We start from the raw sequence: 58,108 nt of genomic DNA on the forward strand, positions 1-58,108 counted from the left end.
TTGAACAATATGTAAAATTTTTACATTCTTTAAATCTGAAGAGGACTATTTGAACCTCATAGGAAAACTGTGCGTGAAAAGGCAATGTTATGCTCCAAGCAATGTGAACTAAGAAAGAATATATAAATACAGCCAGAGACCAATAAAGCTGTAACTGCAAATCCACTGTGGCTGTAAGTGGTTTCCCTTTAATAATGAAATACCACACAGGCAAAAATGAATATATAACTCATGCTACCCCAACCCTTATTGGACTACAAAATAATGGTATTTTAAAACAGAGAGTCCTTTCATTCTCTAGAGTGCTCTTTGGTCATGTTTCAAGTCTTCTTCTGCAACTAGGAGGGCTAAAATCTTACTTGAAAAGATGTGAAAACTGAGTCACGCAGTCATTTGTTCTGGGGCTTGAAGTGAAACTCCAGATATCCCAACACTGGGAATAACACCACAGTTGGCAGGAGTACTGATGACCAAATTTCTCAGTAAAACAAAGCACACGTTGGCACTGAAGCTAAGTTTCTCAGTTTGAGGAAAGAAAGAAAAACATTTATTCAATAAAGCAAAACTTATTTGCTGGTAGGAAGGAAAAAACAAGAATTCTTTTCAGTGAACACATAGAAGAATAATCATTTGCTGCAAAGATCTCTAAAAGCTTTTGAAACCTTAAATTATTTCTTGTTAAAGAAAAAAAAACTGTTTCCATTGACAAGAGTTGTGAGAATCTCTTCTGCAGCTCAGATAATCCAAGCCAGAAGCTACAACTCAGCTTTAGCCAGAATTTTTCTTTCAGTGAGATATTTGAGCTGTCCCTCTTCTGTTCCTATTGTTTCTTACATACATGCTGCTGGTGCTGCCCAAGTTTGATCTAGAAGCAGTTAGCTGCTTTTAAAATTGACATGAGTATCTGAGAGGGACGTTGTTCTCTTGATGTTTCAGGGAGCAGAAAGTTGCATTAGGGCTCTGTGACATAGAACCTGAGTTGGATGACATAGCGTAAGGCAAAGACACTTGGTTCTTTCTCTTTATTTCCCTCCCAACCCCTTGTGAGAGGCTGGGGAGGCTTTTCCACACTTGTAGCTACAATATGGGTGACTATTGCAGGACTGCAACACTTTGTGCCCTTTCTGCCTTCAGTGAGTTGCGGGGAGCCACCACACTTATCATCTTCAGCTGCAGCAACTACTTGGAGTGCTGCTGTTCAGATGAGCAGCAAACCATTACTCATTTGGGCATTCAGATAGTTTCTCTGGGTCTCAAAACCCAAGGAAAGAATTCTTTCCTCATACCTTCATGCCTCTTAGGTCTTGAAGAGATTTCATTTCACTCAATAAAATAATATCCCTTTCCATATCTTTCTTCAGCATTAACATTTCAGGTGCTGGCAATAAAAGGTTAGAGTCCCTCTTATTGCATTAGGAACAGTACTGACCTGGGATGAACTCACTGTCACAATAAAGATTTGTCATCTTTATTGAAGACTTTCTGCTCCAGTAGTTATTGCTTTCCTAGCCCATTCTAACTTTAGGTCCTACGTCAGCAGAAAATGAGCATAAAAACAGAGCACTGGAGCAACTCCCTGCCATATGCTCCGATGAACTTGGCAAACGTGTCATTGTGTGGCTCACCTCTTGAGTCAGGTTTTTATTTCTGTGGGATCCTTTTCAATAATGCTGGAAACACAGTCCAGCTATGGAGGACTTACATGTTTGTGTATCTCATGGATGCAAATACCTACGTTTGTCCAAATGAAGTGCGAGAAATTCATTCTCTGCCATCAGATTTCTGTTGAGCTCCTGTCACCTGCAGAGGACCTGTCACAGTCTTAAGATATAGCAATGTAATTTCTTTAAACAAAAGTTGTGCCACTCTTCTTCCAATTAGCAAGCAGCAGGACAAGAGGAAATTGTCTCAAGTTGTATCAGGGGAGGTTCAGGCTGGATATAAGATTTCGTCTTTCTACAACCTCTTTCTACAGAGGGGCTTGTCAAGCATTGGAACAGGCTGCCCAGGGAAGCAGTTGATTCATCATCTCTGGAGATATTTAAAAGATATGTAGATGTGGCACTTGTAGACTTGGCAGTGTTGGGTTAGCATTTGGGTGCAATGATCTTAAAGGTCTTTTCCAACCTAAACAATTCTATGATTCCACACAATTCTGTGATTCCACACACAATGCCATGCTACCATTTTCCTCATCCCATGGATAAAACAGCACTGTGGCCGGAAGCACTGTGGGTTAGCTCTAAGGAGTTCCTGCATGTGAAGCCATTCCAAAATTTCCCCTTATAGCTAGAACCTGTCATGAAGAAAAAAAATGTTCATTACTGAAATAAGCAGAGCTGGCTATTTAATTAGTCAGGCTGTTTATGAGGTCAGTTTTTCCACAGTTTTTTCCTGAGAGCTGACAAAGAGGGAGAAGAGCAAACATACTGTGCTTCATTCTCATTATGATTGAAGGCTTGTGATTAATTGCCATCAGCTGCCTTGAATCATTAAGGTGCAGAGCACAGAACTATTACAAGATCATGTTTTGATAGCCTTTAACTCTAGAGCTCTGCTTAGGTTTCTTCCACAGAAGCTGGAAAAATTGTTGTGAGAAGGAGGGATACAAAATTTCACAGTGTGTCCTGAGGAGGAGAAGAGAGACAATCTCTGCTGGCTGGTTAGATAGCTCAGGTGAGAGGCTTGCTTTGGGGTCTGTACTCCCATTCCATGGCACAGCAAGTTCCTAAAAAGAAGAATAAAAAAAACCTTTCTATTACTAATGGAGCAGATACAATTAAGGCTACTTGCAACTTTTCAAACTAAGAAATTTAATAAAAAAAAAAAAGAGGACCCATTTTCATGTAAAGGAAAAACGCCCACCCCAGCTCTAACTTTGCACAGCCCAGAGCCTCTCACTGCTGGAGACTTGTTGAAGCCACTTCCTCTCCCTATTCTGGTGGCCCTTGCATCCTGTTGGTTGAGGGTGGCAGCTCTCTCAGGGAGACTCTCTACCTTTAACATGAAACAGCTGTGGTTTTCACCAAGACCACCTTACACAGCCCAGAAAAGAGCCAGACACGAGCTCTTGCTGCTTGTTTTGCTCCTCTGTTCCTGGGTGTGTTATCCCCAACTACTTGGGCTCACTCACTGCTGACAAACACGTGCTTTAAAAGTATCCCAAGCTCCAGTATGAAAGCTGGTGATGTATAGCATCTCCTAAGGAAAGATTTGCCTCTGTTCAAAAACCTTCCTGACCTCATGACTGAAGAAGAACAAAATAATGTGTTAACAAAAACATGGTTCACTGCCAAAGAAAAGGAGTTCCTGTAAGGACTGAAACAATAAATCTCCTCTGTACTGAACTCCCAGTGGGAGTATGTTGTGTTTCCTCCTGTTCTTTATCAAAGTCCCCAAAATAAGCAGGAATGGGCAGTGACCAAGCACAGTCACCACACACCTTTTTCCATGGAGTAATTAAGGCCTGCCTCAGAGTGAAAGAGCACTCCCTGCCCAGCTGCCTAAGGGAGAGCTGACAGAACTACCACCAAGCATGAGGCTCCTGGGGACTGCCTTCTTTTTCCTTGCTGTACTCTGTGTTTGCACTGTAGGAGGTAAGTTCTTTGGCTTTTTTGGATAGACTTGTCACATCTCTCTAGTGGTTTGTGAACAAAAGCTTAGCTGTCAGTCACTGGGTGCTTTTTTTTTTTCATTTCTACTACAGTGATTGAAAGACTGTGTGTTGGAGGAGAAGGTACTAACTGGCAGTTGAGTTATATATGTTCTGTGAAAAACTTTCCTGCCATTGTATTTTTGTGACAGCTTTCTTTCTAGGTGTCGTGAAGCTCCTAAATCTGAGAGGAGTCAAAAGCAGAGGTGTATTTACAAAAGTTATCAAATCTGTTTTTCTTCTACATGTTAAAGCATTTTTTGCAAAGATGGCTTTAAGGGGTGAGTTGAAATGTCTGAAAGATTTTGCAATTTTTTTCTCTTGCATATTAGATCCATCCTGACAGATTTCCCTGGCACTATGCCAGCAATAAGTTTGGCCAAGAATGTCTCTCAAAAATTATCTTAATTTTGGCCCCAAAGATATAGGGGCTTACAACATTTTTATCAAGTGTCAGTTAATGAGGGGTGCAAGCCTAGGGGTCATATTGGTTACTGGGTGCAATATCTTTTAGGAATGGTTTTTAAATGCACAGATTTAATACAACTTTTGGTGTTCAGGTGGTCACTGAACTGATGTTTTTGTTACTCTTCATCTTGAAGGATCATGCTTTTAAAAATGGAGTTAACTACTAAAATCTGAAAGGGTGAAAGGAACTGCAACAAGGGCCAGAGTCTATCATAACCTTTGTCAAAAGATACGTTTGCAGTAAAATCTGCCTTTTATCTGTACCTTCATTTCCTGTCTCTCTGGGATAAAACTTCCACAAATGCCTACAGATTGCCTGAAAAGGATCTATTAGCCAGAACTTAAAAACTTGATAATACTAGATTAACTGATCTAAATGAAGTTAATCAACTTTTTCTCAGGTTATGTGTTGAAATGTAGTCTTTCATGGTGTATCTTTTGCTATTGCTTGGGCTCATTGTTAGGAAAACAGATCAATAAAGGAGATTAAAAATAAGCCTGTGCCACAGAAAGAACTGCTTTTAAAATTATGTTAAGTAAGTACAATCCCCAAAAGTCTGTGTTGAAATACTATTTATTCTCTGTCTGCTACTCCTAGTAAAAATAGTCTTCCTGTCATTGTCAAAGCTTTAATTTCACAATTTCTAGAAAGCAAAGTGAAGTTGCATCAAAAAGAGCATATTTAACACCAACAGTCCATAAAGCTTACCAGAAAGCAACATGCAAAGGTGGGAGGAATCCTGCTAATTTTGTACAATCCTTTCTTTAAAAAGGTTTTTCCCTCCTCTGCATGATATGAACGTGGCAGAACTGATGGCAGTGAATAAGCAGATTTTATATATGGTACATTTGTTTTGAACAATTTTAGTTCTGTAAAAATAGAAAAAAAAAGTATTTTTTAACACCTAATTGCAAAGTAGATGTGGTAGTGAAATTCTGTAGGTAAATTCACATTAGAAAATCAAGAACATTTATGGGAAAATTTTGTGTATGTTTTTATCTAACTTGTGAAAGTAAAGTTACATGCTCTGGTCAAGCTTGCTTCAGGCAGCCCCATGCATCAACCTGTTAAGACAGAAGTAGTTTTATTGTCTGTTGTGCAAAGATGGACCAAAGTATTTGGATTTCCACTTTTTGTGATTTCTAGAGTGCTCTGGTCGTCTGGGCTGCAACAGCAGAACCTTGTAATTTGAAGCTGGGAAGTGATGGTGGGGAGACTCACACGAGTCTCTCTTGTACTCAGTCTCCCTTTTTTGAGCATTGGAGACAGCAACAAGACTTTTCTCCCCCTGTTTTTAGTACTTTAAAATTATGATCAGTAATTTTTAGAGAAGGTCAAATCACACCCTGGTGTTTTAATACTCCCCCAGGTTTTGGAGAAGTTTGCCTTCAAAGCTCACAAAGACAAATGTGTGGGCTTCCAGCTTTTTCATGTGCTATGCACCAAGTGCTTATCTGTGTATCTTTTGTATATCATACAGAAGTGGACTAGAACATTTCCACTGTGGTTAGTAAAGAACACACCTCATCTCCTGTGGGGCTTCCAAATTTCATGCTTTGTCTTCAGCTGTATGCTCATACTGCTTTTCTATGCAATTTTCTAACTTATCTTGGGATCTTTCATCCTCAAAAGCCCCTAATGTTTTGGTGGCGTCTTCCCTCTGTCAGCACATCACTAGAGGCTCACCTATGTACAGATGTGGAGCCTGATAGCCCCCTGATGACTTGTTCCTCCTGCCTATACTTTTCTCATCCCTCTGGGGATAATGAAATGACGTGCTTAGAACAGGAGTTCCTTCATGCTCATCTCAAGGTGTTCAGTTCTCCTGGCATATTGCCCTTTATTCTTACCTGTTCCAAAATGCAGCTCAAATAAAAATGCTTTCTAGGTTGGTTCATAGTGTTTTCAGCTTTAAACAGGCAGCACTGGAATGTGTCAAAAAATACAATGTCAAATTATAGTAATCAAATATGAATGCTCTTGAGTCTGCCTCAGGATGTAATTATTTTAAAAATGTGTAAAGGTGAACTTTTTTTCTCCTAAAAGATGAGACGAGAAGCCTTGGCATGTGCTTATAATGTTAAATGCTTAGATGTTGCATCTTCTCGTGCCTTGGTCTAGGAATACAGCGTGGCTGTGGCTGCACAGCAAACATCCTCCACAAAGTGCTGGTAGCACAGCACCACATCCTTCTCACACAGGCTCCAGGCTGGTTTCTTGCAGAAATGATGGCAGAGTACAGTGGGCTCTGCTCCTGAGCATCTGAGCTGGAATTAATCACTTTGCATTGGACACGTCCAGGCGTGGGATATTAACGCCCGATTGCTGACCCCTGTTGACAGCCAGAAGTAGCTTTATCCAAGTGCTCTGTCAAGGTTGATGGCACTCCAAAGAAACAAGGGTGTTTTTCTTTTTTGAAAGGTAGGAGCAAATCTTTGCATTGAGACTTTGGTCCTGATGCCCCTGAAGTAATTTGGAGTTCCATTTCACTGTGCATCGGCCCTAAAGTACGGCCCTAAAAATTCCCAGCCTCCTTCCTCATTAAGGGATGCTGTGTAGCTTCCCAAGCCTACAGCACAGCTGATTAATCCCAACTCCCAGGCTGATAGCTCAAGAAAAGTTCCACTAAGCCGGGGCTCCTGTAGTGATTGCACACATTTGCAGCTGTCTGAATGCTGCTCTTGTTGATGTAAATTAGAGGAGATGGATAGCCCTTTCGTTTTCCATCATCTGTGCTCTCTGCTCAAAGCCTTCAAGTACTTTAAAAATTAAGTTTTAAAATTAAATACTAACTAAACTGTTTTGAGCAGTGAAAGCTTTTGAGAATGGTCTCCCCTCACTCTGGGTTATTATTCAAGTTTATTCTCTGGACAACCAGCAAGGCACAGACTGTCAAAGTTGAATCATTGTCTCATTTCCAAAAATTTGAGAAATGTGAATAGGCTTTAGATATGACTTTCTTATACCTTTAACTTGCTTGAGCCAAAACTCTGCATGTCTTGAGAATTTGCCTGTTGTGGAAAAAAATAATTGTATTTGCCACTTTCACTGTTTCTAGCGGTTTGCCAAGACTAGCTTTGTCAAAAATCAAATTATTGTGCTGGAGCTTATGATAGCCTTTAATGGAATATTGAACTTTTATTCCTTTGTTGATTTTTTTTCCTTTTTTTTTTTTTTTTTTTTTCATTTTCCCTGCTACCACATTCCTTTCATTCATTAAATCCTTTGCATATTGGGGCAGTTTACAGCATTTGCTGAGGATAGAAGCAGATGGCTTGATACCTGCTTGGTTATGATTTACAGCCAAAATAAATGGAAAACTGAATATGAAGGGCAACTTGCCCACAGCATTCAGCTCCAAAACTGGGAATACATAATGCTGTGTAACATGCCCAAAAATTGGTTTTCTCTTCTGAGAATTTACAAGAATGTTTTCTCCTTTCTTTAGCTGACTCTTTGTATTCAATCCTAGAGTTCTTATTAATCTTTACTAGTGTATAAATTAGTAAAAAAGATCTGCTGAGGTTTCGTTTGGTTTTGTGGGGTTTTTTCCTAAATAGGAAAGTACCTCGAATTTGGACTCGGGTTGTTTATACATTGTTTATACTGAAAAAGTACAAATTAAAAATAATCTAAGAAACTCTTAACCTTGGGACAGGAGTACTTTTAACTGGTGCTATTTGATAGCCAGACTAAGTTCAACATGTAAAATCTTATGGAAAATTATCATTTTTATTTATGGCCCTTATGAAGGGGGAGAAAGGGTGGGGTTGTTTGTAATTTTTGCTGCAGTTGCTCAAGAATGTCTCCTTAATGGGATTATTTTGCAATTCTGTAAACAGAGAGACAAAGTTGGATTTGTGTGTAGCAAGTGTTATTTCCAAATACAAGTCAAGAATTAAAGACCTGGCTTCTTTAGAAGACAAACATCTACTTTTGGTTTCAACTTGCACTCTAAAAATGGGTTTCTCTATTAAAATAAGTTTCCCTTTAAAACAGAAGGGTCAAAACCCTGATTTGCACCATGTCCTGCCCTGCTAGTTGCTGTCATTGTTCCAGCTGTTGACATAATCAGGTAGCGATACCTTGGCATTCCTCTCGTGAAGATGGATCCCTGGATGCCCTAACAGTGGCATGTGGTATCAACCAGACCTACCTGTGCTAGGAGAAGGGGTTTGACACAATTGAATATGATGTTATCTCCACACTGTGCCTTCTGGCCCTACCTCCCCATGCATGAAGACTGAGCTGATGCTCACTTGCTGATATGATGGCTTGGAATAAAATTCAGCAAGTGTGATCTGCTGGGGTCTTGCACAAAGGTGTAGGAAGCCCTCTGCTGCCACCCACACATGTACTAGAGGCTGGTCTGGAAGGGTCCAAATTAATTTCAAAATACATTTTTATCAGCAGTCAGAGTAGCCAACAACACCTTTCAGGCCATACTAACTAGCTGATGCTCCAAAGGTGATGTTTCATACTAGGAACAGGGCAAGGATTTTCTGACTTTTATGTGGAAAGTGGAAGCTTGTCTTTGGTACAAGTGCAAATTCTATCCTCTTCATCAGTAGATCAGTAGAGTAGTTTAACAACAATTTTGAATCCCTGGGTTTTTTTCAGTGACAGGAACGTGCTTCTCAGTTTTAGCTGCATGTTGTAGATAGCAACAACACTGTGTTTTCTGAAACCACAGGGCAAGTGGCACTTAATTTTGCATCACATTTATCTGCTCTAACCATTCTGCCTTGTCCTATCACTGACAAAATTATGTGTTTTGCTGGCATGGGAGCACTATACCAGCCTTGCTGTCTGAAGATTTCTACAAGATAAGTAATCATTCTAAAATGCACAGTTTGTCTTAATGGTGTGATTTCTCAGTGTGGTACTTGGTTTGAGGAGTGTCAGTGTAACTTTAGGGTTAAATCAATTAACATGATATTATTGAGATGTTTATACTTCCTGCAGATTTCATCTTTCATAATCTTTAGCAGGAGATGAATGTTGGTTTTGGGCTTGAGAAATTCTGCTATTGAAGCAACAACTGATAAGAATGGGAAAAGCTTTGGATTTTAGTTGGTCTGAGAAAAACAGTGCCAGGAGATCTACTAACCTTCCTGGCCAATTTGCATTATTTTCCTCTGTAAAATACTAACTTGTTGAGATTGCATGTTAATTACTTTTAGTGATCAGAACCCCATATATTCCTTAAGTTTTTATTACTTTTCCTGCTTTTTCTCATGCTCAACATTGAGTCTAAGGTTTTATTTGAAATACAGTGTTGATAGCCTTCTAAACATCATTATAAGGGTGCTATCTATCCCACTGTGAGGCTAGCCAGAAATCATTTTTCCTAGACAGATGAATTACTCCATCTCAGCATGGGTTATAGATCACAACAATATAGATGATGTAAATATAGGTGTTTGCAAACTCATTCAAAGGTTATAGAAGTAAAAATATCACCAAATATTTCTAGACAAAATGGCAAAAACAAGTGATGATTACTCTGCAAAGAAATGTGAAATTTAAATCTTTTCCACCCAAATTCCTGGTATCATGTCCAGTAGAGAGGTGCAGCTTTTGACATGATACATGGCTAATACTTCCATGGCCATTCAAAGTCCACAAAAGCAAAAATTTGGGGGTTTTCTTTACCCAGGAATTCTAGACACACTGAAACTCCTGCCAAGTTGTCAAACCTCTTCTACCCCAAACTCCCACAGATGTTCATAAAGTCAGAAATCTGAAGTGTTTGGGACCAGTGTGCAATTCCATTGTTGTTACTCATTCTTGCATGGGACTTTTAAAATCTCTTTCTGAAAACTACTTAATTCTTTGAATTATGGAGCTTTCTGGACATCCTGCAGAGTCCAGATGGAGTTTGGACATCCTCTGTTTTGACTCAGATCACATAACCCTTGGAATTTGTAGCTACACCAAAGGCTGGCTGCCCAGAAAGGCTCTTCCAGCAAAGCAATTTTAGGTTCTCTTTAGGAAGGTTTTTTCTTATAAAAGTAGTTTATAAATATATTTTCTGTTATTCTGAAGACAGCAAATATATTTAAGAAACTGTTGGGCTTGCAACAACTCACTAGTTTCCAACATGCAACAACAAAAAAAAGAACTTACTCGAGATCTATGCCAAATAACCCAGTCCCTGAGATGTGCAAGGAAAGGATACAGCACACATACTTGAGGCAAAAAAAATCCTCCCAGTGCACAGCAGTTTTTGGTTCTGTGCACATTTTATCCTGTCTAGTTCAAGTGGCTCTAGAGGATTCTACTACTTCTGCAAGCCATTCCCTATGCTGATGGAGTCATGTGGCTGGCATGTCTTAATGCTCTTGAATTTAGGTGAACTAGTGAACAATTTATCTTACTGTCTTAGAGATGCTTTTTTGTAGTGCACTGTCTGCTTCTTCCCTAATTGTTTTCACCTTGTATTTCCAAGAGCTGGCAGAAACTGCTGTTTCCAGATGCAAAATGGGAAGTGGGGATTGATCATTCATGGGAGGAAAGGTTGAAGAAGAGGAGAGAGGTTTGTGTAGGAATGGAACAACTTATTCACAATTATAATTGTTATAGTTGTAATTGTCATGGGGAATACAATTGCTCTTATTGCCAATAAAAGTACAAGGGATGTCTATAGCTGTTCACCAGCATGATGGGATCAGCTCCCAGTTCACCATGGTTTCCCAGTGCACTGACTGGGAGCTGGGATTTTGACAAGCCTGAGCATCCTGAATGTGGGTCACTCTGTTCCACTAGGAAGCTGTTTTTCAGAGTGGGAGCCAGCATGGCTAATGCAGCAGTTCCCACTGCTCTTTGATAGGATAAGTCCTCACTGTTGACACTCTGTTTCAAATGCTCTTTGTAGTAACAACTTTGGTTTTTAAATAGGAGTGCTTTATTACATAAAGCTTGTGAGAAAAGACTTTCACTTTTGCATCAAATCCTAGCAGTTGTATCGGATTGGTAGGAATTCAGGATAACATGAGTATTCAATCAGTTTGGCGAGATAGAAACAACAAGGTCTTCATCAGCGTTATGTGCCAGTTGGAGAAATGAGGTATTTTCAAAGTCTACCCTTCATCATTGCATATAAAGTAATTCCAGTGAGACTGTAGTGCACTCAGGGCTTGCAAAGCCCATTTGGGCCCTTCCCTTTGGGATATTCTGTACCATTTAACCTTTGTTCTAGACAGTGTGGAAAAGATGAAGAGAGTCTCAATGGACCCTTGAGCATGGAATTACATTAATTATAGAAGCGATTTACAGTGTTTCCACAGCATTTTCTGACAGGAACTGCTTTTTGATGTTCCAGAGGCTTTCAGAGCTTTGTCAGGAACAGAGTGGCATGGGCGGGTGTGGCTAAAATGGGTGGCTAGGCTGATCCCGGATGTTCTAAAAATAAAAACATCATAGCAGACACTGCAGTGACCCTTTCCTGAATTATAAAATTAGTCATGCTGCTGGAGATGCATTTGGGTCACAAACATAGCACAGAGCTATATGACTTTCCTAACTTCTGCAGCACATTGAAAAGGAGAGCTACTGACTGACCCTGGCTCAGCTTCCGCTCTGGCTGTTTTGTATCTGCCCTACCCAAACGTGCTCTTTCATGGGAAACAAAAATAGGCCTGCAAGTAGCATGTTAAGGAAAAAGCATTGTAAGCATTACAGTTTTCTCTCTGCCTTCTGGGTGGGGGTGGCTTGCACCAACACTCTTACTCCTTCCTGTTGCAAGGAAACAGGCTCTCCTTTATTTCTTTTTCTTCTGCTGCTCAGCAATGCACAATATGTCTAAAGCTTTCTATATGAAATTGCACCCACTAAGGACATTTTTCAAATTTATTTAGCTTGACTAACACAAGGGTAAGGGGGGTGGCAGTTCATTTTCTGTACTATAATATAGTCCTCAGAAACTCCTACCTTTTATCTTACACATGGACAAACAAATATATCACCATCAAAGGGTGGCAATCTGGTGGTTTAAATAGCTTTAAAGGGTTTAATTAAAACCTATTAAATAGTTTTAACAGGTTTAAATGAAGAGGAGTGCGAAGCTTGGAGCCTTCATTCAAGGCAGGCTGGAGTGCCGATGAGCATGCTGAGCACATTTATTGTTCTGTGGAGTGCAAACAATGTACTCATCCCTCTGTAGTACAGAGTAATAGAGATATCCACCAAGCTTCACATGACCAGAAGGTGCACTGAGAAAGCTTGTGGTTAAAAGCCTTTGATAGGGAGTTTGCATTTCTTCTAAGGCAATAAAAAACCGCTTTAAACTGTCTATTTAAGTTCCCAGATTTCTACATCCACACATGCAGAGAGGCAAATCATGCTGCGCTTGGGTTGCTTCAAATGCTCAGTAACACGGGGCACTCATCCAACATTTCTTGTTAATGTTTTGAGGAGGGGAGCCCCTGACAACCTATAGCCATGTTGGCTGAGGCTGTTCCTTGGGAGCTGCCTTGTCAATATTTCTCTGTGCAGCATGTCCCTAAGCAGGAGCAGTTTGCTGGGTGCTGTGGGAAGGTTTTGTGGGAGCCTTTTGCCTGGGGACTGGTAATTCCCAGCAGCTCTCTGCTAGTGTTAAGTGTTATCCCATAGCGTTTAATGTTAGCCCCATGCCTGGGTGAGCAGGAGGAGCTCTGGGGCAGTGCTGGCACCAAAGCTGCATTTCCTGCTTTCTCTCTGTTCCCTGCTGGAAAAATTGTGGCAGCTACCTCCCTTTCCTTCCTCCCCTCAGCTCTTGCTGCTGGCTGCCTCCAGCCCACCCAGTTTATGTTTCCTCTGCAGAAACCAAATTCTACATTGCCCCAATTGCTGCTGCTCGTTCCCATGCCGTGCAGAAGGAGCCCTGTCTCCTTTTCCAGCTACAGGGCTTTACATTTATGCTCCCCCTTCCCTAATGTCCATCTCTTTCACATGTTTTCAGGTGCTTTTGCAGGGAGAGTGTTATGTGTCTCTGGCCCAGGAGCTTCTCCCTGCCTTTGTGTCTTCCCTTATTCTCATGCCTGTAAGTTTTCCCCACTCTTCTGCAGCAGGCTGGCTCTGTCGTGGGACACCAGCCTGCAAACCAGGACCAGCAGCTACAGAGAAGTAGAAAGTTGACCTGAAATGTAAGATCTGCACATGTAGGATTTGTATAGTATGTTCTTGGTTTGTTGCTGAAGAGAGACGTGACTGAAAGGAAGGTAACAGCTTGGCAAACCGGAGGTGGTTTCCCACCTCCCTAGGCAGCGGGAATCACAGGCTTCCAGGTGGTTGGCATCAGGCAGCAAAGGATGTGGCCTTTCTCCCTGCCTTATGGTTTTAATATTGCCTGTAGTATCTAAATACACCTCACAGGGGTTCACCTTAAGCATGGCTAGTGTAACTTTGTCCAGGGTCCACGTTGTCCTTCCACCTGCCAATGTAAGGAGAAAATCCTGAGGTGGAAAATGGCTTATGTTGCAGGAGGCTGCATTAAGAGCTTTTGCAGCAGTGCAAAACTATTGTGAGACCAGGCTGGAAAAACACTTTGCAATTCTGACTTCTGATGATAGTGAAGTGGCTGTGACCCAGCATGGGGCTGTTACCAGGGACACAGCTTTCCTTTCACCAGGGGCTGTGACAGCATGAGTGTTGCTTGCAGGTCCTGTTACAGGCACATCTGAATGCATGTGAAAGGCATATCACACTTTGAGTATTGCTTTGCATACTAAAGAAGTATGAAAACACAAAGGTTGTGGAGATTTTTTGAGTTTGTTTCAAATTCATGAAGTTTGCAAATGGCTTTGTTTAATTTAATATTGTTCACTAAATGCTTATCAGCTGTGTCAGTTGGTTACCAGCTTCGGCCGTTCACAGGATTACATCAGAACCTTGGTTCCCATTTAAAATCTAGTTTATGTGACTATAGAAAGAAAATCTTAAGTATGAGGCCTGAAGGATTAAATGCAAGAAACTATTAAGTACTAAAACCAGTATTACTTCTATAAGATTAATTCTTTCACAAAAAAAAATATCTGGGGAGGGTTTATTCATTTTTTTCTAAATATTTATTTCTGGAGTGTTTCATTAATAGATTTTTTTTATTTTTTGATCTTCAAATCGCAAGAAAGGATGATTTCAAACAACACTGTTAAAATTGCACTTAAACCTCTTCTAAAAGTACATCTGTATTTTTGTTTTTTGGATAATATATGAGCCTTTACACAAAATGCACTACAAAAGAAAAAATAAATTTATCTCAAGGTTTAAGGTAAATGGTCATGCACTGGAAAGAAAGACAAATGAGCAGTGAAAACAGAAATAGGAGAAGTGCAAGGACTGTATTGGGCCTGGGGAAAGATCATATAAGAGAATGTAGAGATGAAGCAGCATTAAATGAAAGAGAAAAATGTAACAGACAGCAGAGCTCCAGGTAAGAGTAAACAAGTTGTGTACATTGTCAGGCAGCAGCTATTTCTTGGGAACTCTGAGTTCCCAGATCAGTACCAGATTTGCTTACAAGGACAGCTATCAATTTCTCAAAAAAGGACAATTTTATTTTTTTTTTACAAACTATACAGTCTTTATATGGGTACTGCTGGAACAGTGGTTACAGGAGGCTCTTTCATGGTCATGAGGGTTGGCAGAATTATCATGGGCTAGAAAGAGATAACTATTTATTCCTGATGCTGTGGAGAAACGGAAATCAAAAAAACAACTTTGACTTGTCCATCACTTGTCTGTAGTCGCAAAGGTCTAGGGTCACACAAAAACCTATAATTTAACATCCTGAAAGAGAGTAGGTTTAGATTAGATATTAGGAAGAAACTTTTTACTAGAATTTGAATAGAATTAGTTAGGGTGGTGAGCTACTGGAACAGGTTGCCCAGGAAAGCTGTGGCTGCTTTTGCCCTGGAAGTGTTCAAGACCAGACTGGATGAGCTCTGAGCTCATCCACTGGTTTAGTGGAAGATGTCCCTGCCAACAGCAGGGAGGCTGGACCTAGATTATCTTTAGGATCCCTTTCAACCCAAAACATTCTGTGATTCAATGATAATATATAATAGACAAACATAAACACCTGTAGATTCTGCTTTATAACCTTGAAATAAGGAATTTTCATGTGCAGGTTGTCAGGACACCTCTTGGGTAATTGTTCCCAGGTACAGCCTATAGAGCAGGAGGTTCTGACCTGAACCTGTAATATATTCCATCCTCATCAGCAAAATGGTTAAAACACCAGCTTCTGGCTGTTATGCCAACAATTTGACACAGGCACTGAAATACCTGCAGAGTTTATAGTCCAAATTTCTCTTGTCCATTCCTCTCATTCAAACTTCAATGGACATAAGTTTATTCCTTGGTCCTGGCTGCAGCTCCTCACCTACTGACTGCTGCTGTTGTGCCTCCCATTAATCCTTCCCTCTCTAGGCTGAACAAATGCAATTTTTGCTGTCCTTCCTGAGAGGTCATTTTTCTCTAGACTCTTGATGATTTTTATTGTTCTCTGCTCCAGGAATCCACATCCTTCTTAGCATACTTCTGAAGCTGAACCAAGTATTTTATCTGAATTAAAGGATTTTAGCCATATGATTTTGTCTGTGTAGTGCAATGTCAAATGAAATGCCAAAGAGGCCATTCCACATGTTATCTGTAGCAATAGTGACTTTTCCATAAAAATAATTTCTTTTCAAAGTTAGATACTGATGCCGAACCAGACAGTGCTTAAATTCAGTAATTCATCTAATGAATATAATCAATATATACTTTGAACAATCTATTAATTTTTTTAAAATGTTTTGCTTCAGCATTCAGTTTTGTATTATCTGTTTCATGTGGTGTTTGAAACTTTGTGGTTTGTAACCTGTGGTATCCTGTAAGGTATAAACAGAAGTACTGCTATAATAACATGCAATTGTTCCTTTTTTTATTGCTGTCCTGATTATAGCAATAACAGGCACCTAATTAACATGAGGTTATAATCTGTTTATCTTTCCAGTGTAAAGGTAAAAATAGAGAGAGAGAGAGAAAAGGTTATGAGAACTCCAAGCTCAGATCTTAGAGACTGAAGCCTACATCAAAGCTGCAGTTTGAGGACAGCTGTGGCCATCGGTCAGTCCTGTCTAAATTCAAGGACTCCTTCTGAATCTAAAAGAAAGTTCAGTGTTTCAGTTCATCCATTTTGAAATCTGAAGACTAATGTGCTTTCATTTTAGAGCAAATATACCATTTAAATCCAACTTAGAAAAGACAATAAATGGAAATTCTGTGAACCTGAGGTAAAAAAAAGCCACAACAGCAACTCTCTTTTCAGTTTGGTCTTGTGGCTATGTGGCCATGTTCTTGGATCTCTTAGTTCCTTCATATTTTTCCCTGTGACCCTGCCTTACAGTCTCTAGATCTTTCTGCCCTTCTCTTCCCCCTCTCTTGTTACATTTCTCCCAGTCTGGATTTCCTCTTGCCTTACTATCTGCTTTAAAACATGTTTTGGTTTTTTGCTGGTGTTTTTCTGGGTTTTTTTTTTTGGATCTTACCACCACCAGCATTCCCCCTTTACTCAGTGCAGTGTTGTGTTGAGAGGCTTTTAGCTCCACATGTGTTCTCCAGACACAAGGGTGCTGCATCCTGGGTCTCTTATGCTCTTTTAGCTGGGTTTATTGCCAGCAAACACAGCAAATGGCAGTGGTTTCTGTGTGAGAACAATTGCTGAGTGGATTTTGGCTACTCCTACATCAGAGTTCATCCATGTGCTCTTATATCAAAGAGATCACTGCATTCAAATTTGCTAAAAAACAGGCGATTGTAACTCACTTGTCCGTCGTCTGGGGCTGCAGCCAACCTGACATGAGCAGATAAATAAAGGTTTCTGCCCCTCTCTTTGTCTATCAACAGTCTCTAATGGTGAAAATTATTTTTTTCTCTATCATTTTTTGATCTCTTGCTTTTATCTCCCATAGGATTCTCCTTAGTTACAATTTAACATTGCAAATAAGAGCATAATAAGCCACCACTATTATATCTTTTAATCAAACAGTTTTCCCCCCACAATGCTGTCAAGTTTTAAACATTTTTGCATTATATTTTCCACTTATTTTTAAAGTATACTTAATTATTCACCATTTTAAGAAAACAATTAATTCATAAAAGTCTACTGTACTCTGTTAATTGAATTTAGCTTAGTTTATCTCTAACCTGTGATAAAATCAACAAATAGTGAGTCATAAGAAAAATATTCACACTTTTGTTTTGAGGAAACCTTGGCCTATCAACATGGTTATTAAATGGAACACCTTTAAAGGATGAATAAGTATTGCAGTGAGTTTCCTACAAAGTCATGCTGAGTTAGAGGAAGAGTTTTGGGAGGAGTGAGTTTGGGAATGAGGTGATTGGCCAGCTAGTGCACTTAGCTGGCTTTACAGACACGGCAGCTACTGAGATATGTTAAAACAAAACCATATGAAATGTAGGCACTGTTGAAAAAACATTCTGTTCTAGTGCTGTGGCCTTGTGGTGTGGGGGATTACAGGAGCTTTGTCAGCAGCACATAATGAGAATGAAGAGATGGGAAAATGCTCACTGTTTAGGGAAACAAGATTGCCTTTAGATCTCTCTGGATAAAATTTGTTTTCCAAGTATTTCAAGAGTGGGCTATGAAGCATTACTCTGACTGTAATGGGTAACCAAATGGCAAGAAAATCTGTGTTTTAAATGCAGTGTACATGAGTCTGTGTGTGGTGTGACTGTGTCCATGTGTTCTGGGGAGTAGAGCTGGGGCACCAGCAGGCCCATGGGCAACTCATTTAATTTTATACAGGATATTCCCATGTCAAACTGGGCCAGCATGTGCTATGACAAAGCAAATTACAGAGGCAACAGCATACCTAGAAAAGATGCCCAACAAAGTGAGGCTCACTGGAGAGAGACTGAGACCCCTTAGAGACATTCAGGTGCCAAGAGGGCTGATAGACTGCTTGGAGGGGAGTAGTGAGGGCTCACCTGGCTAGACCTTAATACATTTCTGCAGAGCCCTTGCAATTGTATTATGTATTATTTTTTTTCCAGGTTAGATCTGTGGCTCTTGAAGGCTTCGGGTGATGCTCATGAAATGTTAATCGGAGCGCAGTACACTGAGCAAAGGGAACAAAACTGACTGTTCTTCCCTGTAGCCAAAAAAAGAGAGAATGCCAGCTGATATTACCATGAATGGAGTCACACAAGAATACTGACATGCTGTCCTGACTCAGTTTAGCATGTCTGTATTACAGCATGCTAATGCAGCCTGACAGGATGTCACGCTTCAAACCTGACAGCACATGGGGATTAGCCTGTGCCATTTTGCTCTCCCATTCAGTTACAGAGTTGATCTATTCCTCCACAAATGTACCCATATTTGTCTCACAGCAGCCTAAAATGCTTGAGAAATGCCTGTTTCTGACTCAGTGCAGCTTTTTCTCCCCCTTCAACACTCCCTAATTTCTTTTAGTAGAAAAATATGAACACCGCAGCAATCTTCTTTGAAGCCAAAACACTTCTTGAGTTATGATGTTATAACCTTGAAGAACAGTAAGAAGAGACAGAAATTATTTTTCTTTTTGTTTGTTGAAGTTTCCTTTTTGGATGATTTATTTGTTTTGTAATATTGAAGAGCCACCTTCTAATGACCTTTTAAGATTGGCATCATTTGCAGTAGTAAAACCCCAATAGCTGGAGCACTGCATTGAGGGGAGTGGGGAAAGTCAGTCTTTCAATGTGGTGCTTCTTGAGCCATGTTTCACTCTTCCTTTCACATTTAGGGATCAAGGTGATGCTGAAAAGCCCTCCTGAAGTGCTTGTACTAGCCAAGGAGCTAGTACAACTTTGTTACTTCAAGGCAGGAGAAGGGCTGCTTACTCCAGTGGCTGGTTACTTTAGTTAATCCTCCACCCTGGAGACTGAGTGCAGCTATGGTTATATTCAAGGGGAGGAAGAGCTAGCAGAAACCACTTTGTCTCCTTTTCCCCCTTCCCAACTAGTCTGGGAGACACCAGTGAGAAAAGACCATGCAGTCCAAGATGGGAGGCAGCAGCAGATGCTCCCCATTACAGCTGTCAGGGCAAAATGAAGATATTTAGGCTATAGCTTGAAAATGTTGGTAGCAGAGTTATATGATTTGGTTGTTTCTGCTAACAAGCTTCTGAACTTGATTTTCCAGGAGGGTCCATGCTGCTCTCTGCTATTATGACTATATAGTGCTAAATAGATCTGGATGGTGCAGAAGTGATGTGATTCTTTCTGTTTTCTTTCAGAAGATGGCATTGAAAACACTACTACCAAGCCAACCACTTCTACAGCAACATTAAAAGCTGGTAAGACTTCCAATTTGCTGTACCTGGTGTTCTGAAGATCCTGTTGTCTTTCTAGTTTTCAGCTTTTCCAACTTCTGGGAGAAATCAGGTGAATTATTTCATACAGGGTGATCACAGAGACATGTATTTACCGCAATCTTTTATGAAACTCTGTTGCAAAGAAAGGATTGAAGTATCTTAGTATGGAGACAGTTAATCTGAGCAGGCTACACATTTTTTTGGTGGGGGTGAAAAAGGTTCTCCAAGTTCCTATGCTCTCAAGGAGTAGTTCAAGTGAGATCAGAGATTAATAAATTACCAAAGACTCCCAGTTCAAGAGGATTTAGCAGAGAAAAGATGTTAAAAGTCAGCGATTCTGGTCTACATCTTTGGCTGTCACATTCAGTTCTCTTTATTGTGCAGCTTTGTTATGAAAATGTGTGAAAAATCAATATTGACCATATTTAAATCATGTGAACTACTTCAATAGTCTGAATATTGAAGACTGCTGCATATAATAAGTTATACATGTGAGAGAAGAAAACATGGACACAGTATTCTATTTTTTGATAACTGGGGATACTAATGAGTCTGCTGTGGAGCTGAAGGCGCTGACATGATGAAGTATACACTTGAAGTGCTAGTAATGGAGGTAGATGAGATGCAACCAGGTGAAATATGCATATATTATGTTTGTTACAGCAGAAGATTTTGACCTATTTAAATGGTGTTGCAGTTCTTCTGTGCAGTTCTCAAAAACCCTGATGTTTATGTCTGTTTAAAACACTTGATAAACACCCAATGCCTCACAGTGAATTCACTCTTTGAATGTTCCATTGAAATTTTTCTTGCAGCTTTTTGTCATGGAAGGGAAAGCAGTGTTGGTATTTATGCCACTGTGAGAAAAGCATTAGAAACCCAGTATGAGATTCAAGCAATTTGTGAGTGTAGAACAAGGAGGCCCATTCCTTGAGGCGTTGCTATTCTAGGTGAACAGCTAGAAAACTGAGAGCAGAGAAAGAAAGTATAAATTATATTTCAAAAGTTCCAGTGTGAATATTGTATTTAGAAGTACTTAAGTCATGTGAGAGAAAATTACATGGGGTATAATGATTTATTCCTATTCTTTCACATATGCCATCCATTAAAAACGCTAGAAGAGGTAGTATGTGGGTAGAGGTAGTAGTTGTCAGGTATTTAGTTGAGCCTCTGTAGCTGACAGTAGCACTTCTTGTTTGCATTAGATCATGGAATTGAAAGCTGGACTCTTAAATTGATTAGTTATGGGGGTTTTTAGTCCAGATTCCCTGGATGTACTTTGGTAAGTCCATTCCTTGAAGCAAGTGCCAGGGGTACATACAGCACACCATCTATGCACAGCAAGACAAGGTTATTTAAACCTTGCTATTGCCTTAGTGATGTTTGGACACCTCTGCTCCCATCTCTCCATACTGGCAATGACTGGGAAGGGATCCCTGCTGCCTGCAGGAGCCCTTTCCCCTCCCTCCCCTTAGCCTTCAAGTCTCACTCCTCTTGAGGACAGAACTAGGAGGCGCCTTTCAAAGAGTACTGAGTTCACCCCAAGGAATAGAATTTAGTAGAGAATACTATTCATATTGCCCACAATGTCCTAAGCTTTACTGTACTCCAAAGAGGAGGGCCTACTGGGTGCTCCTTTTTCTCCAGAAATCTGGGTGCAGAGAAAGAAGGTCCAGGAACATTAGTCAATGAAAGAGACTCAAATGTGTCTCAAGGTAGTCAAGCACAGGGAAAAATTGCCCAAAGACTAGTGGAGTCTGTTCCCCTTCAGCTCTTTGCCTGTGATCTATTAAGTTGTGTTCCTATGTATCACAATTCTTTATGGAGATTTTACATCTCTCCTCCTGCTAAACAGGTATGCAGCAAAGTGCTGCTCAGAGGGGTAATCCAGCAGCACAGTCAATCCATCCATCCACACCAGGCTCTGTTCCCTTCACTTATTCCCTTGGAAGTCAAACCAAGCACCTCTGTATAACCCCCAAAGATCATGTGCCTCTCCTTTAGGGGCTGGCTGGGAGGTACAATTGCTGACAATAGTACCTTTCAGTAGGAAATTGCAGATTGTTCACAGGCCAGACCTCCCCTCTGAAACCAACCATATGTACTTCAAATCCTCTTTCAAAATGTGTGAATAATAAGACTCTGTGAGGGCCAGCCTTTAAACAGAAATTCACTGCCTTGGAAAGAGAGCACAGCTAGAGGAACGTGGTGTTTATTTAGGCATGATAAAATAAATCCATAATTATGTGAATGCCTTTCTTGCAGCAGTGGAACCTGCGACTACAACAACTTCGCAAACAATAACACTGGCAACGCCCGTGCTGACAACTGCAGTCAAAACTGCAGATGAAAACATCACAAGCAGTAAGTGAAAATCACAGAGTCAATTGATGATGTTCTAGTGGTCATTGAGGAAATTAGGCACCAGTGCCTCTTGCTTTGGGAATTTGTTTTACAGAGAATGTATTTGGTGAAACCTTACAGGTGTGTGCAGGAGCTTCCTTCTGGTCAGGCTTAAAAGAAGCTCCAAGGTACACCTTCCAACTGCACTGTCATGGGCTTGTCTGCAGTGGGATAACCCACCTATGGGACAGGGAGTGGCTTTCCCTGCAGTCAATGGGGCCTTTGCCCCTGTTGATCTTGAATTTCAATTAAATATCCTCTTGGTAATTTAAAATTAGTCTGAAAGCGGGGCAGTAGGTGTATTTTATGTGTGTTTGCAAAATAGAGGAAATAAATGGAATGTCTTTCCTGTGTTAGGCCCTGTGTCTTCTTCACCTAATGCTACGTCACAAACAACACAAGGTACAACAAAACAACCTCCAGCAGTGACTTCAGTAGCAAGTACAAGTCTCAGCACAACAAACAGTAAGTGACGATTTCATTGAGCCATTTCTGAGTCATTTCTATGCTACATTTCTGTAAAACTCTGCAAAACAGTAAAAGGAGGTCAAAAAGGGTAGTTTGGGAAAGCACAGCTATTCATCCTACCATAATATATATCTTTATTGAAGCTTGCCCTGGGATTCTCCACAAAGAATATTATACCTTTAATTTATAGTGGAGGTGATCTGAAGCCATTACACAGGATGTTCATCTCCCTGTAACTGGGAAGGATGCATTTGGAAGGGTTTTAATTTCTTCCTTTCTTCTTTGTTGTTTTTTCTTTTTCAGTAAGTATGAAATAAAAAATATATTATTTTATGTGATCAGAATGGTGTCAGAACAACACCCCTTTGTTTCTTATTTTTATGTGCCTTACACTATTTGTATTATGTTTCATATTATTGCGAGTCATAGTACTGAAGGAGAGGTGGTACTAATTACTCTGCATCAGTCTAAGGAGATATTTTTATTTCCTATAAATCTTGAGAATAAAATGTGTGTTGGCCTGGAATATCAGATTGGATTTTAGAAAAAAAAATTTTAAAAAACCTCAAAAACAAACAAAAAACCCCAAACAAAGAAATAAAACCCACAAAATCCCCTAACAAAAACCCGACCAAACTAAAAATCAAACCCACATACCCAACAAGTAGTTAAGTTAATTTTAAAAAGTATAATAACATCCCAAAGGAAGTCAGTAAACTTAAGATGAAATTCAGTCTCCCTTGTCTATGATATGCACTGTAAATGTTTGCTTCAGTCTTCTGATGAACCAGAGCTTTGGAACACTCATTTGTTTTATTTTTAATTGACTAAAAAATTAAAATAAATACTCCAGATATTTAGCTCAGCAGTCAGTGGTACACCAATGCAATCAGAATTGAAATTTACAGCATAATGAACTGTTACAAATTATTAGAATGTGATTTCTCTTCCCTTGTCTTATTTCTCTGAAAAGGTATGCTTGTGAAGTAGTCTGCATGCTTTTTTTGTGCAAATTTTCCTTTAAAGCCACTCCTTGTGGACCCAAGCCTGTGAAGCTTCCTGGAGAACTATTCCCCTTTCACTTCGTGGTTTCATTTTCCACTGATGCAGCTTTACCGCTGTGTGTTGTGTAAGGAGTGGCCTGATTGTCAGCCCAAAATCTCTCGGGTTTTGGCTTGGCTTTTAAATGCCACTGTCAATGAGTCACAGAACACACACAGCCTGGTCAATGCATGAGCTCCTCAAAGTGATACCAAAGGCCCAAAAAAATCCCTTTAAACTTGTAATTGTGGCACTGCAGGCCTGTCAGAAGCCCGCAGCATGGCACATTGAATTACGGATGTAATTCCTGCTGCTTTCATTTTGGCAGAAGTTCCTGGCTTGTGGCTACTGGAGCAGCACAGCCACCTGGAACTAAACCTTGGTGACAGGTAGAGCTCCCGGCAGGGGAAGGAAAGCTAATGAGGAAAGGCGTGCCTGCCAGTGCAACTTAGCTCCAGCCGCTGCTCTGAGCTGAAACACTGGTGCTGGAGGTGCAGTGGGCCTGGGCAGGACGCTTCCAGCAACGTGCTTCCTTTCCATTCCTCTTGCATTCTCTTCCCAGCAGCTAGAGTTCAGTCCGTAGTTGCTTGTGTTGTGATTTTCTTTTAAAATTCCTCATTTAAGCTGAGCTTTCCTCCCCTCACCCCCAGACTTGTGGTAAAAAAATGTTTGGTAAATTAACCTAAAAACAGGGCTTTCCTGCCTCTCAATCCCCTTCGTAAGAAGGAGAAATGGGACAGTGTGTCCGGGACATTGGGAATGCCCTGAATTACAGAAAAAAAAATGTATCTTTTTTTGCAAAAGTGGTACTTGGAAAAATCTGCATGTGAAAACCAATTTTAGAGGGGTGTTTTAGGACAAAATTCTGGTCTACATTTCAAGAAAATCATAGCCTTGGCTAGAAAGCAGTGGGATGGGGCACAAGGTGTTGGTGTTGGGACAGGGCGTGGCTCTGTGTGTATGACCAGCCTTGCAGAAAACCCTCAGCCGCCTTGGCCACCATCCGGCTGCTGGCTACAGCCATCCATCCCTGCGTTTCCCCTCCAGCAGGGTGTCCCCAGCTTTATTCACTGCATCCTCCCAGCCCCTGCCGGCACCCCCGGCAGCAGCGCCGGGCTGCGAGAGAGAGCTGCACTCCCTGGAGCCAGCGCGGGCACAGCAGCACTCCTGCTCTCAGAATGGACAGGGGAGGAAAGCTGGCTGCTGTCTCTTTGTCTTTTTCACTAGCAGTCGTTTCTCCCCATTACTGCACTGGCTGTGTGAAACTGAGGCAGAAATTGGTGGTGCCTTTGTGACACTTCAAAATTTGCATTTGCTATGCCTGATTTTTAATAAAAAGCAGGCACCTCTGTCGTTTTGTAATGGAAGTCATCCCTTTCTCTACTTCAATCCCTGCTAAAAGCTTCAGCAAATGACTGCATTCACCCAATTGTGATTTGACAGGGCTTCCTGTCTCTGCTGCAGTTTCTGTGGCTGCTGTCACCTTTTATTATAGATTCAGGAAAAGCCCCCAGTGCTCCATACACTGAAATCATGCAAACGTCTTTGTCCTTTGGTTTTTTCCAAGACTTCAGTGTTCTTTCCCTCTGCAGGCCACAAGTACAATCTCTCCTGTTTGCCTTCCTGCCCTCTTTATTGTATTAGAAGCCAACATTAGACTGGTCTCCTTAGTCTTCTTGTTTGTCATTATAAGGCGTCAAATCCAGGAGCTCACATTAATCAGTGACCTCACTTGTGCAGTTCAGGCCCTTAAAACAAGAATTTCTATTGTGTCACACCACAGAAAATTGCAGTTGCAATCGATTTCGTGTCCTGGGACAGCTGAAGTTATCAAAGAGAATAAGAAATTAAATGCAACAAAAAATTCTGTTATTCCTCCCTTGGATATGGAGCAAGCATCTTATGTAAGATCAGTATTCAAGGTGTTATGTGACAAATAGGAGTAGATTTTTGACTGTTGTGTTTGAGTTATCTCATGCTGCTCTCCTGGATGATGATACATTATGGTGCAGCATTGTACTATATATTAAAAAGTGACAAAGGGAAACAGTGGAGGATTTTTTTTTTTTTTTAATCAAACTACTGGTAATTCAATTACTTCAGGAACACCACCAGAAAAGCATTCTTTTAACAGGTATTGTATTTTAACAGTTTGTTAGCACATGCTATAGGTAAACACTGGATATAGTTGGCTGCTGAGACAGTTTATGCAGAGAGAAGTTTTAAAATAAGTATTTTAAAATACTTTGGGGTTTTGCTTACCAGAAAACATAAAAGCTGCAGAGAGCACATGCAATCAACTGTGGATGTAGACATTAAAACTGAGACCTGTTTGGTTACTTCCCTAGCCAATTTTCATTCCTTTGAATGGGCAAAAATGTCATTGGGATCGCTACAATTGGATTTTTCAAACCCTTTGTGCACTCATTAATGCAAATGGCTTTTCAGGCTAGTGATTATGGGGGCAAGGCCTGTATATGTGTTAATGCTAAAAATACAAGCTCAAGAGAAAAGCTTTAGTCTTCCCTTTTAAAAAGCTTTTGTGCTGATATTTTAACGTGGTTTGGGTGAAGTTCATTTTGCCCCTTAAAAGTGTTTCCTCAATTGATTTATTGGTCAAGAGAGGTTTCAACACACATAGAGATGTCTATATTCTTTGCAGAGCAGAGAGTATATGCAGGGTATTTTGGGTTACTTGAAGCATCTTACAATGTCAAAACTAATTAGGTAGAAGCTTACTGTAAAGAAAGTTTAAAGTACTGTCGGGAAATGCCAAAATGTATGTGGATTATATGTAGGTTAAGTAGAAAATCATGCTAAGATCGAGTGAGGATATATGTTGAATTTCAGCTGGTTAGAGAAAATGAAGGGTTTTCAAAGCATAGAGAGTAAGGAAATTCCTGAAGCTCAGACAGCAGCTTTGCAGGGCAGCTTCAGGTTCCCTGTTGTTGATTATCCCTTTGCCAAATGCGTGTTAACACACTGCCATTTATCTTATCAAAATGTCAGCAGGGAGAGCTGCATCACCACCGGAGAGTTCTGCTGTTGCAGCAATCATCCCCATTTGGACAGCTATTTTACACTCCGTACTGCTTTACCCATTTTTATTCCTAATCAGCTGTTGACAACACACCCATGAGCCGACGATGCGAGCGCTTTTGCAGCAGCAAGAGCAGCAGCAGCCGCCTTTCTGCGTTGTGCTGCTCTTCTGTAAGGCCGGGCCTCCCTCTTCCCCCTGGCAGCAGGCAGGAATGTGCGCTGCAGCTGGCCGAGGCGAGGCGTGATGAATGACTGCAGCGATGTGTCAGCGGGGATGGCGGCACTGAGTCACCGCGCCCGCGCACAGCCCCCCGCCCGGCCCCGCACCGCAGCGAGGGCTTGCGCTGCCTCCCGCCGCCGAGGCGCAATTAAAAGCTCGCATAGATACGAGTTACGGGATTTACCGAAAAGGAGCGTCTCTAGCAGGCGTTCTGTGCTGTTGAGTACATGAGCAGTGGCTGGGTAGGGATGCTTCTGTTCCCACAGGCTTTTGGTGCAGAAGCTGTCTCATCTGCTAAATGTGTTGGTGGTAAAGCCTGTGCTGTGCATTAGGCGTGAGGCTTGGATGCTGCTTAAAAGCTGCTTCAAAGCCACGAGTCAGCGGAGAATTGGGTTGCTAGGATTTAATCTTGCAGTGGAATTAAGGGAGCCTTACCCACCAGGTCGCGTTTTCCGCCTTGGAGGTGGTGAAAACTGGCACACGGATTTTTGCCCTGTAGCACATCAACTTTACCCCTTGACACTGGGAGCACTGAGCCTGTTCTGCAGTCTGGCAAAATAAATGCAACAAGCTTTATGCCAAGCCCCAGGTAAAGGTGTAAATCATACCTGGTGCTAGCTGGGTCACTGGGAGAGTCTCACCCAGGCTAAATCTAAAAAAAAATAAAATGGAAATGCCATCATCCCTCCCCTCCCGATCCCCTGCCAAGGTATATCCAGCGCACAGCCCGTGTTCCTGAGAACAATCTGTTCTCACCGCTCACAAACACAAGCACCCAAGGCTGGGTTGCTGCCAGGACTGATAGGATACGTGGAAGGAGTGATCCCCATGGGAAAACAGCCCTCTGTGGGGTTACAGGGTAACTGGCTGCCTCCCTCCTCCTCTCTCCCACACACCTGATTGTTTCGCAGTGTTCACAAAGGATGTTTGTGTTTGAGTGTCTCTGCACTGTTATTCTGACTTACTTTTCATTTTCCCATGCAATCCTTTAGTAACCTATGACAAGGGAGCCACAAGATGGTTGCTGTTACTGCTACAAGCCTGTGCATCTTATAGGGAGAGGGAGGTTTGAGGTTCTTTTCCATTTTTAAAAGGTGATCTCAGATTAAAATTCAACATATAAAATTTGAGTCTGAAGCCACAACAATAAGAATTAAATGTGGAAAAAGTTTGCTTCTAAAGATTGATTCAAAGCTTCCATGAAGAGAATGTGGGAATTGTTAACATTCTCAGATCCTTGCACTATACCATAGTAAAAAATGAGGTAGAAGGGCTTTTTATACTCCTCCCTACTGCAGGTTAGTCTTGTATATTGAAGGGGTACAATGCTGAAGTTTCTGAAGGAAGCTGACATGAAATTCTGCTTCTCATCACTAGAATCCCAGTGAAAGTTTTAGGCATTTAAGTTGATTTGCATAATTTTCATGCCTCAAACTTAAAAGACACTGTCCCTGGCTGCCCAGATTCTCGCAGTTTCCAAAATTATATGAACCCCCTGACTCCAGTGGCTTCAGCTCACTCTTTCTTAGCTTACTGATTTTTGAAGCTTACCTTTCTGAGCTACTGCACTTAATAAACAAGAGGGGAAAGGAAAGGCCAAGTTAAAGGTGTGTAGTTGTAGAATAGGGAGCTTTGGATTCTTTGGGGGACCAAACTGGTAATCAATTTCTAGATAAAGTGTATGTTGAAGCATTCCTCAAGATTTACGTATTGCATGTGTGTGATGTTGCTCGCTGATTGAAACATGTTTTCAAGTTGTTTTAGTTCCAGTGTTCAAAATTCGTATGAAGAGGCACTGAAAACAGTTTACAGCTCAATTGCTGCTCTGATTTATATCGGACAGGAAGTTTGAGGTTACTCTTGGGCCACCTCTATGTTTTATTCAGTAGGCACTCTCTTGTCTGTTGTTCTTCTGAGGTTTGACGTAGGAATTATGGGCATTGCTGGAATATCTTAAATTATTTCTGGTCATTCAGTGACCTTCAGTTCCATGGGCTCAGGCCATGCCCTGCACCATTGTCTTGGCCTCACCTTAGGCTGCAAATCTTGTGACACAATGGCCTTGACCTCCTGTTGACTGAGAGGAGAAATAAGACAATTTATTTCTCATACATTAATATTCAGGGATATGCTATTTCCTAGGCCTTAACAGCACAGAATGAAATAATTAACTCTTTGTTTAATTGCAATCCTTAAACTTTATACAGTATCACATTATTATGTGATATGTATTAGTATGTCACATATTATGTGACAGCTGTAACTGAAGCTTGATTGATTGATTGAAAATATAGAGGGCAGTAAGTTGAGCTTCTCTCTTCTGCTCATGTTACTCTTGGTGCAACACTGTCTAACTATTCTAGGGTCCCAATTCAGAGCTCTGGGTTGTCTTCTGGCACAGATAGGAGGCTGTTTCTCTTGCTACCATGTTTTGAAGGTGCCTCAGCTATGCCAGTAGTAACAATTCCATAGGGTTGGTTTGTTCCTTGAGAGGCAGTTACCAGAATATGTAGTGCTTTCTTACCTTAAGTCTTTTTTGTGATGGTCAGAGCGTTTGTCTGAGGGATGGTCCAGGATCTAAGACAATGCTTCTGCAGGTGCCTCTTACCTGAACATCTCTCTAATTTCCAGCTACACAAGCAAGTGGAACACAGTTGGCAGAAAATAAAAATTCGGATGCTGCATCTACTACAGGACGGTCTTTTTCTTCTACAGTCTCTCCAGAAAGAAACACTTCTGCTTCTGGAACCTCAGGTAAGCCTTGAAAATATACACTGTCTTTCTCTATAGAAGCAGTCAAAAGGATGCAAGCCTTCTGAGAATTTTGAGTCTTTTCTTCATTTGTTGTGCCTTGTTCTGGGATGAGGACCACATCTCCTTATTCATGCAGAGTACACTGTGTCCATGTCATCTAGCCCTGAAGTTATGTTGAGTGATGGGTGAACTTCCAAATATTCAGTTGAGATACGTGGTGTCATTACAGGAGGATATAAATTACAAGTGATAATAGTAATCTTCATATATGCTGTGCGAGGTCATTGTGTAGCATTGACTGTCAGAGGAGGTCACCAAGATAAATTCCCTGGCTGCAAGGCAGAGGAGACAAAGGAGAAAACAGCTATAATTTTTTACAGTTATTAAAAAATCTGGAGAGAATTTAATGCACATTACCAATTAAACAATGTTGTTCAAAGTACAACATGGTCATGTGCAAGGTCAAAACCATATTGATTCTTCCCAACTCCAGTCCAGTTTTATTGTTTTTCTGGGTGTGTTTTGGTGTATGCATTCACTGAGAAACACTGTGGTGAATGCAGATGCCAGGTCATATGAGTGATCATTTGTTATGCTTCTAGCTGGCTTAACTTTCCTTGGTTTTGAAGAATCACTTATTCAGGTTTTCTTAAGGTCGCTTGGGCCTTCACTTCATTTGGTACTTACTCTTAGCTACATGTGTATAAATCCAACAAGGACACCGTCTTTGTTTGCATATCCCTATTATTAATAGTAATGTTTAACATCCCCCAAGGGATGCAAGACTCTTTTTGCAGCCCCTGGATTGTGTTTGTGGGAGATAAGCACATGTGTGTACTGTGAATTTTTCCTCATAAAGGATAGGATTGGATATAAAAGCGGAGCAATATCATATGCTCACTATGCACTGGAATGCCTAGAAGTATGCAAAAAGATTATAAGCATTTTAATGAAGTTAAAGTCAACTCAAGGCCACTGATTCAGAGAGAAGTCTTTGCAATTATTTCAATGAGCCCGTTCCCCATAATGTATATACTGTGACCTGTGGTTACTTGACTTTCCTGTTAGATTTCATGTCTTTTGGCAAATATAGGCATAGTACAGAAACATCACCATTTCTGTACTGCAATAAAACAGTAAATTACAACATTTTTAATTAAAAGGTCCCTCACTCGGGTAAATTCTCCAGGTTAATATTAAACTGACTATGCGTCATGTGTATTGAATTACCTACTATGCTGTGCATGCAATTACATTTTACACTTAAAATTTGTCAAGAAAGTTTTAAAACCTTCCTGGGGTCTGTTTGCAAAAGTCATCATCTTACTCACCTTACTCTGCTGTAAAACCAATAAATCTCCTTGAGCTCAGAGACTGCCCAAGATGCCAGAACTATAATTGCCTGGCTGAGGCAGAAAGAAGCCATCTATCCAGAGGCAGTCTAGGTATCATTGGCACAGCCAGTGCTCCGAATTCCCATAAAACAGCCATTTCAAAATCACTTCTGCTTGCACCAGGATTTCCACACTATCACCTTTCCTGTCTCCTCACAGCACCAGCTCCTTGCTTCTTTCTTGAAGCTTATAATATGCAAGAAATCCCCTTTCTCACCCTGATGTAGCTTATCCCAAATGGTTAAGCCTTAGACCACCCTTGCTCCCTTATTCTCTGTATGTGTTAAAGGCTTAAAGTAAAAATGTCTTGGTTCCTTCAAAATAGATTTATTCTCCTGTGTGCAATTGCTCAGGCCCAGGAGAAGCCATATGCTGCACTCTAATAACTTTAAGGCAATGCAAGTGAAAAGCTGGTTGTTTCATCTTGTGCTGAGACTAGAGGAAATGCCACCTCTCTCACTGCCATTAGATTATTTATTTCTAGGTCTCCAGAATTTCACATTCAGGGGCTGGATGCCTTTTGTTCACCAGAGCAGGGACTGGTGTGTGCCAAGGCTGCAGCCCTTGGGGGATAGAATAGCTTGCAAGCTGGAGGTATCTGAGCCACGTCTTCTGCGTGGGAGCTCAGAGGAAGACAAATTAATGTGCAATGGATCCAAACCAGAACATTTCTATTTGGTATGCCCAACCAAAATAATCCAGCTGGCTAAATATGTTTAGTTTTGAGACCATTTTCCATTTTTAAAAAAAAATGCCATTTTGGTGAAAGTTTCCTTTCTTGATGCAGAAAAAGAAGAAAGCACATTTTGCAGAGAAATTTCCAATCAGCCGTATCAAAAGATCAGGGTGTGGGAGGAGTGCTACAGAGAGCTGGAGAGCGACTGAGATGAGTGGGGGAGCCTGGGAAAGAACGTGTAGGAACATCAGAGAACAGTATTGCTGTATTAAAGGCGATTGAAAGCACCAGCCAGAGAGGAGGTGCTGCGTAGTGCTCACCCAGGCTCGAGGAGGCAGTGAGGACTGTTATTAGCAAAGAGAGCAACCTGCATGCGTGCCATTGACACATGCACTTCTTTAACTTTGGTTGTCATGTAGAACATACCTCCCACTCCTTCTCCACCTCCACAGAGGACTGCTTGCTAATATTTAATTTTCTCCTTTTGTTTAATTAATGAAAAATTGGAGATTAGAGTCTAAATACATCTGAGAAATTGCAAGTATTGTGGCTTATTTATTCTGTGATCTAAACAACGAAAAAATCCATAAAGCAGTATGAGCTTAAGTTCACCCAGCAGGGTGGTAAGATTAAATGATCTATTATAATAAACTGTCAGATGAATCAACCTGCTTCATCTATTGATATCTTTATTGCACTCCTCCAATTATAAATCCTACTCACTTGATTCACAGGAGGCATCTCCCTAAGAAAAAATTTTATGAGTAAGACTAGTAGGGTTTGACTCTTTCTGTACACAAACTGCAGGAACTCTGGATAGTGATATTAGATAAAAATTACCCACTGTATCTTCAGCTCCTTCACAAAGAGAGACACACAAAAACAAAAGTTTCTGAAAAGAGATGGAAAACATAGCAAAGCCTCAATTAACACTGTTACAGATCTATGGTGTGGTCAAGGCAAGAAAGGCTTTTTCAAGTTTTTAATTTTGCCTTGATTTATATTGTGGTATATCCCCTCTGAGTAATCAGCCAAATGTATTCATTTGTTTTGCCAGTGAACACAGTTGGATGTGGCCGCACTCCAAAAAACAGAAGTAGCAAACTGCAGGGTATCCAGGCTGCTTAGGTAGCAGCTATTGGAGAACAGAGTGGGGAGAGTTTAGTTATTGGTCTCTTTCTCCATCTGTCGAGCTTCTCACCAGTGCTGAACTGACTCAGGCAGGTAATTTCAAATCAAATCATGGTCATGTGCCAAATTTTTTATCCTTGTCCTCCTTACTGCATAAGGAGGAACCCAGCACAGCCAGGGTTGCACACCTCACTTCTCATGATGAATCTGGAAATCTTCCCAGATTATTTATGCAGAGCGTCTTGCTTGCAGCCCGAAAAGAGGTAGCAAGCTCTGTACAGGCAGCTAGAGCAGCTACAGGAACTGTTTCCAAGTGAAATGCTGCTTTTCCTTCTGTCCTCCTCTTTCTGGAGAACAGCAGCGTGTGAGCCCACACCAAAAAGAGCACTGGATGGTTATTTAGAAAGTGCAGACTGAAAACACCTGCTGAATCACTCCAGTCGGCACAGCTTTGTTTGCGTGGCAGGACTGAGTGATCTCTGAACAGAGGGTGAACCAGTGCCTTGCTTGCATACTGGAGACAGGGAGAGAGAGGAAGGCATGAGATTTTTCCAATTCAATTTTTCATGCTCTAGCAAAACCTGGCTGAGATACTTTCTGGAAAAATGCTGGTAGTTTTATTGAGTATAGGTGTGTGCAGTTAAAAAATAACAGAGGCCCAGAAAGAGAGGGCAGTCGGATGCTCTCATGTTTCCTCCCTGGGATAATTTCTCCTGCCTGGGTTTATTGAAGAGGCAAGGTCTGGCCAGGACAGCTGCATGGCTTTTGGTTGTGCCAGTGGGTACTGAAGCACATGTCCCCCAGCCCTTCCTGGAGGAAGGAAGACATGAGGAGACTTATGTCACCTGCACTTATGTCACCTGCATTCAGGTTTGAAATGCTGTCAAGTCTTTGAGATGAACTTGGGTATCAGTTTTGGGCTTCATATGCTTTTTCTATTTATTTATTTGTTTTAATTTGAGCCAAGATGCTTCGCCTTGTTTGTAAGAGTGAATGTAAAGGAAAATGTTCAATTATGTTACAACGTTGGACCTCTTTCAAAGGAAAGTTCTGCAGACTTGAGAAACAAAGTTCCAAGTGACCTGTTTGTAAGACTTGACAAAGTCTTCTGCCTTTCTTCGAGAGCATGAACACACAGGGGCTTACAGTTGCTAGTTTGCCCACATGATGTGTGATCGCATGGTATTTTTATTATGGCATCCCATACCTTATAGACTGAAGGAAAGGCAGTATTGTGGTAGTAAGCAATCATATCATATTTAGATATTTCCTTAATGCCAGGTATGTGTCCTCCTGCATCCTGTACTGTGTGTTCCTTTCACAAGTGATTTATTAACTTCCTGAAGGCTTTTGCTTGGTTTTGTTGGTAATGTTGCCCAAACACGCTATAAATATTGCCTAATGATTCATCACAGAGATCCTCTTAGAGCACAGTGATATTGCTGTTTGCAGATGGATTGATGAGACGACAAAAAGCTTAGGAAAACAGTCTCCTCTGCATTCTAGGAAGCTAGGGTGAGGTAACTGTATACATTCAGGATACTTAGCATTGCAAATATTTAATATGTTCAAGAAAAGCTCTTACTGTTGACTTCTAAGTACTTAGCTTTTCAACCTAAACATACTTCTCATGAACGTTTGTGATTAAAATGCAGCTTGAGTTTTGTCACATGTACCATTAGCAGCAGCAGTTATTTGCACCCCAGCGGCTGAAGTGATCCATGGTTTTAATTGTGTGTAGAGAGAAGGAAAAACAAGAGCAGCATTCTGGTTTTCAAAGAGTATGTTCACAGCAATAAAACAATGTGTGTTACAGCCCTGCTGGTAGGGGCTGTCTTTGTGCAGAGCAGCACTCCACAGCACAGAAGGTGTAGTGAGGGTGTAAGAGTGGATTTGTGCTCCCTGAGGAATCTGGTTTAGAAGAGCGCTGCAACCTGGGCAGTCAGAGGACAGGCTTAATGCCTGCCTGGAGTTACAGCTGCCTTCATGATGTTGCCTCTGTGACCCCCACCCTGGCACAGCTGGGCCACAGAGGACACAGCCACTCTAATTTCCAAGCCTGCTGCAGTCTAGACATGCAGGAACAGCAGCATGCTAACAAAAGAAAAATAATGTTGTGCACCAAAAACTTGTGAAGTAGCTGGGGAAAGCTGACAGTAGAGCCAGTAAGCATTGTGCTCAGTGCTCTGTGAGGTAAATTTCTTCCTCATTACCAGTGTCTCTTGCTTCTGCTGCTTGGCAGTCTGCTAGCCAAAAGCACCTAGATAATAAACAAAGATTTCTTTTTAAAGGGTTTTGTGACTCTTGAAGATGTGTCTCAATTAGTTTCTTTTATTAAAACACTTACTTGTCAGGTAAATGTCAACTACTCACTCCCAGGCACTTTTTTGGTTTTGGAAGGAGGAGTTTTTAAGGAATGTATCAATTAACTCAGAATTTTCTTCTCTTGAGCAGAATAACAACCTAGCATAGGTTGGGCTTTGGATTCTGCTCCCGGCTGGAGACTTACAGCTCAGACTTTCTGGGCTTGGGAACAGTGTTAGCATGTCACTTCTGGGGCAGAATTTGTTGTGGGGTACTGAGCATGTTCCTAGAGTTGCCAGTTTGCATGATGGGTAGACTCTGGACATGTAAAACAGATACTAACAAACCTATTTTTTCTGTTTTATTGCAGGCCTTCCCATGAGCTCTCCAACAAGCTCAACAAGTAAGAGCAATAGAAGAGGTTGCTCTACGCACACTGATGAAAAGGGCTGGTGTGGGGTGGAAGAAAGGACAGCTTGAGGAAGGAAATATTCAGGGAGCAAGAAGGATCTAAGGGAATAATGTACCTGAAACACAGTACAGAGCAGAGGAAGAGTCATGTTCAGCTTGTAGCACTGAGTAATTTTGCTGTGACTTCAGCTGAATATCATGCTGGAATAGCAGATACTGGAAGGAAAACAGGGTGGGACCACAGAAAAAATCAGGCCTGGCATATTATGTGATGCAATGGGAAGCAGTTATAAATAGAGTGTTTACCAAGGAGCTTGCTCTTGTCAGTGGCTCTCATTCCTTGTCCTGTAGTGAGAAGCAGCAAGTCCCAGAGTAGGGCAAGTTTCCTGTGCTAATGAACCTGTATTGTCTTATTTTCCTTTCTTGGGGCTCATCAGGAAACAGCCTCTTCTGTACTGGTCTCTGCAATTCTTGCTACTGCTGCCTGTAAAATCTTGGCCCTCATGTTACCATGATGGATGTATTTCTCCAATTCATTTTATTCTGATCCCAGATTATTCCATAACTGGAAAATACCTTCCAGATCCAGACAAACTAGACAGAAGGGGGGCCGACTTGTGAGAAACTTTAATGGAAGAAGTGGGAAAATGAGCTTAGTTCCTTACCCTGTTTTATTCAGTCATGTTTCTTTTCAGCTGTCATATTTCTTACTTATGGTCACAAGTAATTGAAATGCTAACCCATGGGTTTTTCTTTCCTTCATTACTCACATCTAGGTCAGTTAACAGATAACCAGGGAAAAAAAAAAAAAACAGAACAGTGGATTTCAGTCCTCAGTTTTTCTCCTGAGGAGAGGGACACATGTCCTGCACGAATGCAGGGATACACATTCCTGTTTTTCAGTGCAGTTTGTTTCTGTTGACATTTCCAGTCAGTATCCAGGGTAACTCATTGTCGTGATAATTGCCTGCTTGCCCTGTATATCATGTAGTATACCAGATAAGGTAACAAAAAGGCAGTAGTATTGCCTTGGGAAATCTGAAGCAATCACATGGAATTAAGAATGCATAGGAATTATTTTAGTCACTTGATGATGGCTCAGTTTCCAGCCTTACATTATCACCCCTCAGCAGACAGGCACCAAGGGAAAGAGAACTTCAGCTTTAAAGAAACAGTGATTTTTCAGAGATAAAGTCTTGGACAATCATTGTTTCCTGCACCATAGCATCAGAATGTCTCAGCTATGACTGTATTGTTTAGGCACCACACAAGCAGTTAGTAAGTGATTTTTCCCTAGGAGGCTTCTGTCTGTGTCCAGACAAAGGTAGAAGAGTGGGGAAGGGGTAAAGAAAACAAACACAAAACATTCTTTAATAGTGGGTATGAGTTTAAAATCAGTTTTGCAAGGAAGAGGAATTCCTACGTGGTTGGGACAAACAAACCTTATTTATTACTGTAACTCCATGGATTAGAGTTACAAGTACTGCCTATATAAAAGTTTCTGTAAAAATAGGGACTTTTCTGTAAAAATGTCTTTCAGAGACTTAGTAGAACAAAACTGTATTCTAGACCTCAAAATGGCCATAGGCTATTTGTTTTAATGAATTTCATACCTTCCACCCTACAGTTTGAGTCCTCTTCTGTTCTTTCAAAGAGGAAGCATGCAATCCTACAAGTGTGGATTGTGAGTAGGTACCTGACCAACAAAACCTCAGTGGCTGCCACCATGTTCTCACTATTTATATATGGAGCTATAACCTCTGCTAGGACTCTTTTTTAACAGATCACCCTCCCCAGATGCCTTTGTTTGAGAGCCACTTCTGATGTTTAGCCAGGCAACAGAAATGCTTGACCTTGCATCACATCTGTCCAGCCAGTCAGCTCCTTCAGTGGCAGTGAGCACTTGTCTACTCAAGCCCCCATCCAATATGGAATGCAATCCCATGTGCTATATAATGTACCTAGGGATATGCCAACATTTGCATTTTCTGTTTTCTCTCTGGAAGTTCAGTGATTGTTTTTTTTATAGTCTGTATGCAGCAAGGTAATAAGTATTTTGCATTGCTGATACCCGACTCAAATTCAGGTTAGCACCCAAAGGTAGAAATGCATTCTTTTAAACCCAGCCCTAAAAAATGTCCCAGAGGCTCACAACATTGCTCTCTCAAAATGTGGCAGAGAGCAGGCACATTTCTCTATTACAACACTCAAGAGACTTGCTGTCTACTAATATTGCACCTCTTCAGACTTCTTCATCTACTATTAGCACTTTTTTTATTTTCTTTTTTTTTTAATTAGCAGTGAAATATTTTGGTCTTTCTTCTCTTGGAGACAGGTCTAATTTTCACTCTCTTTCCTGCTTATTTACTTGTTAAAAGCTCTCTTGCCATTTTGAACAGTACCATAACATCTCAAAAGTGAAAAAGTTTGTAGCTCATAACCTGTAAGTGGACAAGCAGATGATCCTAGGGAAATCTGCACCCATACAAACTGTGTGTTTCTTTAGGCCATGCTAGATAAATTTTTCCACCCCTCTTGCCAAATTATCTAAGTATTATTGAGGAGAAATATAAATGTGAAGCACCAAGTGAAACTCCAGAACTGGGGACACAGTAGCTGTTTTGGGAGGGTAATTTTTCAGAGGGAGTTGTTTTGGGAATTCTGACAATACATGTTTACCTGAAAGGCGCTATTTCATTTGCAGAGCCAACTTCTGAAAGTCCTAAAAGCAGTTCTGGAAACCAGACTCAGACAGGGAATGATGTCAACTATTCTAGTGAGTATTTTTACTTAATCGTCTGACTTTTGAGTTCTCAGTTGATCAGTTTTGTTTTTGATGAGTGATTGGAGTAGCAGACAAATGAAACGGGCACTTTTATTTCGAGCCTTACCAGACTTAGGCCCTGTTACAAACCATATTTAAATGCTGGTTATAAAACTCTTCTCGAAGAGTAACAGAGTTCAATAAATTGACACCACTCTCACTGTAGAGCAGCACAATTATTCCCGAGGGCTGATTCAAAGTGGTAAAATTGAAAATAAAACAAAAAATAAGAGAGTCATCCCCTGGGAGAGAAGACACAAGGGAACATACAAAAAAGTTGCTCATATCCCTGTTGTACATCTTATATGAATGTATTGTTTTGAATGTATGATATGAATATATTATTCATATTGTCATGGGAGAGAAGGTCTAGGAGGCCGTCTTCTGCAGACTCTTTAAGCACTTGATATTTGTGTGATGCATGCTACTTAATCTTTCATTTTAATATTATGCATCTCTGGGGCAAGAATGTTGCTGCAGCTTTGCTGTTTCCTACCCAGAGTACTGACTAAGCAAAATATGTTTGATATTTTCTCACTGTAAACAGTCTCACTCTAGTTCCATAGATGCAAGGACGCATCTATATGAATATTAAATATTAATTGCATCACGAGCCATTGAATTCAGCCTCCCCCTGACACAGGGCTTAGGCCAGCAGGCGGGAGAATGCCTGCTGAATTTGAATGTGGCCAGTTGCTGCCAGAGAAACGATAAAAAGGGAGAAGCTGAGCTTATATATTTCCAAGGGAAAGCTTCTCTTCATTACATAATTCTTTCCTTTTTTTGCTTCTTGGCTGGGAAACACCTGTCAGGAAACGGCAGATGGTGGGAAATAATAAAAGGAAAGAAATGTCCTCATTTTAAAAGGAGATCTTGCATTTTCTATCCCTGGTTGTAAGTGCTGTGGGGAATGTTACTGAATTATGTAATTCCTTGGTGTCTTTCTGGGTGCACAATGTTAAAAGCAAAATAATTGCTTCAGTTGCTGAGCTTCAGACAGGTCTTTTTTTTTTCTTTTTTTTTTCCGAAAAAAGAGGAAAAAATAAATTGCATGTTTAAGGAATTTATTTCTAGAACACAACTTTCTCACAAAACCTCTGGAGGCCGTCAACACTGGGGTTGAATGATAAGTGCTTTCATCAAAATTATGGTGGACCCAGTGGAGCAGGTGCTGAAACCTTGCTCTTCTACTGAAAAATGAGTATAAACAGTTCCACAGGGGAGCATGAGTGTCAGGGAAGGAGTAAGGGTGGGAGGAGGAAGAAGCCTAAGTCTTCCCTCCACGAAGCATCCAAGCTCGAGGTTCAGTGGTTTCAGGAAGAATAACAGGAGTAGTAGGATACTGTCTCCAGAGAAATGGGTAATGTTTGGTGAAGTGGAGCTGGAAGTGCCTCTCACTTTAGTGTATGCAAGTACCTATACACAGAGGCAATGTAAGTCAGAGGCAGCAGCCAAAATTATGTTCTCCCTCTTTTGCAGATGTTATCTTGCCAGTTGTCATCACCCTGATAGTCATTACCCTCTCTGTCTTTTCACTGGTGGCTTTGTACAAAATGTGCCAGAAGAAAACTCCAGGTATTTGGTTTGCTTTCTCTTCAGGGGGGGAAATCAATGTGCTTTTTATTATTATAAGATATCTTTTGGATTACCTTAACCATCACTGTTTTGGTAGTCTGATGGGAAAGTTTTTCGTGTTTTGCCTAAAGTGGGAAACTAACACTTCATTTTCAAAATCAGTAGGAAAACCAGAGTGAGTAAAAATTATTTTTTTAGAATATATAATGCTGTAAAACTTTTTGTTCATGCTTTTGCAGCTACAAAGAGCTAACAAACACCTGTGCTAACACAATCAATCAGATAGAAATAGACAGTGAAAACTAAATTTGAAGATATTAAACAAAATAACTTTATTTATTTTGTCTTTCTTCTAGATACAGGCAAAATAATATCAGTGTTTTCTTTTGGGATATACCTGATACATACATGCAGACACACATGCACATGATGCATGAGTAAAATTTTCCAGTTACAATATATTGCACATGGAGCAAAATCCCTGAGCAAACAGTATTTTCAGAAACAGTCATTTTGATAGAGCAGCTAAAGTCAGTATCTGTTTCTCTGCTGTCCACTAAATACTTAAGATAAAGGGTTGTAATGAAGTCCATTTGCCAAATGTTTCAGGTTTTCCCAAGTAGGCCAGGTAAGTGTAAATTTCCATTAAGTGAAAACCCAGATCTGAATCCAGACTGTGGTTTTTTGGTCCCTGTGAGCTGGCATGAGTTAGGAGACTTGTGCAGAACTGTGAAATCGTCAGGCCTTGGAAATACAAAATCACAACAGGGTGTTGAAGCTGTAAACCAAGACAAACAGTGTGTCACAACCAATTTAGCCAATGACATGGAAGAACAGACCCAGATAAGCAGAGGAAGATGTGATCCTTACTTAGGAAATTACCAAATATTCAGAGTCAAGAGATAAAGACACTAGATGAAGAACATTTCTTTACCAGCCTCCCCTATGCACAAATGTCATCAAGTACTGTATTAGCAAATTCATTTGGAAGATAGAGTAGTGCATCTGTAGTGCTTCCTGTAGGATTTGCCCAGATCTATCCAGTGCACTTCCCCTGTGCTTGGTGCCATGGAGTTAGCTCCATGTCTCTGATGTAACCCCCTGGCCCCTTCCATCTGCCCACACTTGCACATAAGCATAAAACACATTCAGCATGTGATTCATTTTGGGGACAAACCTGTTCCTCATCAATGGGGATGACAAAATCCCCTGGGGTACAGCCTCAGGAATGCCCTTGTTCCCTCAGTCCTCTTACCCTGTATCTTTTAGCTCACTTGCTGTTTACTCGAGAACCATCGCATGTTTGCATCCTCTGTGCCAGCTACCCAGGAATTTGGGAGCTTTTGGGAAAAATGTGCTTCTGTCATGCTGTTGGACAAGTCAAATGTCATTCTCCCTGGTTTCCAGAAGTGTCAGTAAAAGCAGCATCAGTTCACTTCCATAGATGACCAAAAAAATAACAATTACTATTCAAGCTGGTTGATTGTGTTTATGAACTTAATGCAATACTGCAAAATTACAACTGAGCTTTCTGCCAGCAACTGCAATAGCCATGTCTAAATGTTTGGGGTTTGAATTCCAGCAATCAAATTGATATTAGCTTTTTTTCTTTTTCCAGAGAGACAAGAGAATGGCGCTGAACAGTAGGTTGAATCCTTCTCATGGCTTTGAAATCTTTCACAGGGCACTTGTAAATGTAGCAGATTTTGAATAGGGTTTTCTCTTCTCTTTCTCTGTTTAGACATAGCAATCAGTTGCCACCCCAAAGAGAATTACCCTGTTGGAAGTGCTTCACTTGCAGTTATTGTAGACATGTATGCATGATAAGCAGCTGTTTCAGTATGGATAGAAATGTGGTGACTCTCAACTCTTTTACAGTTGATCCTTTTGAACAGCTTATGCTGTGCCACAGGACTCATTGGCCCAGTCTCTTTTTCTTTTTTTTTCTTTTTTTCCCCCACTTTTTGCCCCATTGATTCCTCTCCTCTACCCCTGCCTCTTTTCCCACTCCCCTTATTTTGTTCATGTTTTCTCTCTTTTTAATGTGTTTCCTTTTTATTCTGGATTATTTTTATATATATTTCTCTTGTTCCCCATTATATCACGTTCCTCTGTCCCATCTTGTTTCCACTGCACCATTTGCACAGGCTCAGTTGAAATATTAGTGACATAAGAAGTATAAGGAGAGGGAAACTGAGAAAGATCCATTGGAAGATACAAACTAAAGACCATTGAGCCTGGCAGTGGCTGCTTGAATGAACAAAAGCAACATTTAAGCTGCTGATTTACTTGGTAGCCCTGACTCCCTGGACATCTGAAGTGGTCCTTCTTCGCAATTCAACATGGCTAAAAGGCTTGCATTGACAAAAAAATATTGCTCCTTTTCCCCCAGATGTACCTCTTCTGTGAAGTCCTAGACTAAACCCAGAGTCATGAAACTTGATTTATTACATATTTTAAGATAAAGGTATTTTCAGAAATGTTGGTTTATGGTATTTTCCACCACTCAACCCCATGCAAAGCCCATTTTTAGCCTGCCAGTTTAGACTGAAGTAGATGCTGCCTCCTCAGGACCAAATCTTAGTTTTGTTTGGATGATCAATATGTGTGCTGGCTGCTTAAATGTTTTCTGACTTCAACAGGGCCCAGTCAGATAAAGAAGGAGTCAAACTTCTTTCTGTGAAAACAACTTCTTCTGAGACTGGTGAGTATTTCCTTTGTGTGTATGTCTGCTTCCCTGTCTGAGCTCAGGGAAGAGCAGTTTTTGGGATGTCATTTCCAATAGCAAACCCATCATCAGTTCCTGTCAGGTCAAAGTCACTGCAAACAATTCCTCTACAGAGCAGATCTCCAGACTGGGATCCTGTAGAGCTGCAGTTCAGCTGTACTGTGTGTGCTGCCAGTATTTGGGAGTGAGAAGTGTGACTGGTTTAGGAAAATACTTTATTTAAATCATTGATGGTAAGTGATATAGCTAGGAATGTTCAGGAGTGACAGTGATCATGGTATTTATCAGCTAGATCTGGCTGTACAAAGAAGTTTGAAGACTGGTAATATCAGAATCACAGAATGTTCTGAGTTGGAAGGGACCCTCAGGTGAACTTAAGTGTCAAAGATCAAACTGACAACCTTGGTGGTACTATTACTGTGCTCCAACCAACTGAGCTAATATCCCAGGGATCAAGAGGTTTGGGAGTCAGTGCTGTTTGTAATCAGGATTCTGTTGGAGCTGGTGTCAGCAGTTTTCAGTCAGCCCCGTACTCAGTCACCCTTTGCATTCAAAATCCTACACTCATTGCAAATCCCTCTGTCCTGTGCTTCAGGTTCTTTTATTCTTTTTTCTTCTTTTATTCTTTTACTCTTCTATTACCACAAAATCTGTGGTAATAAAGTGTAAAGGAGCAAAGGTTACTGATAACATGCACAAAAGAAAGAAAATTCACAAAGCAAAGAGATGGATGCAGTTATAGGTTCTGCAAAAAAAAAATGGAGTGGCACAAAATAAGACTGAGGCAAAACAGAGTTCTGACTAATCAATCAAAACCTCTAAATCTCTCATGGCAGAGCTTCACCCAGTGCTTTCTCAGTCATGTCCCACCTCATCTGCAAAAGTCCTCCCAGAAAGAAAGTCTCTTGCTTTCTACCTTTTAGGTGTAATACTCTTTTGTTTTTAAGCTTTTTGGTCATCTGTTTCTCCTACTGACATTTTTGAGGCTGACCAATAGCTGCTCTCTCCTTTTGTCCAAATCCTTGGGAAGTCCTCTGAAATGCAGCACTTGATCTGAACTATCCTCTGCTTGCTGGAGAGGCACAGTTTGGACTCTTGAGCCTTCTCTGCAACTCCCAGAAGCTTTTGTGCAATCCTAAAGATCCACAGGGCATCTCTGGCAGCCCTTGCAGCAAACCAGGGTCATGCAAAGTCCTTGTGGCCTCTTGACAAAGAGTTAGGGGCTAGAGGAGGACAGGAAGAGCCTGCTCCATCACAGGACATATCATTCTGTCCCACTGATGCTGGGTAAAGGCTAACTACACTTTGGCACTTTAGAGGCTGCACTTCAAAGCATCATGATTTGGGATATATATATGTATGTATGTATGTATGTGTATATATATGTATGTATGTGTATATATATATATTTATTTTATTCTATTTTTTCTTAAGATTATGTCTTTGGGAACAGACTTTTGGCTTTGAGTATGGAGTAGTATGTAGGCTTTCTTAAAATTGTACCTTTCTTTTGAAAGCTGAATGAAATTAGAAACTAATTAATGGATGGTTTTTGATTGATTCTTCCCCCATCATGCCATTTCAAAGATAAAGTGATTTCACTGACTGTAGCAGAATTGGTTTTGGTTTACAGCAGGGTAAATGGGAAAAGGCACTGGCTCACTTTGTTTTTCTTTTTTTTTTTTCCACAAGATGAGCTTTGTTGCCTGTTAATCAGCTACTGGCTCACCAAATTTCTGAGCATCTTCCATCCAGAGGATGTTTGATATTCTTTTCTACTGAACTATGATGTGTGCATGCTAAAATTAGAAGGATTGAGTCATAACCACTTAGAGGACAAGATTCTTGCCCTCTTCTCATTAATACGATTCATATTTAAACTAGCTGCCATTTTCTCTTGACTTCTTACATCGTTATATGTTTCAAAATTAAATATGCTTTCACAGAAACTGAAGTCCTGCTTTTAGCTAGGTTTTTAGAGTCACTTCAATTTTTAAATTAAAACACTCTGGCAGAGGGATCTGTTTCTTCCAGAGGTTTTTGTCACTCATACAGGTATTTCAGATATGTTAGTATGCCTCCCCATTTGAATCAGATTTGCTTGCTTCATTAAAACTCAGGCAAAAAGGCAAATGTTTCTCTTGGTATAGACAAAAGAGCTGTCTGACTCGTGGGCCTTCTCACAACTACTGACAACAATTGCCCTGCATAAAACTTCTTTACATGTGTTCTTTTTGCTCGGTCCAGCTGTCTATAAAGTGTGTGTTGTGGCTGTCTTTGTACGCACCAACAAAACTAAAAAAAGTTGTGAGTAGAAAGACTAAAATTAGAAAGATCTAAAGAGCAGTCTTAACTTTACAGGCAGGGCTACATCATCCTCTCACTATCAAATGGCAGCTCTCCTCCCTAAGGTCAAGCATATCTACAATGAAGTTCTGCTTTGATATGTATTAAAGTTAAGCTTTATTAGAAACACACATTCTCTTTTTTTTTTTTTTTTTAATTTTTGCTTTTTATTCCACACAGAAGACTTTGAGATTGTATAAGTTTGCAAAATATATACAGGACAAATAAGGACCTATAAACTGTTCAAGCAAGCAATCTAGGAAGACCCTGTGTCAGTATTATGCATAGGTCTTGATCGAAGTTTATGGTGAGTTTGATCTTGCCTTATTTTATCTGCCAAAAAAACTCTGTCAGCTGCACATAGTTGAAAGAGATATATGTGTCCAGAGGGCTGTTTATCCCATCTGCCTTGGACATCTATCTTGGGCTGGAATGGGCTGACCTGTGGCGGTTCATTGACTCCTGAAGGATCCTATTTTAGGACTTCTAAAATTAGGTTGTGAATATGAAATGAAAGAAAAAGGAAAGACTTCTTTTTCAGAGGCACAGCTGAATTAAATTTAATCAAGAGTATTATTTCAAATACCTACAATTAATGTGAAAGAGTACAGGAAAAGAACAGTTCTCAATTAAGCCTGGATTAAAGTAATGTTTTTTAATGGGGTAGTATCATCAGGAACACTAGGTAAAATGGAGCTTTAATATTGTCATTTTTTATAACTCTTCTTAGAAAGATGGAATTGCTAATGGCTTTGAGCTCTACAGCACAACTGGTGTAGAATGGATGTAAAGTATAAAACCAGAGAAAACCAAAATAGACTCTAAATTTTTCATGCATGTTTGTCAGTGAGCTGCAACACCTGATGCAAGATAAGTACCTGTTCTTGCATCTTACTTGAAAACTCAGCTTGGATAAAAATAATCTCAAAACTAATGTACAAATGCAGGACTTACAGCAGCCATTTCATGTTGATGGTACAGGCAAATTTAGGGCAGCTGTCCCTAGGGAGAATAAATGGTCTTTTACATTATAGTGTTCTAGAAAATCTACCTCCAAAAATATTTGACATTCAACATAGCCCACAGAACTGCACATTTTGCTTGTCAGTGACAGTTATATTTCCTGAGAATATAAGAGGAAGGGTTTTAATTGATGACTAAGAGATCAATACCATCAACCATGAGGTTAAAGTATTGCCTGTCTTGAAAACAGACCTAAATTTTTCTGTAAGGGTTCTTGTGCATTATGCTGAAAAACAGCAAAGTTATTGATCACCTTTTTAGGAATCATGAAAAATGTTGAGGGAGTAAAATTTCTTAGTAACCGAAAGGTTGGTGAATAAAAATTTGGGTAAAGCTACTCCATACAGGTGCATGATGTGTGATAGAAGCGTTGATACCCAAGTGATGACTTCAGAATTTTCTTTTATGGCCATTGCCTGGAATAACTATTCTAGAGCAGGTAAAATGTATGAAAGGCCTTTTTAGTAGAAGCACACCAGTTCAGTATTCAATGTAAAGTCTCATAGGGATGTGCAGGTGACATAATATTTCAGACATGCTAGGTATAATCCTGGCACCTAAGCATAAGCTGATTCAATAAAGCATGATTTATAACCAGACTGAGCTGTTTTGAGGTGAAAGGGTAGGATATGACTTACTTGGCTTGCAGAGATATTCTGTTCTGCTCTGAATTTGCTGAAAGGGTGTTAAATGTATCAGAGCTGAGGTAGCTCAGATTTTGGTGAGGCACCTGAAATGGAAGGTGGCTGGAGAAGGATTTGTGGCCCATGTCTGCATTAGGGCTTCCCGAGATACCCACTGTGGACAAAAAAAGAAAACTTAGGTGTTGCTACTGAACAGAGATGGGAAAATGTATCAGGCAAAGATGGATATTTGGGAGCCTGTTCTGCTTGAAACCCCTTTAACTTATTGCAATCACAGTGGAGAAAAAGATCAGTTAATACCTAGAGGTGCTCTCTGATGACAGTGCAGTGCAGAGACAGCATGAACTGAGGAAGCAGGAACACTTGTGTTCTCCATATGCTCCACATCTCTTCCCAAAGCTGCTGCTGTTCAGCAGTAATGATGGCCTTAGAGCTGTTACCTGCTGCTTCAGCTGAATGTACCTCAAGACAACCCACTGCTGTGCTAGGCCTTGGATGTGGAAAATCCTGTGGTGTTCTGAAAGTGTGGTCAGATGACAATGTCTTCATCACTGCTTTCCATAACCCTCCAAATCCTGAGACTAATTGTTCTGCCTCACTCATCAAACCATAGATGTGGTTTTGGTACAGTGGGACTAATCAGGAGCTGGTGCAGACCTTGTTTCCTGTTATGCTGAGTACATCTGAGCATGGGCCGTGGCATTTAAGAAGGTAAGAAATCTTCGAGGTTTACCTCATTAGGGACCCAACCCAGGGAAATTTACCTCTGCAAGGGGGCATGACTCCACAGTGGGCCATGAGGTTTCTTAACATGCATTGGGACTTTGACCTCTTTCTCATTGTGTCTAGGATCTCTATGGATGTCTCTAGGAGCAGGTGAAGAATCTGAGTCACTAGATGAGTCACTCTGTCAGTGGAAATTCCCTTCCCTCTTCCACTTACTTGCAAGATCAGCAGTGTAGGTCAGTGAAGAGCAGTCTGCTGGCACGCTGTGTGCTTAGGAGTGGTAACAGCAGGTGCTCCTGCTAATGTAGGATATGATATTGATTATTTCTGTTTCCTAGTCTGAGATGTACTTTCAGGGTCTTATGTTTATACCCCTGCACGTAGAACACCTAGAAGCTGCTTTATAGAAAAGGGTCTCCTTGCAACAGTGAAAGGTATCAAGTTCCTTCTTCCCTCTCCTTTTCTTTCTCATTTGCTGATACTCTATTTTTTGGGTCTTGTATTGTATAATAGCCTCAAGTTGTGTTTCTTTCTTCACAAGAACTGTAGAATAAGCTTTCTTAGCTTGTGGCTGGACTCTGTGTTTACTCACACCACAAAGTTCTGACTGCACACACTTCCAGCTGAAACTTTTGGACAAAACTGTTGTCAAAAACATAGTCAAACTGTAGTCAAAATAGCATATGTTTCCTTCTGTGTTTCTAATTTGGTTTGTGAGCTGTGCATATCTATAAGGATTTTTAAAGCAGTCTCTTACATTCAGCCTGCGGAGGGTCAGGTGATGTTTTCCCCTGGGAAGCACTTGCTGACTTTCCAGCCTGCAGTTTTCTGAGATGCTCCTCCTGAGGGAGCCACCTCGTGCCCTTTGCTGCCCGTTCAGCAGCAATTGCCTCTCTGTTCTTCACCTGAACACTCCCACACACCCTTTCTCTGCCTCGGTGGATTGTTCAGATCCTTCTGTTGTGCTGGCAGCGGTGAGGAGCAGTTTGCAAGAAAACATGAACTGTGTGGCAGGGAAGCTGCAGCTCTTGGGTGAGTGCACTTGGAGGTGCTGGACCCACTGGCCCGCACCAAACCCAGCCACTGGTTCCCACTTAATGCTGTTCTCCAGCATCTTTCTTTTAGTTCAGTGTGGTAAAAATAGACATTTTGATTCCTGTGTCTGCAGAGTTAGTTTTATACTTCTATAAAAGACAGGCTTCTGCAATCAGATTTTATGAAAAGCTTGCTTTAATTCTTTGCTCCAAATCTGATTGCCACTTACAATAAATTTCTCAGCAGCAGATATTACAGTGAAATAACAGCACATCGAAATTCTTCCTACAGACAATGTAGTCTGAGATGCAGTACAACCTATTTTTTAAGTGAAAAACTGTTTCTACATTCTTTTTCTTTTAGCTTTCCCAATAATGTCAGAGGGTTTTACCCAGGTCAAAGACTTTCTGTACTCATAGTACTCAGTTTGTACTCTCTTTTATGTCATGATGTTCTGCAGTGTATGTGTATTCTGAATAATATATTTGGATTCTGAATCAAATGTGGAGGGGCAGGAGGAGAGGGAGAACTGCAGTGAGATTAATACAATATCCTTCCACAATGGTGAGACAAAGAAATGTTTGTTCCAGAGCTTCAAAACTGATCTTACTGCAATCTGTAATTTCAGCTGATTGTACCCATTACTTATTCACATAGATTGGCATCAGAATGCAACATTAATGGTTGGAAATGAGTATATTTGTGAGTGAAAAATCAAAACAAATACTGCTCAAGTGAAATTTTAATTAGGAAGAAAATGCTGCATTTTCACTGCAGCACTATTTATTTTCTGGTTATCTTTCAGCTTGGAAGATCCCTCCGTGGCTGTGTACAAAGTCTACTTTCCATGTACTTAAAACAAATATGTTAAAGGATGATGATTTATGAGTACATTTTTCTTTCTTGTACATCTTCCTTGTCTTTATCCTTTTGAACCATGACCGTGTTGTAGAGGAGGAAGTGTACAGGGCATATTGGATCAGGCCCAGTGCCTACACTGCCAATTTCTTTGGGTGGATCAGCCACCAAGGCTGTGGCAGAAGTGTTCAAAGGGTGCCACGTGGAGGCTGTGTATGTGAAAGACCAGTGCTGTATTGTACAAGTTGCTAGAGCAACATCTCCTTTAGTATTGAGGCTAAGGAGCCATCAGCTCCACCTGCTATACCTGCATCTCTGCAGCCTCAAATCCAGTCACAGAGGATTTGTTAGAGGGTAGATCACATGAGGTGAAAGGAAGTGTGACAAACAGGAAAGGAGTCCAATAACATCCTACACCATAGTCTTCCAGTAACCTGTGGCTTGGAGACATCCTTAATCAGGCTTTTTATCCTTGGTGTTTCATAGTTTTCAGTGGCTTTTAATTCCACAAATTTGTTTGCTGTGGTATCTGCAGCCCCCTGCAGCAATAAACCTGACAGTTTAACTACACATCAGTATATGACAGTAATAGAGACTTCACGAGGCCTCTGTCTTTGTTTTTGCAATCCAATTTCAGACAACAATCAACAAACAGGTGCAACAGTGGAGGATGAGAGGGAGAATAAAGGCAGGCTTTGCATGTCAGCTAAAACTTCCATGTCAGTGTCTGATTTCATTTCCCAAATATTCTGCCTAAGGCCTCTTTCTCAAACTGTGCATAATTTCTTTCAGTTTTTTAGAATTGCGTGATATATATGAGGTTGGCTTCTCCCTGCCCTCTGCCAATCTGTCTGAGCCCACAACTCCTCCTCCATCAGGAGAGGTGTCACATGGCAGGACCACAGGTAAAGGGGGTCATGTTACACCTGCAGCTGTGCAGTTGGTAGCATTTTAACTGCACCAAATACTTTCTTCCAGTTCTCTTCATCTCCCATTTTGCTGAGGCCACTCACTTATTTTTCAAGGTAGACAAACGTACAATGAATTTTCAGCCCATTATCAGAAAGTTATTGCCATAATAGACATCAAATTAGATCAACTAATACCTTAGGCAAGAAACTGAATACCTATGTAGTGAGAAGCTGATGGTTCAAGTTTCTCCTGATACCTTCCATCTCCTGGTGTGTAACACCAGAGTTTGTGTGTCATCCTTCTCTAAATGCATAATCCAGAGAAAATAAAATCCTTTATTCATTGATGATGTTGTGCAGCAATTTCACTCTTCTTGGTGCATTTTGTGGAAATATACCCTTTCTCTTTCAGTGATAGCCTCAGGTTGCACCAAGGGAGTTTGGATATTAGGGGGAAATTTCTTCACAAAAAGGGTTTTTAAGCATTGGAACAGCCTTTCTAGGGCAGCAGTTGAGTCATCATTTCTGGAAGTGTTAAAAAAAATGTGTGGATGTGGCAGTTGAGGACATGGTTTAGTGGTGAACATGGAGATGTTTCTGGGCTGACAGTTGGACTTAATGATCTTAAAGGTCTTTTCCAAACTCAACAATTCTATGATCCTGTGACAGCCTTCAAAGGATCCAGGTAATGTATCTGAACTGGTTGAGCACCTCCACTGCACCTGTATTTTCTCAATCAGCAAAAAATTCAGTGTGAAATAATTTCTTCAATCTATTAAAATGCCATCTGTTCTAACAAACTACTAAACACAAGCATTTGTTTTTAATTTCCCTTATGGGAAGAAAGGCTTTGTCCATTTGTTTTGGTAGGTAATGGTCTGGGGACAACTTTGGGGTTTTTTCAATCTTGGAATCTATTTGTGTCAGTTAAGGCTCTTTTGAGATCAGTATAAATGTCTTCTTACTTGCAGCTAGCCCAAATATTCTTTTTGGTTTGCCCTTTGAGTTGCAGCTGGGTATTTAGCAGAATATCAAGCTGCTGAAACATTGAATTCCAAAATCAATCTGGACACCTCTCTGGGCAATCTCCAGGTGTACTGCAGCCCTATATCCAGACCCATCCACTACCTTTTTATCTCTTGAACAGAGAGCACCTGTGACCACTTCTTCTCCAGTGTACAATCATTGCCTCTTCATCACTGAATTGTTGGCTGGCACTAATGATTATAGACCTTACGATACAAATATCTTCAGGCAAATTTGCAAGCGTGGAGTAGCCATGACTTGCTTTTGTTTCACAAGGCTTGTGGGCTCCTGCCCTCTTGAAGTCCAGCAGCAAAGCAACATAGAACATCCCTGCCTGCATCCATCCCTCACCAGATACTGATACAGTAGGGGGACATTGCCCCAGGCAATAGCTGGGGGCAGTTCACTGTTCCAGGGATAAAGGGTACAGCACCAGGAAATCTGGATAGGGCATGTGAGTGTCTGTGTGCCTTGGTCTCAGGGTCTGCAGAAAGGCAGAGCCACCCCTCTGGCCTGGCCACCGCTGTCAGCAGGTACCTCTCAAGCACTCTGCCTTCTCAGCCAGTGCTGCTCCCCCATTCCATACTCTGATCCATGGTCTATTGGCATAAGTGGGATGTTACCCAGGGAATTACGTTACTCTGGAGCCTGCCCTTAGAAATGTTATTTTCTTGGGGTGCTTCCATGTAAATCTGCCTATAGAACAACCAGCTGAGAGTGGAACTGATAACAAAGTGCTGATATTTGCTATTGCTACTGGATATTATCTACTGCATGGCAATATATTTCACAATTAATTTCTCCTACACATTCTTTTTTAAACAGCTACCAATTTCTCTCTTCTGTCCCCTATTTAATCTTCTGTTTCTGTATATTAAACAAGGAAAGAAGAAACATGCAGAAGGAAAACATAAAAAATTAAAAAATAAGTGAGAGTTCTTGAAAATCTCATTCCTTTGCTAGTATAAAGCTGTGCAATATTTCAACTGGTTCACTTTATTTTAGCTTTTCAGTACAAAAAAATTTAACAAAAATGTTTCACCTACCAAAAATATGTCTTGTTAAGATGTTCCAGTTTTTCCGTAGCAGAAACTTGTGCTTTCCTTTGCTCTACCTGAAATCTGACATGATAAGAGCTTCTGAAACTCAATCTTAGCAACACTTCAAAATTATTTTAATTTTATTTTTTTTTTAAATTGAACACTTGGGAAGTGAACTCAATTTCAGCACAATATTGTTGAATGGTTTTCAGCAGATACCAAGGCTTCTACTCATCTCCAAAAAGCTGCACTGAATTAAAGTGTCTTTTTTTTGCTGTGAAGAAAAGCTGTCTGAAAACTCTTGATAAGTCTTTTCCATTCTCTTCAGGAGTGCAACTGTTTAATTTGGCTGCTAATTATTTAAATGCCTAATCAGTGAATTTTTTATAATCCTAATTTGTATTACAGTTTGCAGCCCTAGGCCATTGATCATTTGTAGCTTTCTAATACATATTCACTTCTCCTGGAAAGCAATATATCACTTCCTTGCCTCTTATGTGGGCATGAGGAATTAAATTGTCTCCTGCAGGTGAGAAGAGAGGCAGGAGGAGATATTTGGATTTTCCTGCCCTTCTGCCTGTTTCCATGTGGCTCTGGCTTCTCCAGGGAAGGGATATTAAGAACTGTGTGAAGTTCTTAAATGTTCATCCTTCTGCTTTGGAGGAAGTGAGCTGATGTCAGTGTTACTGGCAAAAATGAATTTTATAGTTCCATCTTCTTATTTTTATAATTCAATGTTCTTATCATAGCTATAAATTAATTAAGTCTTACTCTTCTTCAACCCCCTTGAGAACTGCCTTGGAAAGTACTTTATGGTTGTAACCCACCATTTATGAGCAAAGCACAGGGGAAATAATCTATAAAATAGGATGACTGGTAAAAATCTATTGTGCGGACAGTTTTTGCTGTTAAGTAAATCTGACAAGGAGACTGGCTAGTTTGTACAGTGGCCAGTCATGTGCTCCTCCTAGACTCATTGATCCTTTTGTCTTTCCAAGTTTTTCTGATGCAAATGTATTTTCTGTTTCTTAGGAGAGCACTCATCTCATGGGAAGAATAAAACTCGGCAACTTTTCACATCTCAGCAGTAAATATGTAAGTTTATCGCCTTTGTTTTCCATTCTATAACATTAGTGTTTGCTAGTCCCTTTAATACCTTTTAGTCTCAGTATTGTGCCATGTAACTAAAAAAAAAAAAAAGGGTTAAAAATGCATCCCAAAAAGAGGAATTACTTTAGTTGGCAGCAGCCTCAAGGAAAAATGGCTTAAACAAAGCTCAGCTGGAGCATGCCATCGTGACCAGATTCACAGGCAAACTGTGAGGCTGAAGAATCTGCCAGCTCACAAAGACAGACCTTTATAGGCAAGAGCATGTGACTTTAACTGCACAGTATTTCCTGGATGTAAACCCCTGGGTGAATTTTCTTTATGTTTATGTGAGAAATAATGGATTTTTAAGGGCAGATACCTATAACAAAAAAAAAAGAAATTTGGTATCCAGAAGTTCTTTATTCCTTTTTTTTCCCCAAAAAAATCTGAATCTTTTTCACTTCATGCAAAAGCCAGCCCTTTAATTCAGGTGGTTTATTATGGCTTGAAATCCTCAGTGTTTAACATACACAGGAAATGCTGGATGGTATTTCTATGTGTGAGAGGGCAGAGAACATCAGAGCACCTTTGAAACCCAGTTTTTTAGGTGGTGCACTTTCCTTCATGTATGAAGCTTTCTCGGGCAACACAATATCCTCTTCCCACAGAGCTGCTTCTCTCATTTGTGGAGAACTGTGGAGAGCTGTGGTCCTTTGCTGAGGGTGGGAGATGGAAGCAGCTGTTGAAGGGACCTGTGTGACCAGGGTGGAGCAGGAGGCAGGGGACAAGGATGGCCTGAGGAACTGGATGCCGCAGAATGTGTGGAATGGACCCGACAGAGGCTCTGGCAAAGCCCAGACTCCCACTAGCACTGTCAAATGAAGCCCCTCTAGAATGGGTCCCATCACCCTCACTGAGAAATACCTGGTTGACCAGAAATGTGAAGAACAATCTTTGATGGCTTTGACCTATTCTCATTTCCCCTAGGTAGAGATCAAGCTTTCCAGATGCTAATAAAAAGGACAAAATTACTTCCTTTGTTCTTTGAATTAGAGCAGCAGAACACAGTTTTGCCTACATTACTGAAAACCCAGAGATGGTTCATTTTGGATGGGTCCAGGACAAGGGCCTGGACAATTAATTTAATCCTTATTGTCTATCCCATACTGGATTTATTCTGTGTCTTCCATTTTAGCTTACTCTTATGTTCCTCAACAACCTTACCTGGAATAATAATCTTGAGATATTCCTGTCATTTCAGACGTGAAGCAGCCTGTTTTATCACAATATGCAGGAGCATCTCACCAAAGTTGTGTTTCAATGGGAAATGTGGAGAGGCTGAAGCTTTTTTACCATCAGGACACTTGTGTTAATGACCAGGTTTTGACTCCAAAATCTCAAGCATCTCCTTTCCCTTCTGGAATGACATGTAATTTTTTGATGGCTTAATAACTGGTATATCATGTATATTTATTATTTTCACATATAGTAAAAGCAGGGAAGCAAGGTTGAAGACAATGTAAAAACAAGAAGGGTGAAGATAATGTAAAAATTTGGTGATGTTTCCATAGTAGCTACTAAAAATGTTTTGTGCACACACAGGAAGGAATATGTCTGCATACTTTGTTGAACTTATGGTAGCTAGGGATATTTTAATTGTATGTTGCAGAATGGAAACAGGGCCTGAGCCTTGCAAAAGGACTGGGCAAACAGCCACTATGAAAATTAATTCAGTGATTTGCATGATACTCCTCACTGTAGCACATTCCTTGTCATAAATGTTTACAGGGTGGGATGCCCGGCTGAGATGCTGAAGTGTGTGCTTCTTCTCTGTGAAGGGAGGAATATACCTTGCACTGAGGCTCTTTGAAATTCTGCAAATTACTGAATACAGTCCTTTCAATGTAGCAGGCAATAGTTGGTTTTCACCTGTTCCTTGGCTAATTGCACTATGTGTGCTACAAATATGACTTCCATATAGCCTGGGGCACACAGTGGGAATCAGCTAGGTAAGCAATTTCACAGACTAACTTTCTTCCCTGTGTTCTGAGTAATGCATGGGATTCCTGAGGGTTATTGAATAACTCTGGAAGTTCAAAGAGTGTTTCAAGTGCTAATTACAGATACTCTTAATTTGTACAGAGCTGACAGTTCCAAAATATCAAGTAGTGCTTCTACCTGTATGTACCCTACCTTTCTAGAACTATAAATGTTTGAAAGTTATATTACTGTGAGCATCTGCTCAGTCTCAATCCACTGACTGTAGCATTCAAAGAATTACTTTTTTTTTAATTGGGAAATGGAAGGAAGACAACTTGTGGTCTAAGTCCAGGACCAAGCTCCAGGACAATCATCTGAGTTTTGATACCTATTGATACAATGCATTTGAGGAACTTTTCTCTCCAATTTCCTTCTCTGAAATATTAAAACTTGCCTAGCATTATAGTGAGAGATTGAGAAGATTTATTAATTCATGTCTATAGACAAATCTGAAAAGTGCTAATTTCCCTGTGCTTGGCTGTTGCTCTTACTTCCAGTTTGGTGGGTCTGATAATCTTCTGTCTTGGTGGCACCATGAGAGACTTCTGGTAAAGCTCGATAAAAGATGGGGAACAAGTGTCCATGCTGCAGCTGAACTTACATGGTTCATTCAGGTATTCCTGGATCACTTGTGTTCCTCAGGAGCAGAAAAGTCTTGGATGCCTACTTTGGAAAGGTCAGGCCATCTAATAGTTGCAGTTGGCATCTGCAACTGTTCTGGTTCCTGAATAATGAGGTTTCCTTCAAAAAAAAGCAGTCATTCTGGATTTTCATGTTGATTAAGAACCTGAGGTATTTTGTAGTGTGTTGTATCATAGTAAAAGGAGAGTAGAGAGAAGCAGAGAAATATTTTGAAATATCTGTGTTTTTGTGCAAAATCTGTTCAGAAACTACCATATTGTGTCAAGAAAAATAAATTTACTGCCTATTAAAATTTATTACCTTTACTAAGTAGCTCTCCTTTTCTGTTTGCAGAAATGCAATCCATTGCCAACAATTATTGTCCATTGCTCCACATGCCTGTTTCACAGAATGAGGTAGACCCTTTATGGCAAGCCTGGAGAGCAGACATTTATTCTGGGCATGGTGGTGGCAGGGGCTCTGTGAAACCTTGAAGAAGCCATACTAGAGGTGGCAAGTAGAAACTCCTCCTCATCACAATCAGTGATGGGGAGAGGACAGGCCTCTCTGTAAATCCTGATACCAGAAAAGTGAAAAACAGCAAAACAGGGAAGGCGTTTGGGCTCTTCATGGTGAGGGGCATGGTAGACAACCAAGCACTCAACAGAAGGCTGGGAAACATCTCTCAAAGAGGCTGACTTGTGCTGTATATGAAGTAAAAAGGTGAGTTTAGTGGACAGCAGAAATAAGAGCCTGAGATCCTCTTAACCCCAGAAATGATAAAACTTTTGGTAAAAGGAAACACATGAACTTCCATTCTTGTTAAGAATCTCAAGGGAACTGATGTTTGTATGAAGAAGACAGATTTTCTTGAAGGATATCTGTAAAGCCCAGAAAGTATTTGAAAGAATATTTGGGGCGCTTTTCTTCTGTAGAGTTGGAGGTGCTGGAATTGCCTTTAATGGGAGGTGATGAACTATTTGCAGAGAGAACTCTGTATTTAAAGAAGTTACATGCAATGGCATAGGTAGATGAAAAAGAAATGAAAAATCAATTCAGGTTGTCTGGCTCAACAGCTCCGCTGTAATATGTGTCTAAAAGAGCCACTAGAATTTTTCTAATCACTAGTGTGTAAAAAAAAAACCCAAAAGTTAAAGATGGTCCTCCAATATAAAGTTTGTCTATAGGAGAATACTAGGAAAATGTATCTATATTTGTATAAGTCTTCTCAACAAAGTTTGACTAAATCCTCTGAGGACAGTCCCATCTAAATTTAATGTTCTTCAGCTTCTGTGTCCTAATTTGTTAAAGAAGTGAATGACATCCACTTCACTGTGGAATGAACATGCCCACAGAAATGTAATTAAACTGGATCTGCTTACAAATTAGTTCAGCTCATGAGTTACTTCTTAAACAAGTTTGTAGGTCAATCACATGATTGTGATTTATATGTTACAATCAAAGACTATAGAACATATTTGGCTGGCAAAGATTTTGGGGTATCATTGATCACTGCCTGGAAAGTGTGCAGAGCTCAGGTTTGCCAGGAGAAGGTGTTTTCAAGATTTCTTATCTCAGGCTTAACTTGGGAAGGCGAGTCACTGTCTTCAAGCACAGAAAATTTCCCTCAGCTCTTCCCAGAATCTAACCCTGCTTAAAAGTAAAAAGATTTGCAATATTTCGGGAGTGACCAGTTGCAGCATGCTGGGATTTTGGACACAGTCCCAAACAAGGCAAGTGGGCACTGAAGAAAAAGAGCCAACCAAACACAAAAAAAAAAGGTGTGGCACAGTGTATTGACAATTGCCTTTCTACTCTAAGATGCTGTATCAAGTAAGTTATTTGACTCACAGAAAGAAAAATACTTTCATCATTATTTGCAGGGAAAAGGTCTAGAAATGAGAAAAACAACATAGAAAAGTTGACAATAATTATTTCTAAACGGTAGATGCTGAAAAGGTAGGCATTACATGCTTTTCAAGCACAAGCAGCTTATTAGCCTTCTAAGTACTTCTATATTTATCCTTCCATGTTTGGCTGAGGGCCTCATGATGGTTGCTCATGAATAGGCCAGTCTTTTGGGGTTTATTCTGCTTATTGGATCACAGGAATCATTCTGGCTCTTGACACTTCATTGTCTGTGGTCAGAACTATTTTACAGGCACTGTTCAGAAAGCTGCTTAAATGAAAAATATTCCTCAGTCTGTTTGTTGTGGGAAAGTTGTGCATCCTGCCAGCAAGGCTGTTGCAAGGGAAAGCAGAAGCGCTGTCGGGATACTTCACCTTCCAAAACGCCCAAAGGCATCTGTGGTTTTGGAA

At 40.6% G+C, this 58,108-nt stretch overlaps 1 protein-coding gene across 2 annotated transcripts; it reads left to right on the forward strand.

Annotated features, from left to right (window-relative positions):
• Positions 1-3,263: 3,263 nt before the first annotated feature.
• EMCN (endomucin) lies at positions 3,264-56,115 on the forward strand. Of its 2 annotated transcripts, none has more exons than XM_088056942.1 (12): positions 3,264-3,596; positions 19,385-19,444; positions 21,728-21,826; positions 22,223-22,330; positions 29,265-29,387; positions 35,263-35,295; positions 38,008-38,079; positions 39,607-39,702; positions 41,321-41,345; positions 42,345-42,406; positions 53,072-53,134; positions 53,797-54,373. In XM_088056942.1, the coding sequence occupies exons 1-11, from the start codon at positions 3,536-3,538 to the stop codon at positions 53,128-53,130; spliced, it is 798 nt and encodes a 265-aa protein (XP_087913068.1). In that variant the 5' UTR covers positions 3,264-3,535; the 3' UTR covers positions 53,131-53,134; positions 53,797-54,373. The 2 variants fall into 2 exon arrangements, with proteins under 2 accessions (XP_087913068.1, XP_014115344.2); XM_014259869.2 differs by lacking the exon at positions 53,797-54,373 and adding an exon at positions 54,390-56,115 and having other exon boundaries at positions 3,271-3,596.
• Positions 56,116-58,108: the final 1,993 nt, after the last annotated feature.

This window comes from Pseudopodoces humilis, chromosome 6, assembly GCF_049639895.1.
Source record: "Pseudopodoces humilis isolate 2021_Gansu_Grassland_sample_001 chromosome 6, ASM4963989v1, whole genome shotgun sequence".
NCBI lineage: Eukaryota > Metazoa > Chordata > Aves > Passeriformes > Paridae > Pseudopodoces > Pseudopodoces humilis.

Coding starts and splice junctions, on each gene's coding strand:
- EMCN (XM_088056942.1), top strand. CDS start 3,536: ATGAGGCTCCTGGGGACTGCCTTCTTTTTCCTTGCTGTACTCTGTGTT. Junction 3,597..19,384: donor CTGTGTTTGCACTGTAGGAG/GTAAGTTCTTTG, acceptor GTTTTCTTTCAG/AAGATGGCATTGAAAACACT. Junction 42,407..53,071: donor AACAACTTCTTCTGAGACTG/GTGAGTATTTCC, acceptor TCTGTTTCTTAG/GAGAGCACTCATCTCATGGG.